At 45.9% G+C, this 72,089-nt stretch overlaps 1 protein-coding gene and 2 pseudogenes across 1 annotated transcript; 1 reads left to right on the top strand and 2 right to left on the bottom strand.

Annotated features, from left to right (window-relative positions):
* Positions 1-10,606: 10,606 nt before the first annotated feature.
* LOC123157644 (putative anthocyanidin reductase) lies at positions 10,607-12,003 on the bottom strand (annotated as a pseudogene).
* Positions 12,004-14,991: 2,988 nt separating this feature from the next.
* Positions 14,992-17,885, top strand: LOC123159932 (pentatricopeptide repeat-containing protein At4g30700). The gene is made up of 2 exons (XM_044577737.1): positions 14,992-17,440; positions 17,558-17,885. Exon 1 carries the CDS (start codon positions 15,015-15,017, stop codon positions 17,385-17,387), a length of 2,373 nt encoding a protein of 790 aa, XP_044433672.1. The 5' UTR covers positions 14,992-15,014; the 3' UTR covers positions 17,388-17,440; positions 17,558-17,885.
* A 387-nt stretch (positions 17,886-18,272) lies between these two features.
* On the bottom strand, positions 18,273-21,039 carry LOC123159933 (pentatricopeptide repeat-containing protein At2g03380, mitochondrial-like; annotated as a pseudogene).
* Positions 21,040-72,089: the final 51,050 nt, after the last annotated feature.

Here is a 72,089-nt window from a genome sequence, read left to right as displayed (position 1 = left end):
ATACGACATGGTGAGTACCCCCTAGTCCAGGACACCGTCACCCGGCCCCTCTCCAGCCGGCCCCGGGTGCCCGGCCTCGACCGCCCTGGCCCCTGCGTCTACCCCGGGTGCCCGGGCCTAGGACCCCTGGGTGCCCGGACCCCTCCGAGGGCATGCGTGACTTGTTGGCGTTTTGCCCATGTAATCCCTCTCCCCTTCCTAGTCCAGCCCTAGACTATAAGTACCTCCCTCCTAGCTCATTAGAAGGATAGCAAAGTATATGGGATGATTTAGAGAGCTTTGCTCCTTGTACCCACTCCTCTAGGAGATCAAGACCTCCTAGGAGAATATCCCTAGTGGATATCAAGCCCCCAACTTGGGAAGGATCCCCATCATAGGATCATCAAGACCTCTCTCCTCATAGGATTGGGATGAACTAGTACCTTGTATCTTTCCTTTGTTGTCCTTGGATTCATTGTGACCTCTTGTGTTGTCTTCAATCTAGCATATGTGTGATTGGATCTAGTCAATTTGAGTGTTTCCCCTCTCTTGTGTTCTTCGTGTTCTTCATGTTCTTGGGGATTTCCCCTCCAATTCATGAAAGATCTTCACATAGGGTTCCACCCTACAACACGGGGGAGCAGAAGGCGAGCGCGCGTGCGTCTGTCTCGTTTCCCACCAACGCAAATCAGGCTAAACAATGGGCCGAGAATGGGTCGCCCGTGGATTAAAAGCGGATGTGCGTTCATTTGCGTCGGCGCGTTGGGCCGACTTTTGTGTTCGTGCCGACCCAAACGGACGCGAGCGGACGAAATGGGTCGCCCCGTTGGAGTTGCTCTAACCACACGCTGGGTTTGGTAAAGAACTTTGTATATGAAAGGGCACATCGAGATTATTGCATGCCTAAGTGACTCAATTAACCATAGAAAGGAAAATAAAACAAAAAACAGAATACCCACACGAATCTTCATGTAAAATCAATGGCATATGACTTAAATGTCCAATACTTATGGCTCATCTAGATGTGCTTTAGCAAAATTGTTAAAACTAAGTTATGGTGATTTAGGTTGTTAGATAAAAAAACTATTGTTGGATAATTTGATTCCTTATATGTATGCGGAGAGGAGTCGTCACCCCCCTTTTTGTCCATTCGGGCAGTCATAATCCTCCTATCCAAAATCTCAATTCGATACAAACTCATGCAACTTCGATTTCATACGTAGTTCATCATATAAAAAAGAGCTACATTTGAAAGAAAATTGCAAACTACGTGTGTCACACCCAATATGCGATCCTATCTGAGAGGAACTCGAAGGTCCCAACAAGGATAGAGATGCATATTGAAGACGCTTTTGCAAGGTGGATATCATTACATCGTACCATTACATAATAGATGGGGATACATACAAAGGGCATACAAATGCCACATGAATACATCAAACATCATACATGAGAGCAACATCCGACTACAGATGAAACACAACTAGAAACTCAAACGACATCCACCATGCTACCCCAGGATGCCGACTAGGCACCTATCCCTAATCGAAGAAGAAGCAGAAGAAGAACTCCAAAACAAGCAAACATCGCTCTCATGTCAGATCATCGCATTACCTACACCTGAAACTGTTGTTGTAGTAAAATGTGAGCCACGAGGACTCACCAGTCCCATTACCATGGGTATCAAGACTAGCAAAGCTTAATGGGTATGGAATGGATAAGTGGTGAGGTTGCAGCAAGCAACTAAGCATTGTATGGTGGCTAACTTACGAGTACAAGAATAAAGTGAGAAGCTATGCAAATAGTCGCTAACTAGTAATGATCAAGAAGAGATCATGAACTACTTACATTCGAACAAAACCCCACTGTGTTCTCTTCTTGAAATCACTCGAAAAGAGATGGTCATGGTTACACACGCGGTTTGTGTATTTTAATTCGGATCTGGTGTCAAGTTCTCTACAACCGGATATTAAAAACTCCCATCTGCCACATAACTGTGGGCACGGCTCTCGAAAGTTTAAACCCTATAGGGGTGTCCCAACTTAGCCCACGACAAGCTCTCATGATCAACGGAGGAAAATTCTCCTCCCGGAACAACCCGATCAAACTCGGAATCCCGGTTCACAAGACATTTCAACAATGGTAAAACAAGTCCAGCAAGACCTCTCAACGTGCCAACACCCTGATAGTAGCCGCGCGTATCACATCTCAGGCCAAGACCGGATGGGTCAGCCTACGAGTAAAACCATACCTCGAGTTACCCCATGGTGGCCCCGTAGTCTGCCTGTTTGGGACCAACACCATCAGCACTGGCCCCCTTATATTATGTTGAATAACGAACCTCGAGTAGCGCTAACTCCCCATGGCTCAAGTTTATGATCATGATTAGTTATTATGTTGGGAAAATGGTAAAACAAATGTCGGGCCTTGCTGGAAGAGTTTTATTCAAAGCAAACTGTCAAGAGGGGCGCATAAACCCTCACCGTGTTAGGGACGTCAAGGAACATAACACAGGTATGATGAAAACTAAGGCGGCAAGAGTGGAACAAAACACCAGGCAAAAGGCCGAGCCTTCCACCCTTTACCAAGTATATATGTGCATTAATTAAATAAGATATATTGTGATATCCCATGATATCCATGTCCCAACATGGAACAACCTACAACTGCACCTGCAACTAGCAAAGCTATAAGAGGGGCTGAGCAAAGCGGTAACATAGCCAAACAACAGTTTGCTGGGATGGTGAAAAGGTTAGAGGCTGTTTCATGGCATATTGGGAGGCTTGATAAACAAGTGGTAGGTAGCACGACATAGTGATAGCATCGAGCAACTAGCAAACGATAGATGGCAGTGGTATCCAGGGTAACGGTCATCTTGCCTGAATTCCCGCTAGGAAGAAGATCGAGTCCATGAAGAAGACTAACCCACGTAGACAAACAAGTCCTCAAAATTGCAACGTAACCGGAACTATCGCGAAGAAGAACAATCGTAAATAAGAAAACAACATGGTAAACAATCAAGCATAATCAAGACATGATGCACAACCAAGCATGATGCATGTCCAGTTTAAATATGCATGGCATGGCAAAGTGCAACAACAATACTAGAAATTAAGTGGAGCTCAATATGCAACGAGTTGCATATTGACGAAACACCACATTCAAATATTTAGTTCACTCTCATTATGAACCCAACAAGCTTAATAGTTCTTAACATGGCAAGAGGTGAAGCATAACAAAACTACACTATCTAAGAAATTTAAATGGGGGCCGGAAACAACAAACAACAAATCCGAAAAATCCCCATGTGCATATTTTGGATATGGTACCGTTCTGCCCTAAACCATATTTTAGAGTTTTTAACCATGCAAAATAAGTGCACCATGTTAAACTATGCATTTTTTTACCCCATTTACATATAAAGAACATTTAAATCCGAGCTACAGTTATTTAGTTATGAAATAAACCATTTTAACATGTCATTCATGCAAAATAATGCAAACAACAAGTTTAAACATTTTAGCATGGGTGAAAGTTGCATATAAAGAAAGTACATGAAAACTTGAGCAAGTTACATATATGACATATTTTATTTGGGTGCATGGATCTTTAATTATTAACATTGCAAAACAGTGGCAGTTATGTAAATATGCTTACACTTGAAAATAATAAAACCACAGAGCAGAAAAAAACATGCTTGGGCTGGAAGCACCACGGTGCAGCGGCCCAGCAGCGAAAAGGCCCAAGTGGTTGTGGTGCAAAAATAAATGAAGAACGGGGCAAAAACTTGGGTGTCTGGGATTCGAACCCAGGACCTCCTATTGTTGCTGCGCTGGGATGACGAGCCGAGCTGGCTTGTTGAAGTTGGCATAGGAGCGGCAAAATAAAATTAACAATGAGCATGATGGAAGAAGCAAAATATGATAATGGCACTCATCATGATCATGGCAACAACATAGGGAAAAGAAATGTGCAAAACGATTATGATAATGCAACAAACATAATAAACACACGACAACAACGAAAATAAAAGAGAAGGCATCTGAAACATCGGTCTTGGGGCATCACAACACTCCTCGACTAACATGAGATCTCGTCCCGAGATCTTAGGAACGAGACGAAAGAGGAATAGGAAAACAAAGTTGCTTCTTGGATAATTGAGTGAAACCAAAGAACCTTGAGAGGTTGAAAAATTTGAAGAAGGGGTACAACAGAGACGAACAAGATTGAGGCTCTCCGGTAAAATGAGGAAAACAAGGAATACGACGAGAACCAAGAGCTTAAGATACAAGAGAGACATTGAAACCACTCCGGTTAAGCGAGATAGACAAGGAATAAGAACAAGAAAATTTAGACAGTACCCCAGAACAATTAAATCGCGAGAGGCGAACAAGCAAGGGGAAACATTTGAGCCAAGGAAAAGAATAAGCACAACACCAAATACTTGAACTGAATCCACCGGAGAAGAAAAAGAGATGAAGAATGTCAAACGAGATGAGAATTCACCGGATGAAGTAATTGAGGGAATGAAGAGGATTTGCATGAATAAAAGGATACTCGATTAAGGACTCTGACTCCAAGAAGAAAAAGGGTGGGCGGGTGGAAAAAGAAAGACGACTTTGGACGCGGAAACAACATCGTTGAGAAAGAGCTGAGGATTGATCTCGCAAAATACAACGAGGGTCGAATGACTCCAAGAGAAGTGCGCTGGATGAAAAGAGTTGGCATGACAACAATCGAAAAACTAACTGCGTGAACCTAAGGAAAATTTGAAGGGGAAGAGGAGTATATCAAAACACCTACGTCAAGATTCCTCACCAGAGCGATTAAGGGGACGAGGAGTAAAAGAATTCCTACTCTCCGGTATAAGAAGACTTAGAAATAGTTTACTTCTAGAATCGACAACGGCCAAACTACAAACAAACAAGGGGCTCCTATGGTCAGTCGAGGCTCTGATACCAACTTGTCACGCCCAATATGAGATCCTATCCGAGAGGAACTCAAAGGTCCCACCAAGGATAGAGCCGCGTATTGAAGACACTTTTGCAAGGTGGATATCATTACATTGTACCATTACATAATACATGGGGATACATACAAAGGGCATACAAATGCCACTTGAATACATCAAACATCATACATGAGAGCAACATCCGACTACGGATGAAACACAAACAGAAACTCAAACGACATCCACCCTGCTAGCCTAGGCCGCCAACAAGGAACCTATCCCCTGGTCGAAGAAGAAGCAGAAGAAGAACTCCAAAACAAGCAAACATCGCTCTCATGTCAGATCATCGCATTACCTGTACCTTCAACTGTTGTTGTAGTAAACTGTGAGCCACGAGGACTCGGCAATCCCATTACCATGGGTATCAAGATTAGCAAAGCTTAATGGGTATGGAATGGATAAGTGGTGGGGTTGCAGCAAGCAATTAAGCAGTGTATGGTGGCTAACTTACGAGTATAAGAATAAGGTGAGAAGCTACGCAAACGGTCGCAAAATAGTAATGATGAAGAAGTGATCCTAAACTACTTACGTTCAAACATAACCCCACCATGTTCTCTTCTCGAAATCACTCGAAAAGAGACGGTCACGGTAACACACGCTGTCGGTGTATTTTAATTTGGATCTAGTGTCAAGTTCTTTACAGCTGGATATTAAAAACTCCCATCTGCCACATAACCGCGGGCACGGCTCTCGAAATTTTAAACCCTACAGGGGTGTCCCAACTTAGCCCATGACAAACTCTCACGATCAACAGAGGAAAATACTCCTCCCAGAACAATCCGATCAAACTCGGAATTCTTGTTCACAAGACATTTCAACAATGGTAAAACAAGTCCAGCAAGTCCTCCCGGCGTGTCGACACCCTGATAGTAGCCGCGTGTATCTCGTCTTAGGGCACGATCGGATGGGTCAGCCTACGAGTAAAACCAGACCTCGAGTTCCCCCATGGTGGCCCCGCAGTCTGCCAGTTTGGGACCAACACCATCAGCACTGCCCCCTGTATTATGTTGAATAATGAACCTCGGGTAGCACTAACTCCCTATGCGTCAAGTTTATTATCATGATTAGTTATTATGTTGGGCAAATGGTAAAACCAATGTTGGGCCTTGCTGGAAGAGTTTTATTCAAAGCAAACTGTCAAGAGGGGCCCATAAACCCTCACCGTGTTAGGGACGAAAAATCAAGGAACATAACACTGGTATGACGGAAACTAAGGCAGCAAGAGTGGAACAAAACACCAAGCAAAAGGCCGAGCATTCCACCCTTTACCAAGTATATATGTGCATTACTTAAATAAGAGATATTGTGATATCCCATGATATCCATGTCCCAACATGGAACAACCTGCACCTGCACCTGCAACTAGCAACACTATACGAGGGGCTGAGCAAACCGGTAACATAGCCAAACAACGGTTTGCTCGGATGGTGAAAAAGGTTAGAGGCTGTTTCATGGCATATTGGGAGGCTTGATAAACAAGTGGCAGGTAGCGCGACATAGCGATAGCATCGAGACAACTAACAAAGCAAATATAGTAGTGGTATCCAGCGTAACGGTCATCTGGCCTGAAATTTTGCTAGAAAGAAGATCGAGTCCATGAAGAAGACGAACCCACGCAGGCGAATGAGTCCTGAAAATCGCAACGTAACCGGAACTATCGCGAAGAAGAACAACCGGAAAGAAGCAAAAAACATGTTAAACAACCAAGCATAATCATGACATGATGCACAACAAAGTATGATACATATCCGGTTTAAATATGCATGGCATGGCAAAGTGCAACAACAATACTACAAATTAAGTGGAGCTCAATATGCAACGAGTTGCATATTGATGAAACACCACATTTAAATATTTAGTTCACTATCATTATGAACCCAACAAGTTTAACGGTTCTTAACATGGCAAGAGGTGAAGCATAACAAAACTACATTATCTAAGAAATTTAAATGGGGGCCGAAACAACAAACAACAAATCCGGAAAATCCGCATGTGCATATTCTGGATATGGTACTGTTCTGCCCTAAACCATATTTTAGATTTGTTAACCATGCAAAATAAGTGCACCATGTTAAACTATGCATTTTTCAACCCCATTTACATATAAAGAACATTTAAATCCGAGCTATGGTTATTTATTTATGAAATAAACCATTTTAACATGCCATTCATGCAAAATAATGCAAACAACAAGTTTAAACATTTTAACATGGGTGAAATTTGCATATAAATAAAGTACATGAAAACCTGAGCAAGTTCCATATATGACATATTTTATTTGTGTGCGTGGATCTTTAGTTATTAACATTGCAAAATAGTGGCAGTTATGTAAATATGCTTACACTTGAAAATGATAAAACCACAGAGCAGAAAAAAAACATGCTTGGGCCGGAAGTGCCACGGTGCAGCGGCCCAGCAGCGAAGAGGCCCAAGTGGTTGTGGTGCAAAAATAAATGGAGAACGGGGCAAAAACTTGGGTCCCTAGAAATCGAACCCAGGACCTCCTGTTGTTGCTACGCTGGGATGACCAGCCGAGCTGGCTTGGTGAAGTTGCCATAGGAGCGGCAAAATATAATTAATAAGGAGCATGATGCAAGAAGCAAAATATGACAATGGCACTCATCATGATCATGGCAACCACATTGGGAAAAGAAATATGGAAAACGATTATGATAATTCAACGAACATAATAAACACACTACAATAACGAAAATAAAAGGGAAGGCATCTGGAACATCGGTCTCATGGCGTCACAACGTGGTACCTTTCTCCTACTCCTCGTCGGAGGAGAGTTAGGTGACAGGTGACCCCTTTGCCAGATCAGCCGTCCTCGTGATCATTGGCAGTGGCTCGAATCAAGGGTATCTCCTCATTGCCGACGTCGTCCGCGAAGAGCTCTTCCTGCTCAACGTCATGAAGGAGGATTTGGCGGAGGTTCGCTTCCACCCCCCCCCACTCGGACTCGAGGAACTCCATAATGGTGTGGTTCATTGTGACGAGGATGATGCCATGGATGAGCTCAACGAAGGTGGGCGCACCTGTGTGTTCGACCTTGAACTGTGCATCCACCCTGATGTGCTCTGCCTCCTCAGCTTGGGTGAAGCGCAACTACCCTTCCGCCTCCTCCATCAAATGCCATCACCCCCGCCACCCGCGGCATCTGCCACCTTGAACCTGGCGGCGGGGTCAACCTCCATCTCCTCCTGGAAAGCTCGGAGATTGGTTGACTGCAATGTAGGATACCACCATGCCTCGATAGCGTGCACCTAGTCGTGAGCTCCGTCTGATGCCCCGACATGAGAATCTTGTAATACGTGACCTTCTCGCGGACCATGGCGGAGGGTATATGGTGAGGTCGGAGCAGGCAAGGACTCCATGGTGGCGCGGACGGGAGGGGAAAGGGAGGAAAATAGGACGGCTGGGGTTTGGCGGTCATCGTTCGTCTTCAATAGCAAGGGTTTGGCCCCTGGGAGCTGCGCCGATGAGGCACCATGAATGCAGACACCAAACCGATGACCTCTTGAGCGGACCAATTAATGGGTTTTTCTATAGGTCTCGCTGGTCAGTCCGACGTGGAAGCGCATTCCGGCAGCCCCAAATCTACAACACATATGGCTAGGGAGGGGTGCCGGACAACCCGGACATATGGACTGGGTATGGAGGTTCGGTTGGGTGGAGTTTTTTAGTCTAGGTCGTGTCCAAATTGTTTCGTCCGGACATATGGGGGGGAGTAGGAGGTGTGGTTGAAGATGCTCTTAATTTTTAAGTTTGCAATTGTCCAGATTTTTTCTAATTGTCTACTGAAAACGTAGGATGCATATTTGTATATCTATAAATAAATTAAAGAATATGGCACTCTTTTTCAAAAGATCCTTTTGAGTCATGAGCAGGAAGGAGTCAAGAAGTACCATTTAGTGAGATGGAATGAATTGTATCAACCTAACGACCAAGGCAGACGGGGTGCAATTGATCTCAAAGTAAATTTCACTTTAAATGGTTGAGAAGTTACGAAATGAAGATGGTCTCTGCAAGAAATGATTAGATGTTTTTTTCAGAGAACAGACAATATATTAATATCAATAAGTGAGTACAAGTTCTTATCCAACAAAGGATAATGTATTAATATCAATATGATACAGTCAACCTCTACAACAACACATGACCTAATGGAGACATTGGGGATGCACACAACCCAAAAAGAATAAACTGAAGAAGAAGAAAAACAATGAAAACCGACACGACCAGTGACTAGCAATAGACCAGCGACAACGCCATCCACCTTTATTGACAACATACAAGCACCATTTTTACGAGGCTCAATGATTGCAGGACAAATTTAGGGTTTTTACCCTCGAGAGGACGTTTGAGCATGCTTTGAAGAATGCCTTCAACAAGGACATACATGTAGAATACTGCCATCGTCATGTGTAACCACCAATGGTCAGTCCTAGAATTTTCACCCCGAAACTCGACACCTGATGCTCGAAGAGCACCACCAAGCCAAAATCACCATGTGTTGCCACCACCCCTTGCCAAAGAAGACAAAGTTGTGTGGGAGGTCACACACACATGGGTGCAAGAAATTGAAATCCAGACCGTTCCACGGCATTCATGCCAAGAGATAGTTGCTGGAGTGCATATCCTTGATGTAGATACTACCACGTGACCAAGCATAGAACTATCACAGAACGACATCGAGACATGACATCTACTCTGATTAGGAGTAAGTATCTTCATAATGTTAATCTTTGACAGTTGAAACTTAGAGCAACTCCAGCCGGCCGACCCAAACGGACATCAATTTTGTTCTTTTTTGTCGGTTTGGGTCTCCCGCCCGTGCATCCATGTCCGCTTTTTCATTTCAGTCAGTCAGTGCGTTCAATGATAGTCAGACCCATTTTTGACACGTCCATCTCGACATTTCATCAAACATGCAGCAGGCAGGGGAGCTCGCAACGCGCAGGGAGGCGACACGACGGCTCCAGCAGCACCGGCCTGGGGCAGGTGCGAGGCGAGGCCGGCGGGGAAGGCACGGCGAGCGCAGCAGGGCGCAGCAGGGCGCGGCCAGGCCGGGCGAGGCGAGGCGACATTATGGTGAAGAATTTGTGGGTTGATGGCTTGCACTTCTAGTGGACCATCCCAGACCCAAATACGTTCATCGCTCATGGCTTTTCATATTTTGGGATGGGCAAGGGTTTTCAGAAACCTTTATTGGTAATAATTAAGCATGTGCAAGTGAATGAGTTGTAGTACTGCAACTCCTGTCCAATTGCAGTCTCTGTATTGAATTCTTGGCAACATTTTATCTTGCAAAGATTGACACCACGGAGAATATGTGCTCAAATGATTTCATTGTAATTCTTAGGTGTGGGAGTTACTTTGTAAATTATTGGATCTTGGATCCGGAACAGTGCACCTGTAATGGTTGCAAAAGGTCATTTAACAAGAGCAAACAAAATAATCGATCGAACAAATCAAAAACATATTTATTTATCACTCCCACCTCTCATTTCCTTTACAGTACATGTACTTCCCAATGATATGAATTCAGAAACGCACAAGACGCATAAAAGAAAATCAAACAACCGCGTGTATAATGCACCGCACAACCACTAATCAATAATTGGGTTCGTTCATATCGTTGTGTTGCGCGCTGAGCTTGGAAGCATCAAGGAGCCCCAGCCTCGCTGCCCACTCAACGTTGCCGTCCAGTATCTCCTCCATCCCGTACTTGTACCGGAAACCCAGCTCCCCCAGCTTGTTCCTCTCAGGTTGCACCCTCGCCACCTCCTCGGTCCTGACATGATCACATATTCACATCAATCCAGTCCATCAAGCGGATGCAACTTGTCGGCTGGATTTGATTTCAGGCGAAGAAGAAAGAATTGACAATGGCTGCTTACTCTCTGAGGAGGTCGAGGTGAGGCCGTGAGGGTACTTGCTGGCGTAGTGGTCGACGACGTCGTGGATGTTCGGGTAGGCGGCGGCGCAGAGGAAGCGACCGGAGACGGGGGACGGCCGCTCCATGCAGAAGACGAGCGCCGCGCAGACGTCGTCCACGTGCACCAGCGGCACCGACCCCGCCACCGTCTGCAGCAGCCTCATGAACCCGAAGCGGGACTCGTTCCCGGACGCCGGCGACACGGCCACCTCCAGCGCCTCCGTGACGCGCCCCAGGAGCGTGTCGCCGGAGACGAGGCCCAAGGGCAGCGTCACCACCTCGAACGCCGGGTCCTCGCCGTCGTTGTAGCTCAGCAGCTCCTTCTCCGACAGGAGCTTCGACAGCATGTACTTCTGCATGCAGATGATGATGATTTCCACCGTACGTAACTGTAAGTTGACATACATCGCGGCCTCGCGGGCAAATTGGTTTGTGGAGGAAGAAGAAGATCGACCGGCACTTGCATCGAAGTCCGCGCTCCGGAGAAGGTATTCGACGTCGAACGGAGTCCAGCACGACTCGTCGATGAACTCCTTGTACCCGGCGGCGGTGAGCGGCGAGGCGGTGGACATCGAGGCGGTGTGGATGACGCGCCTCACCGTCCCGGACTCCGCGCACTGCCGGAGGATGGCGCGCACCGCGCCCACGGCCGCCTCCGCGGCGCCGTCCGCGAACGGCGTGGCGATGAGGAAGACGGACTGGCACCCGGCGATGGCCGGCGCGAAGGTGGCGGGGTCGTAGAGGTCGGCCTCGAACAGCACCAGCCACCAGCCGCTCCGGCGCCACACCGCCGGGGACCACCAGCCGCCGCAGCCGCCCCACTTTCTCCTCGTCTCCTGCAGAACCGAAGCTACTATGCTCAGTCTCCTCCATTTGATAAGTACAGTAGTGATCTGTAGGTACGTAGATGATCAATCACATGGCCGGCCAACGTACCGGTGCCTCGCATGGTGGCGTGGACGGTGTAGCCTGCGTCGAGGAGCTTCCTGACGAGCCAGGAGCCGACGAACCCGGTGGCTCCGGTCACGCACACCCTGGCGCCGCCGCTGCTCTTGCGCTGATTTCCGGCCATTGCTAGCTTCCGCCTGATGTTTCTTGAGAGTTGAGAATGGATGAACTTGCTCTGCTAACTTCTTCGTTCAAGTGATGAGTGACAAGCTTCGGCCCATTCCATGAGCATTTATACGTACGGAGAATGAGAGACGATGCATGGCGGAGAGGAAATTGCTGCGAAGCGAGGATCGATTCCAGGCTCCCTACGTACGGGTGGTTAGCGGTGTCATGGCCTCATGGGTGACCTCAGGGTCAGAGCTCGTCAGAGCATCTCCAACGGCCACGCGAAACGACGCGCCCGCGGGGTAAACACAGCTTTTAGCGCGCGGGGGGCATTTTGCCGCGCTCCAGCGGTGGCGGGATAATCACGCGCGCGGGAACCGTTTGCGCGCGCGCGTGAAAAGGCGTCAGCCCGCGTCTCATTTTTTGCGCACCGCTTCCGGCGCGCCTATAAAGTGCGGGGCGCGCCACGCGCCTCTCCACGCCTCCTCTTCTCTTCTTCCTCTCCTTCTCTGCCATGCGCTGCTCCAGCGCCCCGCCACCGACGCGCCTCCACCGCCCCAGCGCCCCGCCATGCCGCCGTGCCGCCGAGGAGCGTCCGGCTACCGCGGCGTCCGCCGGCGCCCCAACGGCGGCTACTACGCGGAGATACGCTCCGGCGATCTCCGGCTCGGCCTCGGCACGTACGGGACGGCGCGCGAGGCCGCCCGCGCGTACGACGCGGCGGTGTGGCGCCTGGGCCGGCCGCGCGGCCAGATGAACTTCCAAGACGTGTACACGCTCCAGCAGGCGCTCGACGTCGCCCCGCCGCCTCGTCTGAACACGGCACAAGACCGTGCGGAGCACGCCTAGCGGTGGCGCCGCCTCCTCGTCACCCAGGAGGACGAGCGGGTCATGGCGGAGTGGCGCCGGCACCACCCGGAGGACGTCGCCTACGAGCAAGGCTACTGGGCAAGGCTCACGAGGAGGACACGCGAAGGCGTCGCGAGGCGCGGTTGGACAGGCGTCGGCGGAAGGCGTTGGCGAACGCGCAGACCGATCTCGTTGCAGCAGGTGGGAGGTCGTTCTTCACGAAGAACGATGATCGTTGGTTGGACATATGGCTATCAACCTCGGACGACACCGCCGAGGATGATAATGGTGATGACGATGATAGCGACTTAGAGTAGTTTTTTATGCTATCTATTTAGTTTTTTATCGTTTGTCGTTTTTAAATTATGCAATCTATATTTCCGATGTAAAATACCTTTGTATCGTTTAAAATCCTATGCAATCTATCTAGTTTCTATGCTTCCAATGCCTACATCCTAGTTTGTAGAATGAGCGTGCGCTGCATTTTTTGCGCGGCTGCGGGAGCGGCGGGCGCGCGCTACATTTTAGCGCGGCGACTGGAGCTGGCGCTGCGCGCCGTGCCAAACCAGGCGATTGGCGCGCGCTAAAGCCATTTTTTGCGCGCGGCGCGTTCAGCGGCCGTTGAAGATGCTCTCAAGAACCTTCTGTTTTCTGATAAAAGTACTCCCTGAAACGAACACCCTCCGTTTCTAGAAGTTGCGGTAAACCAATCGCACCCTCCGTTTCTAGAAGTTGTTCCGGCGCTTCTGATTTTTTAACACAGTACGGACGCAAGCACTCATATACACGCGCAAACACTCACCCCTATAAATGCACGCACGCACATCCTATCCCTATAAACGCCTTCGAAAGACTGAGCCGGCATATCATCTTGAAATTTACGAAGTCACTGTACCCACCTCGATCACAGGTTGGTTCGCCGTTTCGCTTGTTTTATTTGTGCGTGCACCTCCTTGTCCTTGGGTTCAGTGGTTCACAGCAAGTGCCTGCATTCCTCTCCATCTTATTTATTTTTCTTTGAGAAAAGGCATCAATGAACATATTAGATCTTATAATCATCACGAAAACAAAAGCCATTACAATGGATGGACAACGACCAATGGAAACATTAAAAAGTAATTATACTACCTTTTCTTTTTCTGATTGTATGCCGTCAGACCGAGATCGGAAAATGTATTGAACTAATATAAAGGAAAGGGATACCTGAAAATGCCCTCCTCAAACCAGGCTTTAAATAACACAATAGCAACCAACCACTTGAAATGAGATCTAGAAATCGCTGAAGAAGCATCACCCCATGCAGTACAAACTTGCAATCTATCATCACCAAAAAATACAGGGGGACACATGAGGAGAAGAGAGAAAGAAAAAATGACACACACTTACAACACTCATAACAGGGGAGAAACAAAAAGGGAAAGCACAAACAATACAACAAGAGCACTGCTAAAGTAACGAATTATTGAACGCCATTGGCCAGGCGAGACCAAGCCAGGACACTGCACCGTTGACGCAATCAAAAGCACCACGCATCCGAGAGTACACAATGGCGCGACACCACTTGTGCCGTGGGGTATAATCGAAAAGACACACGAGCAAAGACGACACCACGACATATGTGTGCCACCGACAAGGTCGAAGGGCACCGCCTAGTAGACCAAACCAAGACACTGCACCGTCGACGCAATCGAAGGCACCGCGCATCTGAGACTGCCCCAATGTCACGACACCACTTGTGTCGTGCGGCACAATCGAAATGTCACGCAAGCCAAGACGACGCCATATCACCTGTGTGCCATCGGTATAGTCACATAGGACACCACCGCGCGAGGTAGAGACACCCTGAGCACCAACCAGAAGAACATCGACGAAGACGAGGGAAGACGGCCAACCCCCAAGCCATGGCCCTCCCGGGTGGGAGGAACCACATCCATGGCTGCCACAGCAAAGCCATGGAGCTCGCCAACCCGACGGACAAGCGCCCGCCGATGTTGACAACATGACAAGGGGGCTCTTCCACTCTTTGACACACTTTTTGACACCTAGGATAAATATGCCATTCCGTTAGGAAATTGAAACGTTTGCACGTCGGCCGTCTATCAGCGATCGAACGGCTACATTTCTAGCTTCAAAAACCTCATAACAAACCCCGGCCACCCGCACCGCCCGACGGAACCGATGCCCTCTCCCGGCCTGCCGCCCCCCGCCGCCGCGCTCCTCGCCGACGTCGGCGCCCTCCGCCGCTCGTACGCACGCCTCATCGCCCTCTCCTCCACGCTCCGCCACCTCGACCAGATCCTCGCCGTCTGCCTCGCCTCCGGCCACTACACCGTCGACCCCGCCCCGGCCACCTCGCTCCTCATCCGCTACGCCGCCCTCCGCACACCTCCCGGCCAGCTCCTCCGCCTCTTCCGCGCCGTCCCCAGTCCCGACCGCTTCCTTCGCAACGCCCTCCTCCGCTCCCTCCCGTGCCTCCGCCCCGACCTCCTCTTCCCCTCCCCCGACTCCTTCTCCTTCGCCTTCGCCGCCACCTCGCTCAACTCTTCCAGCTCGCGCGGCGGCGTCGCTTCTCTCTCCGCCTCCGCGCGCGCGCTGCACGGGCTCGCCGTGGCCGCGGGGTACGCGGGGGACACGTTCGTGGCGTCGGCCTTCACCAAGCTCTACTCCACGCTGTCGAGAGGCGATGACGCACGCAAGGTGTTCGACGCAGTGCCGTCTCCGGACACGGTCCTCTGGAACACGCTGCTCGCCGTGCTGTCCAGATCGGAGGCCATGGAGGCGTTCGTGCGGATGGTCAGGGCAGGATCAGCGCAGCCTGACTCGACGACGTTGTCATCCGTCCTGCCGGCAGCAGCGGAGGTTGCGGATGTGACGATGGGAAGGTGCGTCCATGCCTTCGGGGAGAAATGCGGATTGGCACAAGACGAGCATGTTGTGACGGCGCTGATCTCACTGTATGCCAAGTGCGGGGACACGGAGTGTGCACGACGTCTCTTTGACAGGATGGTGGTGCCGGATTTGGTTGCATACAATGCCTTAATCTCAGGCTACTCGGTTAATGGCATGGTTGGATTGTCGGTGGAGCTGTTTAAGGATCTGGTGACCTTGGGCTTGAGGCCAACCTCGAGCACGTTGGTGGCGCTGATCCCGGTGCACAGTCCATTCGGGCATGAACAGCTTACTCGGTGCTTACATGCGTATGTTGTCAAGGCTGGATTTGATGCCAATGCTCCTGTATCGACAGCGCTTACCACTCTGTACTGTAGGTTAAACGACATGGACTCTGCAAGGAAAGCCTTTGATGCAATGCCTGAAAAGACCATGGAATCATGGAATGCCATGATATCGGGGTATGCCCAGAATGGTTTGACGGAGAAGGCCGTTGCACTCTTCCAGAAAATGCAGGCGCTTAATGTGCCACCAAATCCGCTCACCATCTCGAGCACTCTGTCGGCCTGTGCACAGCTTGGAGCTTTGTCATTGGGAAAGTGGGTACACAAGATCATCTCCAAGGAGAACCTCGAACTCAATGTTTATGTCATTACAGCGCTCATTGACATGTATGTGAAGTGCGGAAGCATTGTTGAAGCTCGCCGCATCTTCGACAGAATGGACAATAAGAATGTGGTCTCCTGGAATGTGATGATCTCTGGATATGGCCTCCATGGTCAAGGTGCTGAAGCTTTGAAGCTCTACAAGGACATGCTGGATGCAAACCTTCTTCCAACAAGCTCCACCTTCCTGTCAGTACTCTATGCGTGCAGCCATGGAGGATTGGTTGAGGAAGGGCGGACAGCCTTCCGGTCAATGACTAGCCATTACGGGTTCACTCCAGGTATCGAGCACTGCACTTGCATGGTGGATCTTCTTGGCCGAGCTGGCCGGCTCAAGGAGGCTTATGAGCTCATCTCAGAGTTCCCCAAGAGCGCCATTGGACCTGGCGTATGGGGGGCTTTACTTGCTGCTTGCATGGTTCATAAGGATGCTGACCTTGCAAAATTGGCCTCCCAGAAGTTGTTTGAACTAGAACCTGAGAACACCGGCTACTATGTGCTGCTCTCCAATCTGTACACGTCAAAGAAGCAGTACTCTGAAGCAGCTGGGGTGAGGCAGGAGGCCAAGAGCAAGAAGCTGGTGAAAACACCAGGGTGTACTCTAATCGAGATAGGTGACAAACCGCATGTCTTCATGGCTGGCGATCGTGCCCACCCACAGTCAGACGCCATCTACTCGTACTTGGAGAAGCTCACTACAAAGATGATTGAGGCTGGGTACCGACCCGACACGGAGGCAGCATTGTATGACGTCGAGGAGGAAGAGAAGGAGCATATGGTAAAGGTGCACAGCGAGAAGTTGGCCATCGCCTTTGGATTACTGAATACAGAACCTGGGACAGAGATCAGGATCATCAAGAACCTGAGGGTGTGTCTGGACTGTCATAACGCCACCAAGATTATATCCAAGGTGACGCAGAGGCTGATTGTGGTTAGGGATGCGTCAAGGTTTCACCATTTCAGAGATGGTGTTTGCTCCTGTGGTGATTACTGGTGATCCACTGGGATTTGCTCTGATCTCTTAACAGATGATTAGTCGATTCTCACGAGGTAATCCTCCCTGGAGAGCATTTGCTGAGCTAAAATAATTTGTAACCCTCTGGCGCCATTTTTGTGTGGCTGGAGAAAGTCAGAACTGACTCATAACCAGCACATTCCCCATTTCAGTTCCCAACAAGAGCCAAGGTTTTAACCCAAGGCACAAACTCTCTCGCCAGTATACAACAATTTTGCCAGCTCATGGAGAAGCACAACTCCTTCAGCATACAGTTGAAGTCGTTCACACAAACATAGTGCTGATGATAGAACCCTTGTAATGGATCGAAAATTATAATGTTTGATTGCCAAGATTGCCAATTGGCATAACATGCGAGCTACAGAATAATTTGTGCTTTTCTACAAGTATGGTTAAAAGTGTTAACCAACATTGCTAGAAGCCAGAACACAAGCTTTGTTAGTACTTGTTTTCCTGGTAACAAATCATTACTTCACAATAGATTCTCGATGGTGTTGCTCGCTGTAATGACAACGTGGTGTCTGCTAATGGATTGGAGAGAGCACTGCTCTTTATCAAAAAAAAAAAAGTTATCGAGGGCAGCTGTTTTGCCTAAGATGCTGAATGAACTGCAGTATTTCAGCATTGGCTATCATAGGTTTGCTGCTGAGCTACGCCGTCTTGGTCATGGCAGAATCTTCATCAGCCAGTGTGTGCCATTCCAGATTTCGAGACATGTGTTCTTCCTGCTGCCATTGGCAAAAGATATATATTAGTGTCCATTAAGTAATCTGTATAAATTCAAATCGTGTTGAATAGAGAGTACCGGTAGGCTTAAATGACCATGTCTTGAAAGTAATACGAAGAAAGGACTGTTAAGAAGAGTGATGAAGAAAGAAGATTCATGACAAACAGGAACTATTGTCAAGCTTATGAGACAAGATAATTAACTTATGAGCTGCATGAGAATTTAGTCCGTTGTTCCTACCTAGCTCCTCAGTCTTTGGCCGCTTGCAGTCAGGACTCAGGATCCAGATGCTATTCAGTATACATAACCAGGCACTTTAGCATGCGATGGAGGCAAACAAAGGTTCTTCATGAATCATGAGCTCAGATGAGCCTAGCCTCAAGAACTTTGTCAGCGTTGATATGGTTATAGCCTTGTGATGGCAGGCCAGCACCCAGCAGCATATCAACATCCACAGTGTGTTCTAACAGTACATTTTGGTGAGGTCTAAAAATCTGAATATCTCATGTCGCCATGTAGCTTCAAAAATGAACAACCTTGTGATGAAATCTGAGATTATAATGTTCTGCCAACACTAGCCAGGTGTATTCATCATCTCAGATTTCATTTTAAAATTTGACCTTATCAGTTATCCTCGTCGTTTCAGTATTCATTCCAAATTTGGAGCCAGATCCTCAGGTACCAGACAACACACTCCACAGTCTACATTACTCCATCCTTATTCTGGATCTCGCTCCCATAAGATATGAGTGTACACAGGAGATACAAAGAGAGATTCTCCTGAATAATTAGTAACTCTATGGACCGATCAGGTGTGAAAAAATACAACTCTGTGGCCTTTGTTAGGGACATCAAATTCATCCATTTTCAAGTCCCACAGAGCTGCACCCGGGTAGCTTGACTAGTCCTCTTTCCTGCATCGATCTCCTGATAGCAATTGACTTGTCCCACCTCCCGTATGAGGTATACAAGTTGGACATGAGCACATAAAAATCTGGCGTGTCAGGATGAAGAACCATCATCCTATTGATAGCTTCTTCTCCAAACTCTAACCTGGAATGGAGCTTGCACCCATGGAGAAAAGCTCCCCAGACACTAATGTCTGCTTGCATTGGCATCTTCTGTATGAACTCCAATGCCTCCTCCAGATTTCCGGCACGGGCCAGCACATCAACCATACATGCATAATGCTTCATAGAAGGAGTGATGTTGAAATACTTTGCCATGCTCTCGAAACACTTCTTTCCTACAGTAACCATTCCAGTGTGGCTGCAAGTGGAAAGGACACTTGTGAAGACTACTTCATTTGGTTGGATATTGTCCTTCAGCATTTCATTAAAAAGGTCAATCGAGCCAGCAGAATCGCCCTGCATACCATAGCCTCCAATCATAGCACCCCAAGTGACAGAATTGCGGTCATTCATCTCACCGAACACCCTCTGAGCAGATGGGAGATCAGCACACTTGTTGTACAGGTTCAGCAGAGCAGTGTTGACGTAAATGTTGGACAGAAATGCGTATTTGACAGCAAAAGTATGGAAACATTTACCGATAAGTAGATCACCCAAAACAAACACAGGCTGACAAGGCGTTCACTACGGAGATGGCATCAGGAGAAGAACCCTGCACCCTCATCTGACTAAATAGCATTAGAGCTTCATTGCCCATGTCATTCTCAACATAGCCAGCAATCAATGAATTCCATGTGACAACATCCTTGTTCGAAATTCTTCCAAATATCCCATTGGCCTCTGACACTGCTTTACACTTTGCATACATATCTACCAGCGCATTCATCACCACATCCTTCTCAACCACACCTAACTTAACTGACATCCCATGAATCAACCTTCCCAGAGACAAGTTGCGCAACTGAGCGGAAGCTGAAAGAACAGTTGCTATGGTCACCGAATTAGGAACAATGCGCACAAATTTCTTGCCAGCAAACAGAAGCAGTGCATCAAGAGGACTCCCATTCTGCGTATACCCCACGATCATCGTCGTCCAGAGAACAAGGTCAACAAAACCGAGCTCATCAAACAACCGCCGAGCATCCTCTAGCTGTCCGCACTTGACATACATATCCAGCATCGCTGCAGTAACGAAAGGGTTAAAGACCATACCATGTTTGATCACTGACCCATGAACCCATCTCCCTTGGTGTAAACTGCTGAGCATGGTGCAAGCCGTGAGCACGCTCGCCATCGTGTACTCGCTCGGCAGCACACGCTCTTCCCTCATCTCGTTGAACAGCGCCAGTCCTTCTTGGGCGAGACCATTCTGCAGGCAGCCGCTGAGCATCGACGTCCACGACACCACGTTACGGCTAAGGATCCTGTCGAACACCTTGCGTGCGTTCTCCAGGTCGCCGGCTTTGGCGTACATGTCGACCAGGCAGTTCATCACGAACCCGTCCGCGCCACCGGCCTTGACGGCGTCGCAGTGCAGCCGCCTGCCGTAGCGGAAGTCGGCCGACCTGACGGAGGCCTTGAGCGCGAGGGACAGCAGGACGACGTCGTCCTGCGCCTCGGGGCACCGCCGCCGCATGCCCCGGTGGAGCGCGACGGCCTCCGCGTGCCGCCCCGCGGCGGCGTGCCACCCGAGCGCGACCCTGTAGGTGTAGGGGTCAGGGCGGGGGGTTTCATCGAGCACCCTGCGCGCGGAGGCGAGGTCGCCCAGCGCCGCGTAGCAGCTGAGCAGCTTGGTGCGGGCGCGGAGGGCGCGGAGGAGGCCGTGCGCGAGGAGGCGCGCGTGCAGGGCGCGGAGGGAGGGGACGGTGGCGCACGCCGGGAGGAGGCGGTGGAGGAGGGGGCCGCCGTGGGGAAGGTGCTCGACGGAGTGCGCGTCCGGGGGAGCGCCGCGTGGGGACGGTGCGTGCATTGGGCGTTCCGGGCTTCCGGTTCTGTTTGCTACTACCTCGGAAGGGTGTACAAGGCCCAATTTGCCTCACCGTATGTGTGTATTCTTGTCGTAACCTGAGATTTTTTTTTCATAGATTCGTTTATTCAAACCATTTTATCTCTCAAGTCTTGCATTCAAATCTTCAATTGTTTTCATCGTTAGATTTTTTTCGTAGATTCGTTTATTCAAAACATTTTATCTCTCAAGTCTTGCATTCAAATCTTCAATTGTTTTCATTGTTAGATTCCTCGCTTCGGGATCTTCAAAACTCGATCCATGTTGATAGGTTTTCATGAACTTTTTTCACAAAAAAAACTGAACAAAAAACCCGAACCGGGAACATATTCTTTTTCCTTTCCGAGAGCCATGACCGTGCCTCTCGTGGAAGCAAATCCATGCCTCCATGAGAAGTAAATCTGCGCCTTTCACGGAAGAAAAAATAAAGCACGTTTTTTTTCTTTCCGAGAGGCACGACCGTGCCTCTCACGAAAGCAAGTACGTGGCTCTATGAGAAGTAAATCTGCACCTCTCGCGAAAAAAATGTGTTTTTTTTCTTTTCCGAGTGGCACGACCGTGCCTCTCGCGAAAGCAAATCAGCGCCTCCATGAGAAGTAAATATGTGCCTCTTATGAAAGAAAAAAACAAATATTTCCTCTTTTTGAGAGGCACAATCATGCCTCACGGGGAAGAAAATCAGTGCCTTCACGAGAAGTAAATGTGTGCCTCTCATGGAAGAAAAAACGCACGTTTTCCTCTTTCTGAGAGGCACGAGCGTGCCGCATGTAGAAGCAAATCCGTACATCTTCAAGAAGTAAATTTGTGCCTCTTGCAGAAGGAAAAAAATTGTTTTCCTTTTCAGAGATGCAAGACCATGCCTCTCGAGAAAACAAATTTGTGCCTCCCTGAGAAGTATATTGTGCGTCTCGTAGAAGGAAAAATAAAAACATGTTTTTTCACTTTTTCAAAAGGCATGGCCATGCCTCTCACGGAAGCAATTTTGTGTCTCCATGAGAAGCAAATCTATTCCTCTCGTGGAAGGAAAAAAATGCATTTTCCTTTCCCGTGCCTCTCATAGAAGCAAATCTGTGCCTCTAGCAGAAGTAAATATGTGCTTCTCGCGAAAAAAAATAGAGCACATTTTTTGCCTATTTTTTTTCAAATCCTAAGAGAAAATGTGGAAACTGGAAAAAGCTAAAAGAAGGAAAATAAATCATCTAAAAGCTGAAAACACGTAAAAAACCCCGAAGGGAGCGTCCAGAGGCGACAAGTGGCACGCTCCTAGCCCACACCAAGTGACCCTTGCGGGGGCTTCCGAAGGAGGATTTCTTGATTAGTTGCTCTCCTCCTTTTTCTTGCGGGAGCGTTTTCCTGGAGCGCGCCTTATGTATCATCTCGCTTGAAACGAGACATAGGGAAGCCTGGCCTGAGGGAGAGCAAGACTGGGCCGGCCCAGGAGCCCAGAACTTTGTTTCTTTTCATGTTTGTCGTTTGTTTTTTTGCTTTCTCTTTTTACTTTTGTTTATACTTCCAAGTATTATAAAAATGTTAATCTAGCATTTGTAAAATGTGTGCAGAAAAAATGTTTTTAATGTATACGAAAAATGTATAAAGAATACAATGCATATGAAAAAGCTAATCATGTATTTAAAAAATATTAATCAAGCATTTGAAAAAAAAGTCATCCATTTAAAAAAATAAACTTGTATAAAAAATGTTCCTGGTGTACACAAAAAATGTAGAATGTGTACTGAAAAGTACTCATCAAACACAAATATTTGCAAAAATGTTACTATCTGTTTCATATATGTTAAACATGTATAACAAACGTTCTAATGTATACGAAAAATGTATATACATAATTTTTTAAAATTGTTGATAGTGTATAAAATATATTAACCATATATTTAAATATGTTAAATATGTACTAACAATGTTCCTAATATATAACAAATCTGTACAATGTGTATCAAAAAAGTTGTCATCAAACATCAATTTATGAAAATGTTAAACGTGTATAAAAAATATTCCTGATGTATACATAAAACTAGCAAATGTGTATGAAAAATGTTGACATTTGTTGAATAAAAAATAAAAAAACGGTGAAAACCAAGAAAGACCTTAGAAAGAAAGCAAAATGGAAAACCCATAAAACTCGTGAGAACCCATAAGGAAACAAAGATAAGCAAAACAAAACCAAACACAAACAAAAAAACTTGATGAAAACTAAGAAAGAAAGAAAACATGAAAAAGTATAGAAAATAAAAACCAAAGAAACAATGAAAAGAAAACCGAAGAGAAAAAGGAGACCAGAAAACTAGAGAAAAAAGTGCAAAAAATAAACCCAAGGAAGAAACAAAAGAAAACCAAAAAGAAGAAAATGAAAAAGAAAACAAGAAAACTGGTGAAGAAATAAAATAAAATAAAACCCAGACCCCAACATTTAAAACTGGAGAAGAAACCCACACCAATAGAAACAAAAGAAAACCACGAATGAAATCTGATACGTCTCCAACGTATCTATAATTTTTGATTGTTCCATGCTATTATATTATCTATTTTAAATATTTTATATGCATTAATATGCTATTTTATATTATTTTTGAGACTAACCTCTTAACCTAGAGCCCAGTGCCAGCTTCTGTTTTTTCTTTATTTTTAAGCTTCGGAGAAAAGGAATACCAAACGGAGTCCAAATGGAATAAAACTTCCGCGATAATTTTTTTTGGACCAGAAGGCACCCAGGAGACTTGGAGTTCAAGTCAGAAGAGTCACGAGGCGGCAGTAAGGGTGGAGGGAGCGCCCGGGGGGGTAGGGCGCGTCCCCCTATCTTGTGGGCCCCTTGTGACTCCCTTGACATAGTTCTTCCTCCTATATATTTACATATATTCCCAAACCACAAGAAGCATGCACGAAAACACTTTTCCGCCGCCGCAACCTTCTGTTCCCGTGAGATCCCGTCTTGCAGCCTTTTCTGGCATCCTACCGAGGGGGATTCGATCACGGAGGGCATCTACATCAACCCTATCGCCCTTCCGATGAAGCATGAGTAGTTTACCTCAGACCTACGGGTCCATAGCTAGTAGCTAGATGCCTTCTTCTCTCTTTTTGATTCTCAATACCACGGTCTCCTTGATGTTCTTGGAGATCTATCCGATGTAATCTTCTTTTGCGGTATGTTTGTCGAGATCCGATGAATTGTGGATTTATGATCAGCTTATCTATGAATATTATTTGATTCTTCTCTGAATTCTCATACGCATGATTTCATATATTTGTATTTCTCTTCGAACAATCGGTTTGGTTTGGCCAACTAGATTGGTTTTTCTTGCAATGGGACTGGTGCTTAGCTTTGGGTTCAATCTTGCACTACTAGGGAAAAGCCTATACACAGAGGTATAGCAGTAGCGCTGGTTAAAATAGGGCGCTACTGCTAATTTGTAGTAGCGCGTTCACGCAAAGCGCGCTATAGCTCAAACGTTAGCAGTAGCGCATGTCCGGAAACAAGCGCTACCACTATAATTCCCACGGCTTAGCCGATAGGCTACACATAGTAGTAGCGATCCATATAGAACCGTGCTACCGCTACTTACTTTGTAGCAACGCGTTTTCTTCTAAACTCGCTACTGCTAAAGGATATAAAATTAAATGGAAAGCAAATAGAAAGGTAATTGAAAATGAAAGAAATAGAATAAGGTGAAAGGAAAAAAATAAAATGTGAAGAAAAAGAAATGAAAAGGGGAAAAAGAGAAAGGAGTAGCAGTAGCGTGTATACCAGAACGCGCTGTAGCTAACATAGCAGTAGCGCGCTTTTTGGAACGTGCTACTACTACTTCTGAATTAACCACCCGCCCCGGCTCAAAATTTGGCTAAGTCCTCCATTCCCCCCTTTCCCCTACTCCTCTGTCGCCGCCGCCCGAGCCTGCCCTCATCGCCGCCGCCCGCTCTCAGCCTCAGCACCGCCGCCCGCCGCCGCTCTTAACCTCACCGTCGCCGCCCTCGACCTCATCGCCGCCGCCCTCGACCTCACCGCTGCCGCCGTCGACCTCACTGATGTCTACTACACAACCTTCTTCTTGTAGACGTTGTTGGGCCTGCAAGTGCACAGGTTTGTAGGACAGTAGCAAATTTCCCTTAAGTGGATGACCTAATGTTTATCAATCCGTAGGAGGCGTAGGATGAAGATGGTCTCTCTCAAGCAACCCTGCAACCAAATAACAAAGAGTCTCTTGTGTCCCCAACACACCCAATACAATGGTAGATTGTATAGGTGCACTAATTCGGCAAAGAGATGGTGATACAAGTGCAAAATAGATAGTAGATAAAGGTTTTTGTAATCTGAAATAATAAAAACAGCAAGGTAACGAGCGATAAAAGTGAGCGTAAACGGTATTGCAATGATAGGAAACAAGGCCTAGAGTTCATACTTTCACTAGTGCAAGTTCTCTCAACAATAATAACATAGATAGATCATATAACAAGCCCTTAACATGCAACAAAGAGTCACTCCAAAGCCACTAATAGCGAAGAACAAACGTAGAGATTATGGTAGGGTACGAAACCACCTCAAAGTTATTCTTTCGGATCGATCTATAAAAGAGTTCGTACTAGAATAACACCTTACGACACAAATCAACCAAAACCCTAACGTCACCTAGATACTCCATTGTCACCTCAAGTATCCGTGGGCATGATTATACGATATGCATCACACAATCTCAGATTCATCCAACCAACACAAAGTACTTCAAAGAGTGCCCCAAAGTTTCTACCGGAGAGTCAAGAACGTGTGCCAACCCCTATGCATAGGTTCATGGGTGGAACCCGCAAGTTGGTCACCAAAACATACATCAAGAGGCACATGATATCCCATTGTCACCACAGATAAGCACGGCAAGACATACATCAAGTGTTCTCATAAAAGACTCAATCCGATAAGATAACTTCAAAGGGGAAACTCAATTCATCACAAGAGAGTAGAGGGGGAGAAACATCATAAGATCCAACTACAATAGCAAAGCTCGGGATACATCAAGATCGTGCCATAGAGTGAACACGAGAGAGAATACGAGAGAGAGAGAGAGAGAGAGAGAGAGAGAGATCAAACACATAGCTACTGGTACATACCCTCAGCCCCGAGGGTGAACTACTCCCTCCTCGTCATGGAGAGTGCCGGGATGATGAAGATGGCCACCGGTGATGGGATCCCCCTCCGGCAGGGTGCCAGAACGAACTCCCGAGAGGTTTTTGGGGGCTACAGAGGCTTGCGGCGGCGGAACTCTCGATCTATCTTCTCTGTGGATGTTTTTAGGGTACATGGGACTATATAGGCGAAAAAAGTCGGTCGGGGGGTGCTCGAGGGGCCCACGAGACAGGGGGCCGCCACCCTATAAGGGGGGCGCGCCCTCCTATCTCGTGGCCTCCTCGAGGCTCTTCTGACGTCAACTCCAAGTCTCCTGGATCATAATCTTCCAAAAAATCATGTTGCCGAAGGTTTCATTCCGTTTGGACTCCGTTTGATATTCCTTTTCTTCGAAATACTGAAACACGCAATAAAACAGCAATATGGGCTGGGCCCCCGGTTAATAGGTTAGTCCCAAAAGTAATATAAAAGTGTATAATAAAGCCCATAATCATTCAAAACAGGTAATATAATAGCATGGAACAATCAAAAATTATAGATACGTTGGAGACGTATCACTCACGCCGCCGCCCGAGCCCGCCCAGCACCGCCGCCTCCCGATCCCGAGCCCGCCCTCGCCGCCCCTACCTCTCCATCGCCGAGCACCTCCCCGCCACCGTCTCTCCCCTCTCTGTAAGCCCTCCCACCCCTCCCCACCCCTTTCTCTCTGCTTAATTAGTTAGTACTAGATGTTTTTTAGTAGTAGTAGATGTTAATTTAGGGTTCATAGATAATGATTTTTAGTAGTTGAACTAGTTTAGTTTTAGTTGAACTAGTTTAGTAAGTAAATTAATAAACTAGTTGAACTAGTTGAATTAATAAAACTAATGTATTTTTAGTAAGTAAATTAATAAACTAGTTGAACTAGTTTAATTTTAGTTGAACTAGTTTAGTAAGTAAATTAATATAACTAGTTGAACTACTTTATTTTTAGAAAGAACTAGTTTTTTTTCTATTTATAGTAAGTTTATATTTAGTAAGAACTAGTTGAATTAATAGAACTAGTTGAACATGTCATATTTGTTGTTATTTTTTTAGTTTAAGCAATTATTCAGGATGTATTATTGATAACTTATAGGGTTTTTGCTTTTGCAGAAATCAAGGAGCCCCTCCATCATCCCCGTCGTCGTCCCCGTCACCCCCCTCCGACCTCGAGGTGAGACCTGCCAAATCTCCATGTATATCTTGTGTTGCTCATATAGGATATGTGGTTGCCCAAGTGGCCAGTCATGTTCAGGTTACACCTCCGAGTGGCCTATGTTTTGCCGGAGTGTTGATTAATTTCCGTTCCAGCAAATTTCAGGCGCTCGATATGTCCTTTTTTAGCAAAGGTCATGCCGGATTTTTCCGTGAATTCTGGCATGACTTGTGCTAGAATATGTACAAGTTTAATCTTTGAATTATGAACGTAGGAAATGTCGTACTCGGACGACGACAGTCTCCCAGGGGAGTGCAGCTGGTGCCACGACGATCGAGGTATGTGCGACAGGTTCGTTGAGCTGGACGAAGATCGGCGCTTCAGCATTAAGCTCGAGGAGACATTCGATGTTGAAACGGTACGCAACAACGACAAGTGTTTTTTCGTAATTAAGCATGACTTCAACTATTTCAACGTCTAATTTTCATCTTTTACAATTCGACTAGCTTATCCCATGCCATGCAAGATGCTATGTCTTGGAGAGGATGGGTTTTGAAGACCATGAACATTTTGAAACAAAGAAAATACACCTAAGGACCCAACATGATATGGATTTTGAAGTAAATCTGTGCAATGCTCAGAGCATAACCCATTTTGGTTGCCAAAATTGGGAAGCACTTTGCAAAATGTATGGTTTTTATGAGGGTATGATTGTCACCATGGATCTTGGTGATCCTGACATTGAGCAAGACAATATGGACATTTGGGTCCTTGTTGATACGCTTCCGATCCGCAATGTGAGTTTCTCAAACATAGTTATTAACTAATTTATATTGTTTATTTCAAAATAGTTGATAGCTTATTTCCATTGATAGCTTATTTTGATTCTTCAAAGAATGTGCGGAAGATGGTAGACAAAACCCACTACACTAATGGCTCCGAATTAACTTATAAGGAGAAAAGTCATCTGATCGCTTATTGTACTTATCTTGAGGATTACAATACCTATTATCAAACTCCTCCAAATTGTGGTGAATACGTGCCACTAGTGCACGTGTTGAACCACGATAAATTCTATGGAGATACCCTGGTAAGATTTTTTACTATTACGACATCCGTGCATCTTTTGCATACTTCTAAAACTAGTACATCATTGCTAACTATGAAGTTATTACTATATTTTTCAATAGAAAATCCCTATGAATTGTGTGCCTCATCTGATGTATCTGAATGGTCGCCTTAGAGTTCTGAACATACTACCAGGTCAATCTAGGGAGCTCACCTGTGCATATCGGATTTCTAAAACCGGTGATCACATGCTCATCAAAGAATGGAAAAAATGTTTGGACATTCGCAAGGAGGTTCTTGGAAGTAACATTAAGCAAAAGGCAAGAATTGAAGACATGATAATCTCCATTCTCCATAATGGAGAGTCAGGGCTATCTTGTTTTTTTGCTATTTTACCTTAGAGAATGTAGTAGGTCCTAAGAGAATGTAGTAGGTCCTATGAGGTACAATATGTTTATTATGTGGTACAATGTGGTAGAATTGATGATGAGGAGTACTTGTGATTACGACTAGTGACCAATTTGCTATGTGATGTCACTGATGAAAACGATGATCTTGAGGAGGTGTTATATGACAATGATGTATTATGATAATAAGTTGTTAATGATATGATGATGATGATGATATTTATTATATCATTGGGTGAAAGAACCGCGGATTAGTTTCAAGTGGATGGACATCCACTTGAAACTAGTCCACGGTTCTTTCACCCCGTGATGTAATAACTCATTATGATGTAAAAACAATCTCTAAATTCCTGTTGTATGAAAACTCGTATAAAGGTGTATGAATACAACATGAAATAAAAAAGAAATAAAATACGAAATAATAGTAGTAGCGCGGGAAGGGAGAGGCGCTACTACTAATTACCAGTAGCACCCCTCCGGGAAATCGCTACTACTAAGTCGATTTAGCAGTAGCGTGATGCTACTGCTAAGCTTTAGCTGTAGCGCCGTACCAGTAGCGCTCCAGCCCGCGCTACTGATAGGCCTAAAACCCTCGCTGCTGCTAGGCTTTTCCCTAGTAGTGTTGCGTGATTTCACCCAGTGACAAAGTAGGGGTAGCGAGACACGTATTGAATTATTGCCATCAAGGATAAAAAGATGGGGTTTACATCATATTGCATGAGTTTATTCCTCTACATCATGTCATCTTACTTAAGGCATTACTTCGTTCTTTATGAACTTAATATTCTAGATGCATGCTGGATAGCGGTCAATGTGTGGAGTAATAGTACTAGATGCAGGCATGAGTCGGTCTACTTGACACGGACGTGATGCCTATATTTCATAATCATTGTCTTAGATATCGTCATAACTTTGCACTTTTCTATCAATTGCTCGACAATAATTTGTTCACTCACCATATTATTTGCCTTTAAGAGAGAAGCCTGCAGTGAAATTTATGGCCTCCGGGTCTATTTTCCATCATATTAGTTTCCGATCTACTATTTGTAATCTTTTACTTTCAGATCTATAAAAAAACCCAAAATATTTTATCTTTTGCTTAGTTTTATTTATCTATCTCTATCAGATCTCACCTTTGCAAGTGACCGTGAAGGGATTGACAACCCTTTTATCGCGTTGGGTGCAAGTGTTTGATTGTTTATGTAGGTATTGGTGATTTGCGCGTTCTTCTCCTACTGGATTGATACCTTGGTTCTTAACTGAGGGAAATACTTATCTCTACTTTGTTGCATCACCCTTTCCATTTCAAGGGAAAAACCAACGCAAGCTCAAGAAGTAGCAAAACCCAGCGAACAAAAAAAGACGAAATGGACTGGCCCAGTAGCTACAGTGCCCGGACAAAGCTTCAGGCGAGACGGAAAGAGCACTCGGACTTAGCGAGATATAGGTATTGCGGGGGTTTTGTCACGCAAACATGTAGGGTAAGAACGAAATGGGCCGGCTCAGTTACATGTCTACAATGTCTAGAGCATTTCTTTTCTTTTGTTTTTAGGAACCTAGATGAGAAAAAAAACAAGAAGAATTTGCTAAAAAAAGGAAGCTAGAAGAAAATATGAGGTCCTACGGAATAACCCATTCCATAAGATTTTCAAAGAAACGTAGGATAGCATGTTCCAAACGACGAAAGGAAATTCTCCTATATGATTCCTATCTTCTAAAATTCCTATGTTTTTTGTTTTCTAAACAAGAACTTAGGATGCAAAAGTATAAAAATTAAACGTGGATCGTCTAATTTTGGATGGATGCTCTAGATTCGTGCGTGGGAGCTGATGCAATATACAAAATATGTACTTGCGCTAGCTTTTGTGCCACTAATCTGGAGCATCCAATTCAAATCTAATTGTTTTGATTTTGAAGACTACTTAGAAAATATCTCCAATAACCAATTTATAGTACTTGACTATCGGGAGCTTCCATTTAGAATTAGGGAAGTGCCCTTCTAGCAGATTCCAAATATCACAGTTTTTGAGCCGGCGACAAATGAAAACCTCAAAACCACACAACATTGATTATTTCAATCCCCCTCTGCTCAATCTTTCTGTGAGAAGGCTAGCACAAGATAGGGGGAAGGTGTGACGGAAAGAGGCATGTCAAACTCACAGAGGGATGACGGAAGCTTGAACCGATCGCGGTTGCTGCACGCATGGTTTTTTTAGCGGTAAACCAACACTTTATTCAAGACGGGGTTCGGTTTACAGGAATTATAGATGGGTCATGGGGAAAGCCCAGCCACACATGGCGACCCACTGCTAACGACAAAGAAAACTTGGCCAAACTATGGGCCTCAAAATTCAAAACACGACTTTCAAAAGTAAAAACACAGCTATCAAAATCCCTAGCTGAAGCTTCAATCTCCTTGATGATCACGCTATATAGGCCAGCCGACCCCTTATGAATCTCTTCCACCACTGTTTTGCAGTCACATGCAATAACGATTCTTCTTAGAGAGAGATCTTGCGCCAGCGCCATAGCTTCTCTGCATGCAAGCGCTTCTAGAGTCACCGGGTCATGAATGTCACTAAATACCATCGTGGAAGAGCCCAGGTATGTGCCATCCTGATCCCAGCATAAAGCTGCCGATGAACCTCCATTCCCTACCCTCGCCAGACCCCCATCCACGTGTATTTTTGCCATGCCCGGGCCTGGTGCTCTCCATTCATATCTAGCTTCTGTTCTCCTTGGCACTACATTCTATTGGCCAGGCTGTTGCGTGTTTACTTCATTGATTACTTCAAGTTCTGCAATAAAACTGTTAATGAAGGAGTTAGTGGCGTGAGGGCTCTGAAGAATTCCTTCATGTATTGCTTTGCGGCGTGCCGACCAAATCGCCCACAAAGTCACCACGGTTTTGATCAAGAGTGCATGCGGCATAAGTTCGATAAGTGAAAAGATCCATCTCTTGGCGTCCCCCTTTGATGTAGCCTGTAGTATAGATGAAATATCATCTTCTGTGAGAGCCCAAACGCATCGGGCCATAGTACACTCCAGAAGGGAATGGCACCATGAATCCTGCGCTCCACATATCTGGCATCGATCCGCAGTCGCCATCTTCGTGTGTAGCCTCACATCTTCTGTTGGAATTGAGTGCTTTGCTAGTCTCCAAAGGAAATTTCTTATTTTCCCTGATACTTTCACTGACCACAATGATTTCCAAGATCTCGCTTCTGCTTCATAGTTTGAGTTTCCTGCCCTACCTTCCAGCCAATCTTCTCTTCTTCTCTTAGTATCAGCTAGCATGCGATAAGCAGACCGTACCGAAAAAACGCCACTCTTCTCATGATTCCAGGCCCAAAAATCTGCCATTCTCCTTGTGCTCAGGGGGATTCCTAGGATTATGTTTGTATCAGCAGCAATAAAAATCTGTTCCACGAGTTCCTTTCTCCAAGAAGCATTAGTTTCATCTATCAGATCACTTACAAGCTGCGGTGGGTTAGCAGAAAGGTAAGCTATCGGCCTCATAGTCCCGTTTGTAGGGATCCAATTATCTTGCCATATCCGCGAAGTGATTCCATCGCCAACTCTCCTTATTAGACCCTGGAATAACACGTCTCGGCCTTCCACAACTGCCCTCCACACCTGCGAGGGATGACCCCCAAGCTCAGCCGAGAGTATGTTAGAGTCAGGGAATTATATGGCTTTTAACATACGAGCACATAACGAATCAGGTTGCTGCAACATGCGCCATGCCTGGCGAGCTAGGAGAGCAAGGTTAAAAAGCTCAAAATCCCGAAATCCAAGACCTCCCATGAACTTTGGTTGTGTCATAGTATGCCATGATACCCAGTTGGGTTTTCTCTTCCCCTCCTTACCCCCCCACCAAAATTGACGGATTAATTTGTTCAGGTGCTCACATAAGCCTCTAGGAAGTTTAAAACAGGACATGGAATAGACCGGTACTGCCTGTGCAATTGACTTCACTAGAACCACCTTTCCCGCTGAAGAAATAGTTTTCTCAATCCAACCTTTCACTTTACTCCACAATCTGTCCTTTAAATATTTGAAAGCCCCATACTTAGATGCTCCTACATCAGTGGGCATCCCAAGATATTTATCCTTTAAAATTTCATTTGGCACGTTCAGAATTGTCTTAACCACTTCCTTCACACCAGCTGGGCAGCCCTTGCTAAAGAATACAGTAGATTTCATTGGATTAATCCTCTGACCTGATGCTTGACAATAAGTTTCCAACGGGTTTGATACCTCCGTCGCCCCTCCACCATTTGCTTTGAAAAAGAGCAGGCTATCATCTGCAAACAAAAGGTGATTAACTAGTGGTGCTAAAGGGGCCACCTGTATCCCACCCATCTGAGATGACTGATTCACATTCTTCAAGAGGCACGAAAGGCCCTCTGCTACTAACAAAAACAGGTAAGGGGAGATTGGATCTCCCTGCCGAATACCTCTGCTCGGTTTGAATTCTTCCAACTTCTTGCCATTTAGCAAAACTGAAAAGGATACTCAGCTTACAAGATGCATGACAATGTTTACCCATCTCTCCGAGAAGCCCAGCTTTAACATGATCGCTCGCAAGTACTCCCATTCAACTCTATCGTAAGCCTTCATCATGTCCAACTTGAGTGCACAATGTCGGTGTTTGACAGCTCGACTGCGCTTCATAAAATGCAAGCACTCATAGGCAACAATAATGTTGTCAGTAATCATACGCCCCAGTACAAAAGCTGACTATTCTGCAGAAATAATCTCTGGAAGCACCTCTTTTAAGCGATTAGCAATGACCTTTGATGCTATCTTATATAGGACGTTACACAAACTAATTGGCCGGAACTGTGAGAGAAGAGTCGGATCTTTTACCTTTGGAATAAGCACCAAAAGGGTTTGATTGATACCTTCCGCACTCTCCTGTCCCTCCACAATCTTCAGAACAGCAGCTGTCACCTCCGCTCCGCAAATGGCCCAATGTTTCTGAAAAAATGGGCCGGAAAACCATCCGGGCCGAAGCTTTTGTCGGGTACATCTGAAACAACGCCTTCTTCACTTCTTCTTCAGTATATACATCATCAAGTCGAGCTCTCATATCAGCCGTTACTTTTGCTGGGACAGTGTCCAGTACTTCATGCATATTATTACATCCTTCCAAGGTATACAACTCCTTGTAAAACCGCGTCGTCATCGACTCGATCTCATCAACGTCTTCAGTCACCTGTCCATCAGGTTTCATCAACATTGATATTCTGTTTTTCCTGCATCTCATCGCTGCTCTTCTCTGAAGATACCTCGTGTTCTTATCCCCATGTGTTAACCAGTCCACTCTTGATCTCTACTTCTCAAGAATTTCTTCTCTCTGGTATAGCTCAACCAGCCTATCTGTCACCTTAATCTCCAAATGACTCGGTTGCAGTCTTCTCGGCACACTTCTTAAGACCTCAAGTTCTCTCTTCAAACGTTTTATTTCTCCCTTAACGTGTCCAAAAGTATTCCTGTCCTAGCTTGATAAATTCTCTCCCAAGCTTATGAGTTTTGTCTGTACTTCTTGGACGGACGAACCAGCATTCAACCTCCCCCACTCGGACTCAACAAAAGTTGGTAGCTCGGGGTGTCTCTCCCACATCAGCTCATACTTAAAACTTTTTGGTGCTCGTCTCTCCACCGCCTTCGAGAGAGTCATGATGATCGGACCATGATCCGATGTCGCCGATGTTATGTTTTCCACCTCCGCATCCGGAAAGAGAACACACCAGCCAGGATCAGCTACAACTCTATCCAACCGGACCCTGGTATACGTGCCACCCGCTACTGTTTTTTCAAAAGTCCACATCCTGCCCTTGAATCCAAGATCAGCAAGACCACATATGTCCAGCACTTCCCTGAAAGAGTCCGTCTGTCCTTGGGCGCGCGGATTGACCCCCTCGTGCTCTGTTTGAATGAAAACCTCGTTAAAATCTCCGAGTGCCATCCATGGCAGATTAGAACTTCCTGCAATGGAGCACAAAGTATCCCAAGTCTTGTAATGTTCCGCTACTTGGGCCTCGCCATATATGCATGTCAATCTCCAAGGCGCCGGGCCTAAGTTAGCAATATTTGTATCAACATGATACCTTGAGTAACCAACAATTTCGAGCTTTATTGAATCATTCCAGAATATTACAATGCCTCCATTCCTTCCCGTACTCCCAACCGCAAAAGAGCTATCAAAACCAAATGACTAAGCTAAAATTTCCGCATGCACTTTACTTATTTGAGTTTCAACAAGACATAGCACAGCCGGGGTAAATTTTACCGTGAGTTCACGGGCTTCACGAACTATCGCGGGGTTACCCAAACCACGAATCCAGCTCAGGACATTCATTGGGACCGGCGGTCCTCCCCCGAGGAGGCCGCCAAATTCATTGGATCTTCTACTTCCACATCTTCCCTGCCCTGTCTCCTTCTCTTGATGATAGGTACCTTCCCAGGCGTAGCAGCTGCTGCTTATGAGGTTGACGTTGTTGGTGCCCCTTCAATTCTCAAAACATAGTCAGCTACCTTGCCCATAAGGTGAGACAAAGCTTGCCCCCTGACATTGATGGTGCCATCCTGCGCAACTAGACGCTTGCAAATATTTCTTTCTCCTGTTCCATTGATGTCCTGACTTGTGAAAACCATCTCGGCTTGTGATCTTCCTTCCGCTTCCTCATGCCACTCCCCTCTCGTACCTCCTCCTCCACGTCTTCCACCCCGGGCTCCTCCTCCTCCCATCCCTCCCCGCACTCCACCCCTAGCTCCTTGACCTCCAGCAAAAGGCCTAGCCGCTGGCGGCTCCGTGTTCCACAGCAGCCATTCCTCCCACTCATACGTCTGGTGATCATGCACACCGTCGCCACATTCCTCCGCTAGATGACCTATAATGCCGCATAAGAAGCAAAAGTAAGGGAGCTTTTCATAGAAAATAGGATATCTCTTAAGTCCCCGTAGTGTAATCGGGACAAACCTAACCAGCGGCTTCTCAACATCAAGAAAAACCCTGGCTCTCAGGGTGCCGCTAGGGTTGATCATTCCTTCGGTGACTACCACCATGAACGGCGGACCTCCCACTTTAGCTGATACCTTTGTCATGCCCAATATGCGACCCTATCCAAAAGGAACTCGAAGGTCCCACCAAGGATAGACCCGCATATTAAAACGTTTTTGCAAGGTGGATATCATTACATCAACATTACATAATAGATGGGGATACATACATAAGGCATACAATGCCACACGAATACAACATCACAATACATAAGAGCAACATCCGACTACGGACACAAACAGAAACTCGAACGACATCCACCCTGCTAGCCCAGGCTGCCGACCTGAAACCTATCCCCTGATCGAAGAAGCAGAAGAAGAACTCAACGCAAGCAAGCATCGCTCTTGCGTCATGATCATCACACAACCTGTACCTGCAACTGTTGTTGTAGTAATCTGTGAGCCACGAGGACTCAGCAATCCCATTACCATGGGTATCAAGACTAGCAAAGCTTAAAGGGAAAGGAAGGGGTAAAGTGGTGAGGTTGCAGCAGTGACTAAGCATATATGGTGGCTAACATACGCAAATAAGAGCGAGAAGAGAGCAAATGGAACGGTCGTGAAGCTAGCAATGATCAAGAAGTGATCCTGAACTCCTACTTACATCAAACATAACCCAAAATCCGTGTTCACTTCCCGGACTCCGCCGAAAAGGGACCATCACGGCTACACACACGGTTGATGCATTTTAAATCGTATCTGGTGTCAAGTTATCTACAACCGGACATTAACAAATTCCCATTTGCCTATAACCGCATGCACGACTTTCGAAAGATTATACCCTGCAGGGGTGTCCCAACTTAGCCCATGATAAGCTCTCGCGATCAATGAAGGATATACCTTCTCACAGGAAGACCCGATCAGACTCGGAATCCCGGTTTACAAGACATTTCGACAATGGTAAAACAAGACCAGCAAAGCCGCCCGATGCGCCGACAAATCCTGATAGGAGCTGCACATATCTTGTTCTCAGGGCAACACCAGATGAGACTAGCTACGAGTAAAACCAACCCTCAGGTTGCCCCGAGGTGGCCCCGCAGGCAGCTCAGTTCGGACCGACACTTAGACAAGCACTGGCCCGGGGGGGCTAAAATAAAGATGACCCTTGGGTTGGCCGACCCAAGGGAAGGGTATAGGTGGTGGTGAGGAAAATGGTAAAACCAAGGTTGGGCCTTGTTGGAGGAGTTTTATTCAAAGCGAATTGTCAAGGGGGTCCCATAAATCACCCGACCGCGTAAGGAACGCAAAATCCGGGAACATAACACCGGTATGACAGAAACTAGGGCGGCAAGAGTGGAACAAAACACCAGGCATAAGGCCGAGTCTTCCACCCTTTACCAAATATATAGATGCATTAATTAAATAAGAGATATTGTGATATCCCAACATAATCCTGTCCGTCATGGAGCAATCTTCAACTTCACCTGCAACTAGCAACGCTATAAGAGGGGCTGAGCAAAAGCGGTAACATAGCCAAACAACAGTTTGCGTAGGAAAGGTGTCAAAGGTTAGAGGTTCATGGCAATATGGGAGGCTTGAGGGGCAAAAGATAGGTAACACAGCATAGTGATAGAACGAAGCAACTAGCATAGCAATGATAGTAGTGAGATCCAGGGTAGCGGTCATCTTGCCTGAAATCCCGCAAGGGAGAAGAACGATTCCATGAAGAAGACGAACGGATGAAGTCGAACGAATCCTCACAACTCCGGAACGAAACCGAAGCTAACGAGAGAAGCAAACCGGAAAGAAGCATACAACATGGTAAATGCACAAGCATAAACATGGCATGATGCACAAACAAGTATGATGCATGTCCGGTTTAATGAGGCATGGCATGGCAACGTGCAATAGACAATACTACAAATTAAGTGGAGCTCAATATGCAACGAGTTGCATATTGACAAAACACCACAAGCAATTATTTAGTTGATCTCGTTTAGGCTACCAAACAATATTAAATGTTGTTAAACATGGCAAGAGGTGAAGCACAAGAAAACTACCTATCTAGGCAAGTTTAAATGAGGCCGGAAGTTACAAACGACAATTTTGGAAAATCCCCATATCCATATTCTAGTTTTGGTACTGTTCTGCCCTAAACCATATTTTATAGTTGATAAACAGGAAAATGAAGTGCAACATGTAATCTATGCATTTTTCCACCCCATTTACATATAAAGTTTATTTAAAACCGAGTTACAGTTATTTAGTTATGAAATAAATCATTTTAACATGGCATTTATGCAAATAAGCACAAACAACATTTTAAACATTTTAAACATGGATGAAAGCAGCATATTATTAAACTAGATGAAATTCTAAGCATATTGCATATAAGGCATGTTTTATTTGGATGCATGGTTAAATAGTTATTAGCAGTTTAAAACAGGGGCATTTTCTGTAATTATTAGTGCACTGGTTTAAATCGCAAAATTGACTAGGGAAAAAACATGAGATGGGCCGAATCTGCAGTTGGGCCAACAGGAGCATGGGCGCTGGAGGCTCACCAGAGGCCACACGGGCCGGATGCGGGCTGTGGCCCAAGGGGCTGCTGCAGAGGCCTACGCCGGCGAGCTGGCGACTGGGCTTGGTGGATCTGGCTGCAGTAGGCTGGACCGAACGAGGGAGGGGACGCGGTCAACGCGCTCGGGGCGCTGACCCCATCGATGCAGGCGCGCGGCTGGAGACGAACAGGGCCGCCTACAGGGGAAGCAGGGCTCGAAGAAGGTCGGCTTGGCGTCCATGGCAGCAGGGGACTCGGGAACGGCGGCGGACTTGGCGCGATTGCTGGGTCCGCGGAGGAGCAGGTGGCCCACGCAGCAGGACGACGCGTCCACGGCGCGGGTGAGCGGGCGAGGCGGGGGAGCCGAGGGACCGTCCGGAACTGAACTAAGACGGCGGAATCCGACGGAGGGGCCGGATCTTGGGCGCGGAGGCGAGGATCCATGGAAGCAGAGCTCCATTCAGCGGCCATGGCGGGGCTTCCGTTGCTCCTGCACCTGGCGAGAGAGAGGCCGGGGCATGCTCCCGTCGTCCTGAAGAAAAAAGACAGAGGCCGCGAGGTGAGGGAGAGAGAAGAAACAGGGGAAGGAGAGAGGCGACTGGGAGCTATACAAGGGCCTGCCTTGGAGCACTGATGCCCGGGAGGACGAGGATCAGGGAGGCAGGAGGCTTCGGGCGCCGGGCATCCACGAGCTCGGGTTGATTTGGATCGGGAGGATCCCGAGGGCGAAGGGAGTTGGTCGGGGCTGCGGTTGGTGGGGATGGATCTCGAGGGGAAGAAATAGAGCGGGGGCGGCGCGGATGGGACAGATGGGACAAGAGGCCTAAAAACTAGGGTTTGGACTGATGTATATATATACGTCAGGTGTATTAGGTAAGGGGCTATTTGGGCTCTCCGATCAAAATCGAACGGTCGAGAAATATAGCTTAGGAGAGTCCAACAAAGAAAATGGACATGTTTTAGGGATGTTGGGGGATGATTCGGACTCATCGGTCATGACCGTGCGGGTCGGGTTCGGGGAAGTTTCAGACATGGTTGCGAAGGGGGTTTGATGCACTGTGCAAAGAGGGATTAGATGGGCTGTGCGGAGGGGGTTGGGCTGAGAAGAGAGAAGAGAAGGCAGCCCGGCAACAGTTTCCGGAGACCGAAAACGTCCGACATAAATACTGGCAACGGTGCTGCTATATATTTAACGGTTGGGCTATCAAACGAGCTCCGAATGTGACGAAACTTGACAGGCGCTCTCTCTACACTATAATAAGATCGCACGCCAAGTTGCATCCCATTCCGAGAACATTTTTATGCCACTTATAAAATAATATTTCGGAGGTGCCGCGGGCGCGTGCGAGTGTGGTCGGGGCTCAGAACGGATAACGGAGAGAACCGGGGAAACCCGGACGGATGCAAGTTTTATGAAAACGATGCCGATGCAATGCTCATGATGCTATGAGACAAGATGCATAACGAGAACAAAAAGCAAAACAAAAGACAAAAACCCAACCACGAAGGAAATATCATGTCGCATCTCCGGAAAAGGCAAGAGTTGGAGTTACGAATATGGAAAGTTGTATCCGGGGCGTTACAACACTCCACCACTATGAGAGGATCTCGTCCCGAGATCTAGGATGGCACCGGAGAGAAACGGAAGAGGAAGAGAAGAGGTAAAACTAAGTTGCTTCTTTGACGAATGAGTGCAACCACGAACTTTGAGAGGTTGAGCAATTTAAAAGAAAGAGTACAACATAGATGAACGAGATTGCAAACAATCTGTTAGAAAAGAGGAACAAGGAACATTACGAGAACTTGAAGGTTGCAAAGACATGAATCAAGAGTTTAATGGACAAGATAGAATTCGAAACCACTCCGGTTAAAACAAGATGAGAGAGGAAGAATTCGGGCAGCACTCCGGTTGAACATGGAAGGAATATAATTTGAACTTGGCAAAATGAAAGCACTTGGATGAGACTCCGGTTAAAAGAGGAATGATAGACACAACGCTCCGGTTAAGTGGATAAGCATGGAAAAGAACATGATCTTGACAAAACAAGATGATGAGTGAAGAGAACAACATCACAATGCCTTCGAAAGAAAGAATAGAAGATAGATCACTGGAATAAAAGAATGGAGAAGAAAATGCCAACTTCTGCCACAAAAGAACTTGGAAAGCACCCTTCCAAGAAGGTTAGAACGGAGTTGTTGGAAAACCAACAACGAAAAGAACAAGCTTGTTGTGGGCTTATGGCAAACATCTCAAAATGATGAGGTGACAACCGGCCACCGATGGAAACAGTTAATTGGATTGAGATCAGCAAGGAGATGAAAACTCCTTTTAATGAGAGAATAGGAGGAAACTTGGATTATCGATAGGCACCACAATTAGCAACATTCCTTACGGAAGGCTTTAGGTGAAATCTGACACGAGATAACTCCAACGAAGAAGTTGATTGGTCAAAAAGATCTCTTGAACGAAGAGAAAAATGATGGATTTAAAATACCTCATTCTTGGCAACATTTGAATCATGAAACATGAAGGAAATTGTCAAGAGTGACATAACACCACCTCAAAATATAAGGTAGAAAGAATTGCACTTTGGAATGCAAGATGAAGAATACTTGAGCTCCTCAAAACAAAACATGTGTTGAGCACCATGTTTATTTTAGAGTATAGCTTGGCGGGTCATAACTTCGAGAGAAATCTTGAAGAACAAAATGAGAATGAAAAGAATCCTTGATGAACCATCATGTAGAGCCTCCATGAAGAACTCCGGTAATAAAAGAATGATAGAAAGAAAGAGAGGTTGAAAACACAAGGTGAACCCTTGCAATGATTTAGATGGAGCTTTGCGATGATATAACCGAGAAAACTTGGAACTCCGTAAACGAAAAGATGAAACATCTCGAACTGGGAAATGTGACATGATGAACAACTCCGGAAAGAAGAAACTAGATTACTTGGATGAAACAATAATAAGAATTACGTTATGCCTATCCTTCACCAATTTAAATTGATGACAAGCAACGGATTTGGCATACTACTTATTCTCGTAGAAAGGATTAAGAGGGATATGGCGCCAACTTGAGAAAGTATTGATGGAACCACCGGTGGGATTGAAACAACGAATAAATTAATATGAGAACAAAGGAAGAGGAATCTTGAATGAACCACCGTAAAAATTGAAAATGAAAGTAGCAAAGGCATAATTCACCGGGAAGAATTGGAAAACGAATGAAGACACTTGAGGGGATTTAGATACATGAGAACGAAGAGATCATGAACTGATTAAAGAGTACTTGAACGATTCACCGGCAAGATTTGGATAACGAGAGCTAAATGCTAGAATGAATGATTCTGAGATGATGTGCTCCGGAGAATCAAACTGAAAAGACTCCTGAATAGATCCGGATGGGTGAAAAGAATTATCACAATCGAAAACAATTATGAGAGGATGGCATAACGCTAGAACCATGAATCTCTGGAAGAACGGGTAAGGATTTAAGAGGAACTTTCTCCGGTCTTCAAAATCCGAGAAATGACGACGAGAAACACCACCATAAATTGTTGAGATGCTCCGGGAGAATTAAAAGAGGAAAGGTTGAGCCAAAGATGAAAAGAATTTGAAAACGACCTTGGAGAAGCAATATGACTGATGAAAATTCATTCTTACGTCAAACTTCGAAAGACTTTGGGAATGGCTCTGGATAAATTAGAAGAGTCAGGTAAGATCCTGGGAAAAGACCTGTGGGTTAGGGCCCACTAAAAGAAAAACACCATTGAGCGATTTAGAAGAGAGATTGCACCGGTAGAATTAAATGGCTCAAAAGAGATAACAACCTCGAGATATCTTGAACAGATTAGGAATGATAACACGAATCTTTCGAGGTATCTTCAGCACACCAGAACAAATGGAAAGTGAGAGGTGAATGATTGAGAGGTGCACCGGCATGAGAAAACATTTGACACGAGGAAAGGAATATGATCAACACTGAAAGCTTTAGTTAAATCCATCGAAAAATAATACAAGAATGATGAATGATGAACTTGAAGCTCATGAGCATCTTCATGAGGGATCACCGGATCAGAACATTGATTGAAAAGAATGAAGAGACTTCACATGAGTAAATGGATACTTAATTAAAATATATGAGTCCTTGAATAAAAGGGTGGGAGGGCGGGGAAAACAAAGACAACTTGGAATGGATGAAACAAACACCGGTGAGAAAACTTAGAGTTGATCTTGCGGATGTTGAAAAGATCTGATCCACTTGAAGAGAAGCACGCCGGTTGGAAAAGAATTAACATGACAACCTCAGAGATCAAGAAGGATTAGTACTCCCATAGAAATATGAGAACATCGCTTGAAAGGTATGGAATCAACACTTGACTTTGAAGCAACTCGAATACCACAAATAAAACAAAACAAAGGATTGGCTTGCAGAAATAAGCCGGAACAAATACATATGATAGATATTTACCCCATCCCATATCATGCATCTGTCGGAAAGATATTCTAGGAGCTACTTGAATTCCCACCTATAAACTCCCGAAACTTTCTGGTTATGCAATCTGGTGTTGGGGATACAGGGGAAGCAATATATCTCACCCAAACTAACAATACCTACATCCAGCTGTATCCATCCGTCAACACATAACCAAGAAAACTCTGGAAATCGTGTACCTCAACCTTCGAAAAGCATCCTTTATACGAGTTATGGCAATACTCCCGAACTCCCCAGTACTGGGTGACGTTGAGGTTATCTCACCAACAACTGCATAAAAGAGATTTTCGATGTCGGCAAAACTCAGGTATTCCAGAACTGCAATGATAAAATTGTGACGACAACACCTCGGAGCTCAACTCCCCGGGTCAATGCCACATAATAGACAGGAGGCACCAAGAACAATGTTCTCGTCACAAAACCATCGAAACGGTTCCAAGATACCCGCGTGATCCTAATTTTTTTTTGTGAAATTTGAGGAGAGGAAAGACAAAACATCTACGTCAGGAGACCTCACCAGAGCGACAAAGGGGGCTGAGGAGTAAAAAGAATCCTACTCTCCGATATATATAATCCTAAGACTCAAAAATAGTTTTCTTCTAGACTCAACAACGGCCAACAATCAAGGGGGCTCCTATGGTCGGTCGAGGCTCTGATACCAACTTGTCACGCCCAATATGTGACCCTATCCAAAAGGAACTCGAAGGTCCCACCAAGGATAGACTCGCATATTGAAACGCTTTTGCAAGGTGGATATCATTACATCAACATTACATAACAGATGGGGATACATACATAGGGCATACAATGCCACACGAATACAACATCACAATACATAAGAGCAACATCCGACTACGGATGCAACACAAACAAAAACTCGAACGACATCCACCCTGCTAGCCCAGGCTACCGACCTGGAACCTATCCCCTGATCGAAGAAGCAGAAGAAGAACTCAACGCAAGCAAGCATCGCTCTCGCGTCATGATCATCGCACAACCTGTACCTGCAACTGTTGTTGTAGTAATCTGTGAGCCACGAGGACTCAGCAATCCCATTACCATGGGTATCAAGACTAGCAAAGCTTAAAGGGAAAGGAAGGGGTAAAGTGGTGAGGTTGCAGCAGCGACTAAGCATATATGGTGGCTAACATACGCAAATAAGAGCGAGAGGAGAGCAAATGAAACGGTCGTGAAGCTAGCAATGATCAAGAAGTGATCCTGAACTCCTACTTACGTCAAACATAACCCAAAAACCGTGTTCACTTCCCGGACTCCGCCGAAAAGAGACCATCACGGCTACATACACGGTTGATGCGTTTTAAATCGTATCTGGTGTCAAGTTATCTACAACCGGACATTAACAAATTCCCATCTGCCTATAACCACAGGCACGACTTTCGAAAGATTATAACCTGCAGGGGTGTCCCAACTTAGCCCATGATAAGCTCTCGTGATCAACGAAGGATATACCTTCTCCCAGGAAGACCCGATCAGACTCGGAATCCCGGTTGACAAGACATTTCGACAATGGTAAAACAAGACCAGCAAAGCCGCCCGATGCACCGACAAATCCCGATAGGAGCTGCATATATCTCATTCTCAGGGCAACACCGGATGAGACTAGCTACGAGTAAAACCAACCCTCAGGTTGCCTCGAGGTGGCCCCGCAGGCAGCTCAGTTCGGACCAACAGTTAGACAAGCACTGGCCCGGGGGGGGGGGCTAAAATAAAGATGACCCTTGGGTTGGCCGACCCAAGGGAAGGGTATAGGTGGTGGTGAGGCAAATGGTAGAACCAAGGTTGGGCCTTGCTGGAGGAGTTTTATTCAAAGCGAACTGTCAAGGGGGTCCCATAAATCACCCGACCGCGTAAGGAACGCAAAATCCGGGAACATAACACCGGTATGACGGAAACTAGGGCGACAAGAGTGGAACAAAACACCAGGCATAAGGCCGAGTCTTCCACCCTTTACCAAATATATAGATGCATTAATTAAATAAGAGATATTATGATATCCCGACATAATCCTGTCCGCCATGGAGAAATCTTCAACTTCACCTGCAACTAGCAACGCTATAAGAGGGGCTGAGCAAAAGCGGTAACATAGCCAAACAACGGTTTGCGTAGGAAAGGTGTCAAAGGTTAGAGGTTCATGGCAATATGGGAGGCTTGAGGGGCAAAAGATAGGGAACGCAGCATAGCGATAGAACGAAGCAACTAGCATAGCAATGATAGTAGTGAGATCCAGGGTAGCGGTCATCTTGCCTGAAATCCTGCAAGGGAGAAGAACGATTCCATGAAGAAGACGAACGGATGAAGTCGAACGAATCCTCACAACTCCGGAACGAAAACGAAGCTAACGAGAGAAGCAAACCGGAAAGAAGCATACAACATGGTAAATGCACAAGCATAAACATGGCATGATGCACAAACAAGTATGATGCATGTCCGGTTTAATGAGGCATGGCATGGCAAAGTGCAACAGACAATACTACAAATTAAGTGGAGCTCAATATGCAACGAGTTGCATATTGACAAAACACCACAAGCAATTATTTAGTTGATCTCGTTTAGGCTACCAAACAATATTAAATGTTGTTAAACATGGCAAGAGGTGAAGCACAAGAAAACTACCTATCTAGGCAAGTTTAAATGAGGCCGGAAGTTACAAACAACAATTTTGGAAAATCCCCATATCCATATTCTAGTTTTGGTACTGTTCTGCCCTAAACCATATTTTATAGTTGATAAACAGGAAAATTAAGTGCAACATGTTAATCTATGCATTTTTCCACCCCATTTACATATAAAGTTTATTTAAAACCGAGCTACGGTTATTTAGTTATGAAATAAATCATTTTAACATGGCATTTATGCAAATAAACACAAACAAAATTTTAAACATTTTAAACATGGATGAAAGCAGCATATTATTAAAATAGATGAAATTCTAAGCATATTGCATATAAGGCATGTTTTATTTGAATGCATGGTTAAATAGTTATTAGCAGTTTAAAACAGGGGCATTTTCTGTAATTATTAATGCACTGGTTTAAATCGCAAAATCGTCCAGGGAAAAAACATGAGATGGGCCGAATCTGCAGTTGGGCCAACAGGAGCATGGGCGCTGGAGGCTCACCAGAGGCCACACGGGCCGGATGCGGGCTGTTGCCCAAGCGGCTGCTGCAGAGGCCTACGCGGGCGAGCTGGCGGCTGGGCTTGGTGGATCTGGCTGCGGCAGGCTGGATCGAACGAGGGAGGGGACGCGGTCAACGCGCTCGGGGCGCTGACCCCATCGATGCAGGCGCGCGGCTGGAGACGAACAGGGCCTCCTACAGGGGAAGCAGGGCTCGAAGAAGGTCGGCTTGGCGTCCATGGCAGCAGGGGACTCGGGAACGGCGGCGGACTTGGCGCGATTGCTAGGTCCGCGGAGGAGCAGGTGGCCCACGTAGCAGGACGACGCGTCCACGGCGCGGGCGAGCGGGCGAGGCGGCGGAGCCGAGGGACCGTCCGGAATTGAACTGAGACGGCGGAATCCGACGGAGGGGCCGGATCTTGGGCGCGGAGGCGAGGATCCATGGAAGCAGAGCTCCATTCAGCGGCCATGGCGGGGCTTCCATTGTCCTGCACCTGGCGAGAGAGAGGCCGGGGCATGCTCCTGTCGTCCTGAAGAAAAAAGACAGAGGCCACGAGGTGAGGGAGAGAGAAGAAATAGGGGAAGGAGAGAGGCGACGGGGAGCTGCACAAGGGCCTGCCTTGGAGCACTGATGCCCGGGAGAACGAGGATCAGGGAGGCAGGAGGCTTCGGGCGCCGGGCATCCACGAGCTCGGGTCGATTTGGATCGGGAGGATCCCGAGGGCGAAGGGAGTTGGTCGGGGCTACGGTTGGTGGGGATGGATCCCGAGGGGAAGAAATAGAGCGGCGGCGGCGCAGATGGGACAGATGAGACAAGAGGCCTAAAAACTAGGGTTTGGACTGATGTATATATATACGTCAGGTGGATTAGGTAAGGGGCTATTTGGGCTCTCCGATCAAAATTGAACGGTCGAGAAATATAGCTTAGGAGAGTCCAACAAAGAAAACGGAGATGTTTTAGGGATGTTGGGGGATGATTCGGACTCATCGGTCATGACCGTACGGGTCGGGTTCGGGGAAGTTTCGGACATGGTTGCGAAGGGGGTTCGATGCACTATGCAAAGAGGGATTAGATGGGCTGTGCGGAGGGGGGTTGGGCTGAGAAGAGAGAAGAGAAGGCAGCCCGGCAATTGTTTCCGGAGACCGAAAACGCCCGACGTAAATACCGGCAACGGTGCCGCTATATATTTAACGGTTGGGCTATCAAACGAGCTCCGAATGTGACGAAACTTGACAGGCGCTCTGTCTACACTATAATAAGATCGCACGCCAAGTTGCATCCCATTCCGAGAACATTTTTATGCCACTTATAAAATAATATTTCAGAGGTGCCGCGGGCGCGTGCGAGTGTGGTCGGGGCTCAGAACGGATAACGGAGAGAACCGGGGAAACCCGGACGGGTGCAAGTTTTATGAAAACGATGCCGATGCAATGCGCATGATGCTATGAGACGAGATGCATAACGAGAACAAAAAGCAAAACAAAAGACAAAAACCCAACCACGAAGGAAATATCATGTCGCATCTCCGGAAAAGGCAAGAGTTGGAGTTACGAATATGGAAAGTTGTATCCGGGGCGTTACAACCTTCTCCGCTAATTCCTTCTTTACCGCAAGGCCATCTGGTAAACCCTTGATCCGCGCCCAAACTGGCACCTTATTAAGCTTATACTCTGATACATCCGTGAACCCGTCGTACTCGACGATAATGACCAGCGCTCTACGAAAAAGCCACGGCCCCCCATCCATTATACGCTTCCAATCTCCAAGACAATGGCACTGGACTAAGAATAGATTAGGTCCCTTGACACTAAAGGTCACGCCCTTTGCCGCTGCCCAAGCGTTTCTCATCTGGTTCAGCAGAGCGGCATGGCCGAAGGGTTTAGTAGTATGAACCCTAAAAGGCTGAGCCATCTTACATCCTTGACAAGCTCTTCAACCTCTCCCGAGAGATCCAGATCATCCTCTTCCTCACCATGCAGTTTTAGTCCGGCAAATTGATCTTCCAGATCTGGTTCTGGTCCGTAACCTTCCCAATCCTCTCCTTCTTCCTCCCCATGAACTTCTCCCGCAACCTCATCCCCCTCCTCCTCCTCCTCCTCCTCCAGTATAGCGCTAGGATCGCGCCTTGCCTCGCCTGCTGACGACCCCGATCCAATCTCCGTCCTCTCCTCCTTCTCTTCCCCCTGCCCCCCCGCGCCCTGGATCGATGTTGGTTCCGCCATGTCGCACGTGCGTCGAGACCGCAGATAGGTTTACTGCCCAAATGCCGGAGAGACTCCGGTCGAAGACGGCAAAAAAATTGGTGGACTCCGGCTGGATCGCCGAAGGAGTATTGGGTACCCTAGGCGAAACCCTAGGTGAAAAAATTAGAAGGATATTCTATGGCGAAACTCAGGGCTCGGGGCGGAGCTACAGGGTGGCCAGGGTGGGCCGCGGCCCACCCTGGAATTTTGGATCAGTCTATTTACCTGCGGATCTTTAACTAGGCCGCGAAAAAACCCAGGCCCAATAACACGATTACCTGTTGACCCAGCCAGCGACGAACGCACAGCCCACAGCCACGCCCTCATTCACGGGACCTCCTATGCGCCGCTTATTGTGGCAAGTAGTCACAGTTCGCATAGCAGACGACTCACCTGGGCCGGCCCACTAGCTAACCTCCGCAGAATGAAAAATCGGAAAAATAAAAGCGCGCTAGCTAGGAATCGAACCCGCAAGCTGCTGTAGATAAGCACCGCGCGCTAGCCTCTGTGACATGCGAGTCAACATGAAAAATATGCAGCGCCAACATTAAAGAACCTGAGTGAGTCCATAGCCACTGTAGTAACAGAGGTTATTGCATACAATTACATATTAAAACTTCTATTAAAATTTCAAGCGTAAAAAAGGATTTTTTTTGAAACACGACATTATTTGGGAACTGAATAGAAACTAAAAACAAGTAGGGAAAAAATTGAATACGAGAATATTTTCTAAATTATGAACTACTTTTCGTAAACGCAAAACATCTTTTCCAAAACAAGTAACAAAACGGAAAAGGTGATAATGTTTTCAGAACTAAACTATTTTCAAAAAACTCGAGCATTTTTTGAATTTGTGACATAATTCCGAAAACATTTAAAATCTCTGAACAAATTTTCAAAACTGTAGCTTTTTTAGAATATGTAAACAAATTTGGACAGCAAGAACATTTTTGAAATACCAAATATTTTAGAATTTGCGAACAAAAATTAAACATGCGAACACATTTTGAATTTGTGAACAAATTTTCAAAAATGAACATTTTTTGAATATGTGAACAAATTTTGAAAATGAAAATATATGTTGAATTTGCGAACAAATTTGCAAAATGGGAATAATTTTTTATATTTCCAGAACATTTTTGAATTTTTGAACAAAATTTGGAAACATGAACATTTTTATGAAATTCCCAAACATTTTTTTAATTTGCGAACAAATTTTTAAAGCGGGAACATGTTTTGTACCGCCGAACATTTTTTAAAATTTGTGAACAAAATTTGAAACTCAAAAACGAAAATATGCATATTTTTTTGAAATGTGCGAACAATTTATTTAAAACAGGAACATGTTTTGAACCACCGAACATTTTTTGAAATTGTGAACAAAAATTTGAAACTGAACAATTTGAAAACTCGTGTAAAAATGAAAACGTGCACATTTTTGGAATTTACGAACAAATTTTTTAAAATAGGGACATCTTTTGAAACTAGAACAATATTTTAGAAATGGAACATTTTCTGAATTTTATGACCAAAATTTGAAATCACAAACAAATTTTAAAATTTGAACATTTTTAGTTTGTTGGAACATTTATGTGAAAAAGTTGAAGTAAGAAAAAATAAACTCGAAAAAGGAAAGAGAAACAAAAAAAACAAACAGAAAAAAAGGAAATAGAAAGAAGAAAAGAAACAGCACAAAAAGAAAAAGGGGAAACAAAAAACATAAATTAAAAGGAAAACCGGTCAAAGAAAATAAACCAGTTTAGGGAACTTTGTGGAAAGTTCCCAAAGCCGGATGATATAGTACAGAAAGTGCGTACGTATAATGGGCCGGCACATCGCGTCGCTCGGTCGCTTCGCCTGTGCGAAGCTCCGACAGCTTGACGCAACGCGCGTCAAATAGGGAATTCCCTCATTCACATCGAGCAGGGGACATCCGCCTCGTCCCGACTCCCGACGCCCTCCCAGGGCCGTGCCCTGCCCCTCCTTTCCGCCATCGCCGGTCGCTGGCCGGAGCCCAGCCGCCGAGGATCCCGCCCGCTCCCCTACGAAATGCGTGCATCCCCGCCCTGCACGGCTGCGCCTCTGCCCTTGGTCGCCTGACGCCCTTGCAAGTGTAAGCGCAGATCTTGCTCCCCCTTGTTTGTGCTGTTCAACGATGAGATGAATTAGAATTGCCCTTTGTTATCAGGAGTGTGAGGAACTTGGTGGTCTTCTCGGCTGAGCAGCCATGGCAATTAAGCACCTCGAGTGGTCGTGCAATTTCTTAGGCGTGTTATTCAGGTTCTGTTTTCATTTAACAACGCAATGTATTCCCTCGTGGCCTTTCAGTTTGTCAATTGCTGATTTAGGTTTTTTTTTGCTATGCAATGCTCTAGTGTACTAGTCTGTAGATGAACCAAACACATGTAATATTACTTACCATTTTTGGGGGGGGGGGGGGGGGGGGGGGGAGGGGCTGGACCACCCTGTTCTCAAATGCTAGCTCCGCCACTGCGGGGCGGAGCAGTATTTCGCGGCTTGGCGGCAAGTCGAAGGCCGCCGTTAGAGTCTTAGGGCATGTTTGGTTTGTATGCTAGGCTTGTCATCATTTGTTACTCTTTTTGTGCCCCACATGTCTACGGTTAAGCAAGCAAAATTGGGGTCACCCTCTGCCACACTTGAAGTAATCCTATCACACTTGTACAAGTTAATGACATGTAGCGTCTAGTTTGCATGAAAGTAATCTTGCCACAAGTGTGGCTGCAAACTAAACAAGGATTAACTCAGTCAAAACTTGCCTAATTCGTGGGATAACAAAATGTGACAAATTTAGGATGACAACTAAATACGCCCTTAAACATTGATGAAATAAAACGGTAAGGTCGACCCGTGACCTGCACCTTATAAGAAAAAGTCTGTCTAGGACACATCTAGATGTGACATAATTATGTTACATTTAACCTGATGTTCGCTATGTTTGTGGTTTATTTTTATTTTTGCCCCATTTTTTTTTCTGTTCCTTGTTGCTGCGTTATTTATGAAAGGTTAGATATGACACTTAGGAAACCTTTAGACGTGAATTAAACAAACTGTATAAGAAATCTCCGTTCCATATTAATTATGCTGAAACGGATATATCTATTCGATCTCCTTCTCTCACTGTAATAATCAATCATCGTAGCAGTTGACCGACTATCCGATACAAACCAACCCTGCTAACGACATATGAAATAAACATTGTGTGCCTAAACGACATATTTTGGCATGATTCGACCCACATATCCCTTCATCGGTTCCTAGGGACAGCCGGACAGGTAGTATCCCAACAACCCCACGTACTAACTACTCCCTCCGTCCGAAAATATTTGTCATCAAAATAAATAAAAGATGGTGTATCTAGATGTATTTAGTTCTAAATACATCTCTTTTTGTCCATTTTGATGACAAGTATTTTCGGACGGAGGGAGTACGTGTTAAGTAGATCTTAAACTACATTTCATTAGAAGAAAAGTAGATCTTAAACTGTGCACGCAACATCATTCCTTTTCCTCTATGGCCGCACAAGGGAATCGTCCTGTGTTCTGGTGGGATGGCGAATCCATCATCTCTCGTTGACCGGGGCAAACAAGAAGCATGTGTGGAACCACATGACGCAGGAACATAGAGAAACCATGTCTGTCATCGGCCATCGGGCGTGCAATCGTGTAGTGTGGTGTGTACATAGCTGCCGTCCAGTCAAAGAATGGACGAAGTAGAGGTAGCAGCTCCACCAAACGTCGTGACCCACGCACCACGTACGCCTGGCGCTGCTAGTTTGGTACCAAAAAAATTCCTTTCGCTGCAGACCCATGGTATCCTGTGTGTTTTACTCCTGCGCTGAAAGCATTTACACACATTTTTTACACCAGCATTTACGGCGACATAAGAGTACTTCCTTCCAAATAAATTTAAGCTGTAAACATATTTTTCTTTCGAAAAGGAGGATCACCTTGACCTCTGCATTGGTGCCCACAACCATATATTATTACGTAATGTTAAATCATAGTACAAGAGAAAATGAACAAACACAATACCACTAATGCAAACAAGGTGTAAAATTGCGCTCTTAGAAGCATCATGATACTCCATTTGCTCCAAATAGAAGATTGCACGGCCCTTTCGTCGGTCCACACTGGTAGATGACTCTGAGTGACATACTCGTGGAAATATCATGGCATTTTCTATCCCATACCTGATGGCGATCATCGCTAGAGATGATGCCGTGATGGAGATGCGGTGGCAATGAGTATAGCCACGACGAAGATGTCACCATAGTCCTTGAGGGGTATGCCACTCGTCAAGCCGTAGAGGCGAGGGAAGCACTAAGTCGAGGATCGATCCGACGACAGCAAGGCCCCGCGCATGAGATGTGCTGAAACGTGACCTAACATCGTCTTCAGTTGTTGATCTTCCTCTTCGACTCCCACGAATGCTCTGGAAAAATTGTTGTTGGGTTTATCCCGCATGGTTGTGGGGGGAGGAAGAATATTACATATAAGGGCGGGGCGGGGGGGGGGGGGGGGGGGGGAGGAGGGGTGTCCCCTCCTATGATGCTAGTCTATTTGGGGGAGAGGGCCCAAGGTCTCTCATAAATCTGTGTTGCTTTCCGGTTGGGCTTGGTTGACGCATGTGGGTAAGAAAAGTTGGTTAGCCGACCCAAAATTGCGTAACAAGTGGTATTAAAGCCCAGGTGCCCGAAATAAATCTCGGTGAAATCATGGGTGGTCAATCATGGTTGGCAGGTTAGAAATGCTGGTGTTAGCGGGGCCATGGTGACCGATGTGTGTGAGAGAGATTGTTGGGTTTAGTCCCCATCGGTTGTGGGAAGGCAGAACACGACTTATATATAAGGGCGGGGGTTGTTCCCTCATATCAGGGTAGTCTTTCGGGGGAGAGGGCCAAGACCTCTCATAAGTCGGTGTTGCTCTTCGGTTGGGCCTGGTTGACCCATGTAGGTCAAAAATGTTGTTGTTAGCGGATTGGGGATTGCCCAACAGTTGCTAACAACTGTTGCCATGCACATCGAATGGTTACTTTTCTTTGCTAGTGTAAACCAATTTTCTTGTGTTTCTTTTCCTTCTTTCCCAATGCAAATGCTACCCTCCCCCTCGTTTGGGGTCGAAGTGGAGCTATGCAACATTTTCATTCTAAATGTTTTGACATGAGTGAATTCCGGATTTTACTCTATTTTGATATTTTCGATGCTAAATACCCCATCTAGCATCCTTTCATGACGATTGCCCCATCTAGCAAAGGATGTTTTATCAGTTTTTACCCCCTTTAAAGTATTTAAGGTTGTGGATAGCTCTTTTAATTATTCTTTCGCCGAGCAAATCTATGATGGAGTTATCTCTTGTACGCATTACCCAAAAGAAAATATGATAAATAGACAAAAAATCTTCAAAAAGGAGAATAACCCCCAGCCTCTGCAACGAGCGATGCACATATGTGATGACTAGAAATGAGGTGGAAGCAATCAATAAACAGATGTATGATGTGAAAAAGGAACTCATCAAGGCCAACATGTGCGTACATACACATGATAACCGTGAGAAAAAAACTCAGGAGAAAATTATGACTTGGCATGCCGCATTTACGTGCAAAACTTTAACTAAATGAGTAAATGAGGTAAAAACTGGCAAAAATTTCGCAAAATGGGGAAATTTACGTCAAAAAATCTGTAAGCCTAGGGTAAAAAGTGGAATTCACGTAAGCAACGTTGTTTTGAATTTTTTTTTCTTGATGTTCTGAATGTTTTCGGGAACAGTAGAGAAGCAATAATATTTTAGACTTTTCATTTATAATAAAAGGAGATTCTACAACGCGGTGAGTTTTGGCGTGATGACCATTTAGCAGCTGCCGCGTTGGCCATGCCATAATCCATACTTACTAATAAAGGAATTGGTACCTATGCTCGTCCATCGATAATTTTGCAGAAAACCATCTATAGATTTTGGTAACTAACTCATGGTACCGTTTTAAGTCATAAATAGAGAAAAAGATTTTGTTTTGCAAAAGCCCGATGTAGTTTTGGGAAATTATCCCACAGTACTGTTCCAAGTGACTCCAGGGAAAACATTTTTCTTTTCATAGAAAACCCCCTACGATTTCATAAAATCAACCACCGTGTAGGTTTAAGTGACTCCATAATTTTTTCCATTATTTGCTAAAAACGCCATGGTATTTAGTTTAATCAACCCATCATCCATATCTTATCTTTTTTTAAATAGCCATATCTTTTAAACCGTAACTCTAATTTTAACATGTTATATATGGAATTTGATTAAAAATGTGTAGAATCTAAATATTGTGTCATATTACCAGTTAACCATTATAGAAATGCTATTTAGGGTGCAACCTTAATTAATAGTGCATGATACTTCTTTCTTTTGTATTGATGCAGATCCAGATTAGAAATGAGCAATTAAGCAAAATCAGATTGGAGACGAAAGAAATCATAGATAACCACGCATACACACACCGACAAAACCTCGCAACGGGGAAAAGAAAGCTGATTTCTTATCTTATGGAGAGAGAGATATTAGAGAGAGAGAGAGAGAGAGAGAGAGAGAGAGGAGGGAGGGAGACCTTAGGATTGGCCAGATTAAAATGCATTATTATTGTGTGAGCACTAAGGCCACCGTCGGCGAGGGTGGGAAGGATGAGATGTCATGTTGAAATAAATGTGGACCTTTGAGATCTTGAGTCATGGTTATTGGGTTATGGGCGTGTGTTATTTTTCTCCCGTTGCAACGCACGGGCTCTTCTGCTAGTCATGAACTCAAAGAGAGATGTATCACACTCGATCGCGTGGCACATGGTAGGTTCACAAGTGACATATTATTGACCACATTCACGTAACAAAATGGTCTAAAATAACCCCTTACGATAAAGGGTTTCCCCTCGCTTTATAGATAAAGAAACATCCAATACAACTAGCTCACTGGGGCCGCAGCAGAAACAAGCCCAAAGGAAAAAGAAAGAAAAAAAAGAAAAATAAATGCCAAGAACAGCAGATCAACGAAACGAAGATGGCCGGCAACCACTGCACCCTCCGGAGAAGTACCACCATGCACCCAACACTCTGAAGCACCGCGTACCAAGCAACACCTTCAAGAAGGAGGCGACGACAACGCCACTGTTCACTACAAAAAAATACACTTCCATGATGATACGTGTTTGTCACAGTAGGTCGCGTTTTTTGTCATGCATGGACATCCATGACAAATTTATGACATAATCAAGATAGTCATACCTGTGCTGTCGTAGAAGTGTTCCATGACATTACCAAAATTATCATCTCGGAAGTGTCCACTTCCATGACGATAAATCGCGCGTCACAGAAGTGCTTTCGTCAAGGGTGACCGACACGTGGCATCCACCGTAACGGAACGCCGTTAAGCTGTTGGGTCGGATTTTGGATCCGATAACCCGTTAACAGCCACGACCAATGCCGATTTTCCACGTGTAAAATTCTCATTGGCTGACGGATCCACGTGTCAGCTCCGCATTGGCACATGTGTCACTCATCCAACGGTCGAGATGGGCCTATGATATGTTGACACGTGGACCGGCCAAAAAGTGGCCCACAAAGTTTAAATGGGCCGGCCCAACCGAAGGCCCATAAGATTTAGCGGACCATAATGGGTCGGCCCAGCTAAAGGCCCACTAAATTTAGCGGACCATAATGGGCCGGCCCAGCTAAAGGCCCACAAGATTTTGCGGACCACAATGGGCCGGCCCAGCTAAAGGCCCACAAGATTCTGTAGACCATAATGGGCCGACCCAGCTAAAGGCCCAACGTTCTCTGTCAAATCGGCCCGTCAACGGCTTGGTCTAAACTTGTCATCAATGCGGCCCATGGTCACTTCTGGCCCGTTAACAGTCTGCTAAGTAATTGGGCCGAATTACGACCCGGTGTATTTTTGGCCTGTTAAAGGTCCGGCTTCATTTGGGCCCATTTACAGGCCATCAAAACTTTCGGCCCATAAACGACCGTGAAGGATTTGGGTCATATTCGGCCATGTCTGTCATCCGGCCTGTTAGAGGCCCACTATAGATTTGGCCCACTTTCGGCCTATTGTCATTTTCGGCCCGTTAACGCCGGACGTAAACCATGGGCCATATGTGGCCCAACGTTATATCGGGCCCATTAACGGCCCATATAAAAATGACGATAATCTAGCCCGACCGAAGTTCCGGCCTGTTAAAGGCCCGTGTATTAGGTCGGCGCATTTACGGCCCGTCCGAATTTCGGCCTGTCAAATATCCGCATCGTAAATGGGCCACCATTTCGGCCTGCTAAGTCCAGTGGGTTATTTGGCACAATCAGGGCCCAATCTCACTTTCGGTCTATTAAAGGCCCATGTTTTTTATGGGCTCGACATATTTACACCTGTAAACGGCCTACTTTTACTGAGGGCCCAAATTATGTTTAGGCCTGTTAAAGGCCCACTATGGGCACAGGCCTACCAGAAAAATTTGAAAGCTTATGCTAATTTAAGCCCAGATATTTTTAGTGGGCTACATGCCAATTTCGGCCCGTAATCGTTTTTAGCCCAATTGGAATGGGCCCGACGAATGTTGGCATGTTGGGCTCCTACGAAGCTTTCGTCCGAATACATTACTAAGATAAACCTACACTATACAAAAATAGCGTCATAATTACTGCAGCCTGTGGCAGCATCATAAATGTTGTATCACAACAAAATAAATTCCAATCATACAACAAAAGGCCTGTTGGCATAAAGTTTACAGTCCTTCCAGATAAAAGCACCATCAGATGTATAGAAGCACAAATCATTTGACCTGAGTGCTAATGTTTCAGGCTGTAGAATCTGATGGAGCAGCACGATCTCCACCTTTTTTCCGCCATTGCTCTTCAACAACGAAGCGAATGTCTGATAGTCTGGTTTCAAAACCATTCATATCTTGACGGCATTTCTCAACCACTATTCTTGTTTCCGAAACAACGTCCATTAGGGATTGGACTTGTGTCTGGAGCACAGATATATCACTCTGTCTAGCAGGAAGATTTTGTTCAGTAGGCGATTTGGACGAGGTTACCTTGACAACCAACCCAGAATTACGCAGGAAGGTGCTTTTTGCACTGTTAGTGGAGAGATACTGACGCACTGCAGCAAGAGGTGACATTGTGCCTGTAGTAGCCTCGTCACCTTCAGGTGGTTGTGGTTGTTCAATCATTTGTTCCATAGCTTCCTGAAAGTTTGAACTTGTAGATTAGTGTACCAGTGAGTTACTAATGAGACAAAAACAAACAAAGTAGGTTAAACGTTTATACATAACTTATTTTGGTGAACTACTGTAATACATTAGCATGTATTGTAGTGCCAACTACATAATAAAATCACTTTCGGAACATATGTCCATGTAGCATGCCTACTGTATTGTCTATTTCCTCACATTCGTTGACATCTAAGGATAAAGAGACATGGTTTAAAGTAGGATGAACATAGTATGACATCATTCATATCATGGGCAAACAGATATAAAACAAACAGGCTATTTTATCATTGTGTGCGCACGTGAACATAACAACTAGATTACAGATCAAGACCAAAAGAATATCCTTCATCTCTTTTAAACCATGTAAGGTGAAATGATACGTTAAGACAACTGTGTATAAAAGTGAACAGAGTAACTGACATTGGCTGCAAACCAAGTAGTTAAATGAACACATCACAGTACCAATCAGTTCAAGGCAGGAGGAGTAAGGACTTACAACAGCGGCTTGAACTGGTGTGCTCATGCCCTTCATCTTGCTGGTGTGGCAATCCTTGAAGATTTGCACTGCATTCGGTTCAGGTTCTTTTTGGTCCGCACGGGCTTTCCGCTGTATTTGGAACAAGTCAATATAGATACGATAATATGGCACAAAAAAAGAAGGAAGTAGCAGCTATTTACAAGAGCCTCGCAGTGTGCAATATAGCTACGAGATCCTGTTGTCTGTTGGAATTTCACTTTAGAACGGTTGGTTTTGTTCTTCAAACAGTTAGCCTAGAAGAAGATACACTTGTAAGGCACATACATAAATACAAGTTCAATATGTGGTCTGATCAAATACATATAGCCTACCTGATACTTTGGATCAGACCAGTGTTTAACGAGGGCTGTCCAGTCTTCATCTGTAATATATTCCACTGGAGATGTTTGGGCGATTTCATTGTTAGCCTTGCCTTCAAAGTGAGATTTTCTAAGGTGGTACCGATACTGTCGCAGAGCAGACTGAAAAACATGAGTGCATGCTTGTTTAGTTGCATCATCTTTCGGATCCAACTTGAACCTCATCTGTTGAAAAAAGAATGTGAGTCTTATTAGGAGGAAGCTAGAAAGTATGGGACAGAGCAAGACAATATTACTAATTGCGATGAATAACATTACTTACAGATAAATGGTCAAGGAAGGTGTTAAACTGGGTATTGTCTTTCTCATTCCTGTACTGGATCCACGTTGGGAGGATACGCGCATGACACCTAACGGCAACGGCTGCCTCTGATACTAACTTGGCTGACTCTGTAGCATCACGTGGCCTTTTTAAACCTGCCTCAAAATGGATCTCCATTCTTCCTCCTTTAGATTTTGTTAATCTGTCAAGCATTATCCCTGATGTCTGTTTCCGCTTGCGCCGTGGTGCTAGTTCAACAACGAATATGGAAAGTGTTAGTGTACATCAAACTGTGAGAGTACATATAAAGGAGCATGCAACTGCAACTTGACTCGGTCAGGTACCGTCTTGGTGTTGATGCTCATGAGGTTCATCTGATCTTGCCAAGTCCTGTTGTGTCAACAGTGCTTCGGAAGTAGTGTTAGGTGTGAAGGCAGCTTGGGAACTGGCCAGTTCCGGAGCAAACGAACGAGTAACTGGTTGAGATGCTGGTACAGTTGAAGCGGATGCTGCAGCTGGTGGAGCAGGTGATACTGTGTTTGTAGATTTAGCCGGTGGACTTGGACCTTCTACTGCACTATAAGTACCAGCAGAATCTCGACGGCAGAGCCTTTTCCGTTTCACCCGACGAGTAACAGCACTCCCTACTATATTATTTTCCTTGCTCTTTTTTGACTTTGCCATGTCAAGCTGTACCCACAACACAAAAGAATAAAATCACTCTTCAGAACTCATTGATGCATGATACAGACAAGCAATACTTTGATGTAAGACAACCGTATGAGGATGGAATATGTAAGAAAAACAGGACGGCATGACATATTCACAGCTACGATGTGCAAACTAAGCAGAAGGATTTTCAAGAAAATAGAAGTAATGCAAGCTAGACACCATATGAAAGATGCAACCAATATTACTCTGCCAAGTTAAAAGTGTCTTGTCATAAGTGGCAATTCGAAAAATTAGAAGCAGTACAACGTAGAAATCAATGCAAGATGCAACCACTATCAAACTGCCATGTTAAAAGCGTCCAATCATGAGTTACTGATGCGGGATACACAACAGCAGTACTTTGATGTAAGAACATGGTATGATAGATAGATGCAGTGTATTCTAGACACAGAAAGCCATGTCATATGCACATGTATAACGTATAAACTCAGCAGGTGCAATTTAATCAAAATAGAAGAAATACAGGCTAGACAACATATGCAACATGAAACCAATTATCACACTGTCAACTTAGAGCAAGCACCTGCGATGGTGGAGTGCGGGAGATGAACTCATCATGTAGACTTGGGACTTCAACTTCATTAGCAGTAGCAGTGGCAAATCTAGAGAGTCTCTGTTTGCGTCGGTGCGGAGTACCACCAACATCCCCTAACTTACTCTTTTCCTTCCTATTTTCTGATATTGCCTTATGAAGTCAAAACCACAAGAAGATGAATAAAATTAGCTCTGCATAACTGGTTGATGCATGATACAGACGAACACTACTTTGATGTAAGGCAAGCGCAGGAGGATGGAATATATACAAAAAAGACAGCGTTTCATATTCACACGTACAATAGGAGGATGGAATATGTATGAAAAACAGTAAGCGGAAGGCATTTCAACAAAATTAGAAGAAATAAAAGCTAGGCACCATATGAACATGCAACCAATATCACTCTATCAGGTAAAAAGTGTCTCGTCGTAAGTGCCATTTCAAGAAATTAGAAGCAGTACAAGCTAGAAGACAATGCAAGATGCAACCTACATCACAGTCCCAAGTTAAATGTGTCTTATGGGTAAGTGATCGTTGCAGGTATAAGTTGTAAGCTACGCAGATGCAATTCAACATAATCAGAAGCAATACAAACTAGACATCATACGGAAAATGCAACCACGTATAACAGTTCCAAGTAAGAGCAAGCACCTGTGATGGTGGAGTAGGGGAGATGTGCTCATCGTGTACACGTATGTTCTAGAGACAGGAACACGTGTCATATTCACAGGCATTATGTGTAAAGTAAGCAGATGCAATTCAAGTTAGAAGCAATACAAGCTAGACATCATACGCAACATGCAACCACATATAATAGTGTCAAGTTAGAGCAAGCACCTGTGATGGTGGAGTAGGGGAGATGTGCTCATCATCTACACAGCTACGTTGACTGTCCAGCCTTGTGTTGTCTTGCGAATCTTGTTGGGAGGATGGCGGAGTAGAATCTGTAGAGACCCCCTGTTTGAGTTGCTCCGAAGGACCACCATCATCCACTGCCGGACTAATTTCCTTCAGCTGTAATGATTTTGCATTGTGAAGTCAAACCGATAAGAAAAAGGAATAAAATTCGCTCTTCAGAACTCATTCATGCATGATACTGACGAACACTACTCGGATGAAAGGCAAACACATGATGCGAGGATGGAATATGTATGAAAAACAGGATGGTGTGACATATTCACACCTATGATGTGGTAACTAAGCAGAAGGCATTTCAACAAATTAGAAGCACTGCAAGCTAGACACCATATGAAAGATGCAACCAATATCACTCTGCCAAGTTCAAACTGTATGGCGTTTCAACAAATTAGAAGCAGTATATGCTAGAAATCATATGCAAGACACAACCAATATCACAGTGGCGACTTAAAGGTGCCTTATCATAAGTGACTGATGCGGGATATGCAAGAATAGTAGTCTGATGTAGAAACAGGAACACATGTCATATTCACAGGCATTATGTGTAAAGTAAGCAGATGCAATTCAACAAAGTTAGAAGCAATACAAGCTAGACATCATACGCAACATGGAACCACATATAATAGTGCCAAGTTAGAGCAAGCACCTGTGATGGTGGAGTAGGGGAGATGTGCTCATCATCTACACAGCTACGTTGACTGTCTAGCCTTGCGTTGTCTTGCGAATCTTGTTGGGAGGATGGCGGAGTAGAATCTGTAGAGAACCTCCGTTTCAGTTGCTCGGAAGGACCACCATCATCCAATGCCTTGCCAATTTCCTTCAGCTTTATTGATTTTGCATTGTGAGGTCATACCGACAAGAAAAAGGAATATCATTCGCTCTTCAGAACTCATTCATGCATGATACTGACGAACACTACTCTGATGAAAGGCAAAGTCATGATACGAGGATGGAATATGTACGAAAAAATGGACGGCTTGACATATTCACACCTATGATGTGGTAACTAAGCAGAAGGCACTTCAACAAATTAGAAACACTGCAAGACACCATATGGAAGGTGCAATCAATATCACTCTGCCAAGTTAAAACTGTCTCGTCATAGGTGGCGTTCATCAAACTAGAAGCAATACATGCTAGAAATCATATTCAAGACGCAAACCAATATCACACTGCCAACTTAAAGGTGTCCCATCATAAGTGACTGATGCAGGATACACAAGAAGAGTAGTTTCATGTAAGAACATGGTGTGATAGACAGATATAGTATGTACCAAAAACAGGAAAGCGTGTCATATTCACATGTATCATGTGTAAGCTAAGCAGATGCAGTTTACACTAATTAGGAGCAATACGAGCTAGACACCATATGCAACATGCAACCAGATATCACACTGCCAAGTTAGAGCAAGCACCTTGGATGGTGGAGTAGGGGAGCGGAGACTTGGACCATGTAATGCACTATCAGTACAAGGAGAATCGGTACAGATGCTCCGTTTACGTTGCTGCAGAGGACCACCATCATCGCCTTCCTTACTCTTTTCCTTCCTCTTTCTTGATTTTGCCTTGTCAAGTCAAACCCACAAGAAAAAGGAATAAAATTTGCTCTTCAGAACTTATTGATGCATGATACTGACGAACACTACTTTCATGTAAGGCAGCCGCATGATAGGAGGATGGAATATGTATGAAAAACAGGACGGCGTGACATATTGACATGTATGATGTATAAAGTGTAAACTAAGCACAAGGTGCTTGAACTTGTTAGAATCGATGCAAGCTAGAAACCATATGAAAGATGAAACCAATATCACTCTGCCAAATTAAAAGGGTGCCCTAACAAATGTATTTGACCAAATTAGAAGCAATACATGGCAACAGGCTAGAAATAATATGCAATATGCAACGAATAAAGGTGACTCATCGTAAGTAATTGATGCAGGATACAGAAGAGAGGTAGTTTCATGTAAGAACAAGGTTAACACATAGATGTAGTGTGTACCAAAAATAGGAAGGCATGTCATATTCACAGGTATAGTGTGTAAACTAAGCAGATGCAATTTACCCTAATTAGAAGCATTACAAGCTAGACACCGTATGCAACATGCAACCACATATCACACTGCGAAGTTGGAGCAAGCACCTGTGATGGTGGTGTAGGGGAAGTGTTGTCTTCAGGTACAGAGCAACGTTCAATATCTTCATTTAGGCTTGCTGTTTCTTGAGAATCATGTGGAGAGGATGAAATTGCATTCTTTATAAGAGTATTGCGTCTCATATTAACCCACGCGCGTGACTGTCTCATCATAAGCGATAGACGCAGGATACACAAGAACAGTAGTTTGATGTAAGAACATGGTGTGATAGGCAGATGTAGTATGTACCAAAAACAGGAAGGCGTGTCATATTCACATGTATAATGTGTAAGCTAAGGAGATGCAATTTAACAAATTAGGAGCATTGATGAGGGATACACAAGAGAAGTAGTTTGATGTAAGAACATGGTTAATAGAAAGACGTAGTATGTACCAAAAACAGGAAGGCATGTCATATTCACAGGTATAATGTGTTAACTAAGCAGATGCAATTTACCCTAATTAGAAGCATTACAAGGTAGACACCATATGCAACATGCAACCACATATCACACTGCCAAGTAAGAGCAAGCACCTGCGATGGTGGTGTGGGGGAATTGCGGTGATCAACTAGAGAGCTACGTTGACTATCTTCATTTAGCCTTGCTGTTTCTTGAGAATCATGTGGGGAGGATGACACTGCACTCTTTAAACGAGTAGGGCGTCTCACAGTAACCCACCCGGGTGACTGTCTCATCATAAGTGATTGACGAGGGATACAAAAGAGCATTAGTTTGATGTACGAACATGGTTAATAGACATATGTAGTATGTATCAAAAACAGGAAGGCATGTCATTATCAAAGGTATAATGTGTAAAGTAAGCAGATGCAATTTAACCAAATTGGAAGCAATACAAGCTAGACACCATATGCAACATGCAACCACATTTGACAGCGCGAAGTTAAAGCAAGCACCTGGGATGGTTGTGTGTGGCAATTGAGATCATCAACTGCAGAGCTACTTTTACTGTCTCCAACTGCTGACACTGCACCCATTAGAGCGTTGAAACGCTTACTGCTTATCTTCGAATTACACTGGAGCGACTTCTGTCTTTTCTTTTCTGCATTCATCAACACTGCGTCAGAGTCTGAAATACCCATGCATAAAAAACAATAGTGTGAGTATGGGTGAAGTGTGTGCACAATTAGTACAGTGTAAAGGTAGCAGATAGCAGGTCGGTGAGAAATAAATGACGGGAGACATATGATAGCTCTACAACATGCATGGCACACTCAATTACTACAGGATTCTATGAAAATAACAGTCGACTGAAAGCAAATAGGTCAGTCCATTTTTTCTGCACCGTCCGATGTACAAAGAACGGGGAGATCGCCTTCATCTACCTCCAGCCAGTCAGTGTTGACGATCTTCCTCGAAACGCCAGCGACCACCGGCCCAGTATTCCTCCCCTGCCTGCGCCCTCCCCTCGACCTCACCGCACCGCCGTGCTTGGCACCGCCCCCCCGGCCATCCATTCAAGCCCCGCCGACCTCCAGATCGGGCGCAAGCAGCTCCTGCGCCCCACACCCCTATGATAGACACCGATGCGCCGCTTCCCCGGGGAATAGGCGGACTAGGTGCTCCGCGCGCCTAAGCGGGTGCTGCTTCTTTTAATTGCGGTTCGACTGACCCTGAATTGAAATCCAGGCGGGCTACTGACCTCTAGCAAAGGTGAAATAGTAAAAGGGAGGAAACCTTGTGCATTTAGTATCACGAAGAAGATGCAGTAAGAAGCGCTCAACTAGTTTCTTTCGTGGGATGAATACGGTGTGAGCGGAGACGTAAGATTTGCACGAATAAGGGAAGAGGAGTACCTCTTTCTGCTGGCAGTGCTGTGTCCTCCTTCTGTTTTTCCGACGATCTTGTTGTTCGCCGGAAACCAGAAGTTGTGGAGGACGGTGCAGCCTTGGACGAACCCATGGCCAAGTTGTTGAGTGTGGTGCGGTGGCCGTCTGTCGGCGGCGGGGAAGCAGATCCGAGGCGGCGAACGACGGCGTAGCGGGAACAGCTCCGGTGCGGTGGACGGTTGCGACAGTGGAGCCGCAGCAGTGAGGCGCAGGACGGCGTGGTCGGAGTGGTTCTGGTACGGCGCACGTCGGCGTCGGCGTCGTGGAGGCAGCTCTGCCTCGGCTTCAGCTGCTAAGTCCTTGAGGGCGTTGCGGTTGCGGTTGCGTTGGACGACGACGTCGGGGTACCGGCTCCGGCGTGATGGAGGAGGGCGGCGGTGGATTGGCCGCTATGGGGTGGAGGACGGAGGAGGTTGGGGTTTCGCGGCTGGTGGAGAGGGCGTTTTCGCGCCCATGGAGTATGAATGGGGAAACGGAGGGAGGCGGGGAACTAAGGGGGAACAATGTTTCGGTTTGAGACGCGCTTGTTTGAAATTTGGGGAAAGTTACAAACTTTGCCCCCATCTAAAATTTCGGACATATTGCGGGTTGGGGGTAGGACAGTCATGTCAGGTGTCCCAAATGTGGGCGGGATAGATTTCGGCCGAGCGCATGGGTGTTTAGGCGCCCACGGCGTATGAATGCTTCTCGGAGGCGGTTGAGACTGGCGTCTTGGTGAAGTTACAAACCTACCCCGGTTTAGACCTTTGGACATCGGGCCGATAGGCTACACGGGCCAGAGTCAGGACAGTAATTTCCTACCACCAAAACATTAGTCTCGCGCGGTTTCGGGTGACCAGAGGCCTATTTGGCGCTTCGTTCAATATTTGGGAGCAGAAGCATTAACGTTTTCGGTTCTCTTGAATTGAACTTTCAGGATTTGTCAAACTTCACAAATCTTTACTCTTGAAAATCCTAAAGCTACGATTATTTTGGAATGGAGGGGGTACATTTTAATATACATTGTACACGAGTATATATTAAAAAATATGCAACTTACCTCAGTTCATGCATGGTTCCAGGTATAATCTCCTTGGTTGCAAAAAAAAGTTAGATATGCGTATGAATATATATACCATGTTCAAACTCACAACAAAGATTGATGCCCCCTTTTACATCTGATTTACAAATGCCATTATCTCGGGTTCAAATAGATGAATGCACTTCCTATGAATTCGAATCTTCGAAACCCCCTTTATGTTGAATTCGACATGTATTTTATTTCGTAGCTAGCAATTTGGAATGTATCCATGCAAGTGACAAATGTATAAAGTGCTTCACACTAACAACATGGAGTGCACTAATTAATGTTTATATATGAATTGCAAAAGCATCCATTGCCTGTATTTCAAACCGCTCTCACTCTATGGATCGATAATATGAAATAAACACATGCACATGCTAGAATTCAATAGAGTATGGGTGTCTGATAGACCGATTTTCGTCCATACGCAATTTTGCAAAATTCATGATCTCATCCAAAAATAATAATGCCATTTATATTTTAATTTAATGCGTAGAACCGCCTTTTACACGTAGATATCTCTCTATCTAACGCATAAGTGCACACACTTTATATGCATCGGCATTTCTCTTTCACACATGCTCACAATCTCTCTCAGGGTGTCGGGGTGTCTCACGCACATGCTCTCTCTGTTTCTCTATCTCTCTTTCTGACTACTATGTACCACTCTTTTCACTAATCTCAGTTGGAAAACACTATTTCTCTCACATGCATATATACACATGCACGGTCTCTACTAGCCCTCTATACGCACATATATGTGCCTACGTGTCTCCCGCACGCACATTATCTTTAGGCCTCTCTCGCACACATTGCCCCCCCCCGACACACCTCTCTAATAGTAGTTGGCAGATATGATTTCATCATATCATTCGGTAGGATATCCCTGGCTGTTAGGCTGGATGGTAATACGAGGCAAAGTTTTACCCTAGTTCGGATCGGACCCTTGCAGTTGAAGAAAGAGCCTACTCCTGGTACTGTATATTAGTGTTAGGGGTGTGTACAAAGTACACGTGAATACCAGGCATTGTGCGTGTGTGTATACTATCGACGAACTAGCCCCCAAGCTTGTATAACATACTAAGGGCCTAGGGTTACAAATCATATATAGTCGGCTTATCACCAGTGGGGATAGAGTCCTCCGCGACTCTGGTAGCTTCGTGTTGTACGCCGAGTCCTCCACATGGGTCTCCGTATAACACGTCTCGGTCCAACCTATATGTGGCGCAGGATGGAACCGACCCATGAGTCTTCATGTTGACCCACCACAACTAGAAATGATGTGCCCACCACACCACACACGCAATCGGCCACTAAGAAAATAAGCATATACAATAGTACAACGGTATCTAGCTCACGATACGTCTCCATATTTTGTTGATGACACTGACGGACTTTGCATTTGATGCGTGCTCCGTATTTTGTTGACGACACTTACGGTCATTGTATTTGAAGCGAAAGCACGATATGGTCACTGGACTTCAGAATAAGCTCATCACGGTCACCACATACATTTTGTCGTGCTAACCAACATGTGGTTGGATGGTTAGAGGACAGTGGTTTCTCGAGCCCACCAAGGTTAAAGTCCCGGTGCTCGCATTTATCTTGTGTTAATTTCAGTATTTTCCGGCGATGTACGTTCAGTGGGAGGAGACGTTCCACTCGACTACGAGGCACCTATGGTGACTTCGTAAAATCTCAAGATCATATATGCTGGCCCACTCTCTCGAAGGTGCGGCGGCGGACCGGCGGTGGGGAGTGGTTTCGGGGAGGGCGGGCCGGCCGCGGGCGGCGGGGGCGGGCGGTTCGGCCGGTGGTGGCTGGCGGCTCGGGGGGGGGGGTGGAGTTTGATGATAAACTGGAGGCCCTTGATTTCGTATCCAACGGCTGGAAAATCTAATGACCAGAGATGAAAAAGTCAGTCGACTGACGTGTAGCCTCACCCCGCACGTACACATGCACGCACGCAAGACACGCACGCATGTAGGCGTGCAACACTGACACGTACACATAACGTACACACGCACGCATGCTGGCGTGCAACACTGACACGTACACATGCACTCACGAACACACGCACGTACGCACCCATGCATGCAACACTGAAACGCACCCTTGCACGTACGCACCCATGCATGCAACACTGAAACGCACCCTTGCACGCACGCAACACTCGCACGCCTGCATGCACACAGCACACGACGCAAGACACACGCTTAACTACATGAAAAAGATGACGTCACACTCAATGAACAATCATCGGTTTATGAAATGCCCGCTTCTGACCGCCCTGGCCCACCAAAGGTTCCTCTGCTGTGCGCTGCCTGCGTTGGGTCACTGACATGCAGGCCATGCACCCAAAGAGCCCACACGTCAGTGGAAGAACGGCGCGGTGTCCTAGGTCAGAGTCGAGGGCGCCACTCGCGGCACGCCCGGCTGAACACGCCTCCGTGCCGCATTCAAACGCCTCCATGAAACCCGCCCGTGTGGAAGCCGAGAAACCCACTCTGGACACACGTCCGTTCATGACCGGGCCGGCGTTAAACGCAACGCCGGCCGAGCTCCTCCCGTCCGCCGTCTATTTAATCTCCTATTTAAACGAGGCCAAACGCCGGCCAAGAATCGCACACCTCCGCCGCTCCCCTATCTCCTCCACCATTTTGTCCACTCTTACAATGGCTTACGAAGAGTAGTTATTCCGCATCCAAGCCGGCTGGGTAGCCCGCCGGATACGAGCTATGCAGCTCGCTGATCCACCTCCCTCCCCTCGCCCGACGGAGCCAGTTGCCGCCCCAAGCCGGCGCGCGGTTCAGCAACTCGCCGCTCCAGGCCAGCTCGACGAGGAGCGGCGCACGGGCGTCGTTGCTGCCGTCCACGCCGCCGCCTCGTACCGCGTCTCCCGTTTCTGTGGCCGAGACTCCCATGCCGGCGGCCGCGCCATGCAAGCAGCGACAGAAGCCGGGTGCGCGGAGAGCGACGAGTCGGTGGCCAGCGCCTCCGCGTCCGCCGCCATCATCGAGGAGAAGTAGAACACGGGAGGCCGCCGCCGCTTGGGTCCCATGAAGGCCACCGCGGAGGCGACGCCGGCGTACACAGCAGGTGTCTTGCCGGATCCTTTTGTTGCGAGGACCTTCGTCGACCCCGCATGGGCTCCACGGAAGAGGTCAATGTTAGGATGAACTCGAGCCGGTGCCGGCCATGGCGAAGTAGTGGCCGGTGATGAACTCGAACCGGTGCCGGCCACCATCATCTTCGGCACCAGCCAATGATATCAGTTGGGCAGTGGGGAAGCGAGCCGTCCTTTGCGCTGAAGCATATACCTCCGGGGCTCCCGGCAGTCCGGTGATCGTGCTGCCGGACATGAGGAACACAAATCGATCGGCGGGCGACCATTTAGGCCATGTATTATATACCTGTGCTGTCCAGAACTAGCACCGCGTAGTTCATTTGAATGTAATGAAATCCGTCATGTTTGTGTGAAAATCCGGTATTTTATATGATTTCCGTCGTTGTTTATATGAAATACTCCGGTGGTTGCGTGAATGAGTATCAGTTTGTCTACGTGTTTGCGTGAATTTCGTCCGGTTGGTTGAGTTGCTGTCATAATGTGTGCGGCTACGGTTGGATGGCGTAATTTGCGGGTCGCCGGTCGGTCTGCGGGCGGCTCGGGCGGCGTTGTGGGACAAAAAAACACAGCTCGTGCGAGCTCGTCTCCAACGTGCGCGCTGGAGGATGCATGACAGCATGAGCACCCGAGCCGTTCCTCGTTCATCGGTGGCAAAGGCACCGGTGGACAAAAGGGTCGCCAATATTTTGGCTACCCCGGGCAAGATCCAAACAGCCCCTCCCAACAGATTCAAATCCCTCGTTCGCCGTGGAATTTTGCCATGTGTTGTTTTCATGGACTAGCAAGATGCCCGTGCATTGCACGGAACATCAAGATGCATTTTTTTACAAACTCCCGCATGCATGCAAGGGATAATTAATGTCCTCCTTTGCTAGTACCACGAGGCAAACACCATTAATATTGCATCGATTAGTGTTAGTGGCCTTGTATATCTGCAAATTGTAATTTTGATAGTGGCCCCTTGTATATAAAAATGGAGGGAGAAATATGAGAGATAAGGTGAGGAGGAGTGGGGCGTGGTGCCGTGGTGGTGACTGGTGGTCGGACTGGGCGGAGGCATGGGGATGGACGGCGCATTATGTCTAGGTTTGTATCTCTCTCACACACACCCACGTAGGTGGGGGACGTGCACGAAGAGAAGAGGTGCACGCACGGCGCACGTACTCCCGTCTCTTTCCCAACCACACCCGCGCGGGTACACGGTGGAGCTCATTTCTGTACGAAAAAGGCAGCCCACGTGGTAATTTGGCACGTGTACTGGTTGTCCACTTGGTGGAGGGAGGATCGTCTACCACGGGTGAACAAACAAATTGCGACTTGACGCGTTATGTTAAATTAAAAAAAGAGGCAAACCATGTGGGGCCTACCTTAGAGGCAAGGCTCTATACACTGGAGTACTTTTGATGTGTCCCGTCAACTCGCAGAACGAGGAGAAACTTGCTTAGTACGCCGTCTCCCCCGCCCACGGGCGCGGTGGCTCGCAGGATGAGGTGAAGCTGGAGTACTACTGTACGCCTTTACGCCCGCTCCCTCGCCCACGCGCGCGGTGGCTCGCAGCACGAGGAGAAAATTTTACTACTCCCTCCGTTTACTCCTCGTCCCTACTACGTACTTTGGTTAGTACTCCCTCTATTTACTTATAAAAGGCCACTATAAAAAAATACATTTTGCATCTATACAAGGCCACAAATAGTAATCGAGACAAAAGTTACTACTCCCTCCTTTCCAGTTTATGGCTCAATTTCAAAATCTCTCCAACCAAGGTAGACGGTGAGTGGTCGAATTAATTTCGTAGTTTGCACAGTACGCTCGTTTTTCTCAAGAAGTTATGTTTACCGAGGCATTAATTAGAACGAATGCATGAATGACCACTAAATTTCCATGAACTTGTACATGCATTGGTTAGTTTCCTCTTGACACTGCTTGCGTCGGGTGATCTAACGCACCTCGAAATCCAACATGTAATGGTACTACTACTAGTATAGTACTAGAATTGAGACTTATCAAACGGAAAAACGAATGTTTTTTAGATGAGCCCTATAAACCCTAGTGGGTACGTACTCCGTAAAAACAGATTTTTCCAAAACTAAGTCGCTCCCTTTCATGAATTCTGTAGTATACTCCTCCGTCGACGCTCCCTTTCATGAATTCTGTACTTCCTGTCGCCGACATGTGGGACATATAGCAACCGGGTCGACGTGTCAAGCACCAAATAACAGTGCAGAACAGCAGGGGGACGCACCCCACTCGTACCGGCCCAGTATTAGTAATGAGCAATGAGACGTCAAATCACAATGCCGCACCTTCCCAGACGGACGAAGCAACCATTATTTCACACTTCGGTTCGACATCATCTCAAACCACGTACTAGTATTGCTTCTGCCTCAAGAGGGACACGCGCATCGCCTTGGTACATCATGACACGTGGGACCGCATGACAGGCCATGCTCCCCCGCCGATCGCTGGGTAAAATCACCTCATTTTTACTATACTTCCTCCGGATCGGTTTACTACATGGCATGCACGTCGTTCTAGTTTGAGAATTTAACTGGCTATATATATATATGTGTGATGAACAGTATGCTAGCCTTTTAAAAAATGTATACTTTTGTACAGTAGTACTCCACTATCGATGGATTGCGCCATGGAGCAAAAATTGAAATTTTAAAAAAAGGTGGTACATATAGAGAGCGCTCGTCGCCAAATTATGCATATAGTACTATTAAAAAAGCTAGTACGTGCTTAATTGGGGTGCTAAATTCTATTAAAGAAATACTAGTACTAGTATGTACATACTGAAGAGTTAAAGTAACGAGAAGAAACATAACATAGTTCTACTGGGGGCTCAGCACAACACACCCCTCAAATTAAACTAAGCACACCTGAAATTAAACTATGCAACTAATCCGGTAGACACTGCATTAGAAGTTTAGAACCGCCATGAGCAACGACACTGCCACCTTACTCGGAGTCCTCGTCCACGTCCTCGACTTCGTCCTTGTCCCTCTTCCTCTTGGCCGATACTTCTTTGCTTGAA

This window comes from Triticum aestivum, chromosome 7B (genome assembly GCF_018294505.1).
Source record: "Triticum aestivum cultivar Chinese Spring chromosome 7B, IWGSC CS RefSeq v2.1, whole genome shotgun sequence".
In the NCBI taxonomy this organism is placed as follows: Eukaryota; Viridiplantae; Streptophyta; class Magnoliopsida; order Poales; family Poaceae; genus Triticum; species Triticum aestivum.
Note: the sequence above shows the minus strand (reverse complement) of the source record. Positions and strands in the feature narration are given on the sequence as shown.

What these genes read in the sequence shown, in the direction of transcription:
- LOC123159932 (XM_044577737.1), top strand. Translation starts at nt 15,015, where the DNA reads ATGCCCTCTCCCGGCCTGCCGCCCCCCGCCGCCGCGCTCCTCGCCGAC.